The 72,089-nt window shown below is 36.8% G+C and overlaps 1 protein-coding gene and 1 long non-coding RNA gene across 2 annotated transcripts; one reads left to right on the forward strand and one right to left on the reverse strand.

The window, feature by feature from the left end:
• Positions 1-16,834: 16,834 nt before the first annotated feature.
• LOC309655451 lies at positions 16,835-21,541 on the reverse strand. Its single transcript, XR_014260846.1, has 2 exons — positions 19,268-21,541; positions 16,835-18,917 (listed from the first exon to the last, which is right to left on the reverse strand). It is a non-coding gene; the product is annotated as an uncharacterized lncRNA (long non-coding RNA).
• A 9,052-nt stretch (positions 21,542-30,593) lies between these two features.
• On the forward strand, positions 30,594-40,991 carry RPL10L (ribosomal protein L10 like). Its single transcript, XM_082452254.1, has one exon. It carries the CDS (start codon positions 37,737-37,739, stop codon positions 38,613-38,615), a length of 879 nt encoding a protein of 292 aa, XP_082308380.1. The 5' UTR covers positions 30,594-37,736; the 3' UTR covers positions 38,616-40,991.
• Positions 40,992-72,089: the final 31,098 nt, after the last annotated feature.

The following is a 72,089-nucleotide window of genomic DNA, read 5'->3' on the forward strand; positions in this document are numbered from 1 at the left end:
TATGGTTATAACATCTATTTTCTTTATCTAGAAAACATGTATTTTCTGTATCTGGACACAGTTGAATTTTGAATATCATTTCTCTATTTAAAAATTCTTAATAGTTCTGTCTATGCAAAATGAACTTTGGATATAATTATCCAAATATGTGAAATCTTCCTGACACTTTCTTTCAATTATGTTCATGTATCAGAGACTCATTCTTGGAGGCTTAACCTGGGAACTTCAATTCCACACTTCTCTGTGAGTAGATGTTCATTCATTCAGTAGGTAATAATTGATCTCCTGCTCTGTGCCAGGGGATGAAATAGGCACTATTATAGTGGGGGAAAAAATGCCCTCTGCTCAGAATTACCCCCCCGCCCCCGTCAAAAAGGTATACGTGTTAGCAGATAAGTCACAACAGAATGAAGTAAATTCTTTGAACAGTAAACAATAAAGTGCACAAGATCTGCCTGGAGGAATCATAGATTCCTTTATTCAAGAGGTAACATTTGATGTGATAGATGTAAAGGAATTTGCCAGGTGGAGAGAGAGTCAGAGCCTGCTAGACTGAAGAAATAGTATCTTGTAATGACAAAGTGTAGATCCTCTTTGGCAGGCTCCAGGCCTCTGTATTTTTGCACAAGATGTGCCTTTCTTCAGCTAACCTGCCTGTCATTTTTCTCCTACTATTTTAAAGCCTGCCTCTATGAAATCACTCTTGGGCTGCTACCTCACCCTCCACGACTTCAGCTGCATCATAAAACTTGTTTGACAGCCTTATTACAGCTCTTATCACACTATGCTGTAACTGGTGTTTGGGTATATCCCCACACTATAATACTTGTCTCTATTACTCAAGCACCTAAGTTAGAGCCTGAGTATAGCAGAAACTCAGTTTCTAGGTGTAAATGGATGAATGAATGAATGATATTAGACCCTAGAGAAAGGAGGGGAAATGGGGTCACCTAGGTAGACAGGATAAACTTGTAAGAGAAAGATAGATCTTTCTCTAAAGGAAGCTTGAAAAATTCAGTAACCATTCATTTTAAATAAGAAAGAAAATAGTACCAAAAGTCTCACACAAACGGCTGTTTTTTTGTTAATTAGAAGGCATATTCATTGCCTTAATGTAAAAGGGGCAGAAGCTGAGGCAATTGAATAATGAATGGCAAAGTGAGAATTGCTGAGCAGAAACTCATCTTTCACTCAAGTTGGAAACATCAATTAGCTGTAGTACTATGGTTGGATATTTTATTCCATTAATGCTTGATAATCAATTCACTCAAATATGTTAATGAAGCTTATCAAGTTAACAAAATATTTTATAGAGTATATTAGTTATATATTACATAAATATTAAACAAAATCTTGTTGCCTTAAAACAACAAACACTCAATCTTCCACGGTTTCTATGGGGTCGGGAAGTGGGACTGGCCTAGTTGAGTGATCCTGGCTCAGGCTCCCTCATGTTTGGACTGGACAAATCATTTCCAAGGTGGTTCACCTATGTGGCTTTGCCAAGAGGCCTCAGGTCCTCACCACCTGTGCCTCTCTCCACAGGCAGACTTTCTCATTACATGGCAACTCATTACCTCAAAGTGGGTTATGAGAGAGACAGGCAGAGACAGAGAGAGAGAGAAAGAGAGAGAGAAAGCAGGAAGCTTCAGTTCCTTTTATGATCGGACCTAATAAGTCACACACAATCATTTCCATTTAAAAAAAAAATTGTTAGAACCAAGTTATTAAATCCAGTTAACACTCAAAAGTAAGGGAATTAGCTCCACTTTTGGAAGCAATGTGACAATTTTGTGGGCATATTTTTAATCACTACATGGAATTATAATGGTGAGCAAGGCAGATAAAGCTTTGCCCTTATAGAGATCATATTCTACTTCAGTAAGGTGAAAAATCAACAAATAAAATCTATAAGCAAGATAATTTCAGATTGTTTTAAGTTTTGGGAAAGCAATGAATAGGTGTCTGTGTTACTGGGGACCTAGGAGCCAAGAGTATTAAACAGACTGAACCTAAGTCCCCATAAAGCCAAGTTCCTCTGCAGAGTTTATGATTAACCTCTCTAGCGAAAACGTTATTCCCTTTCTTGTCCAACACCTGTTCTCCTCTGCTTGGCCCTGCAATAAACCTTTCTCTGCTCTAAACTCCGATGTTTCGGTTTGTTTGGCCTCACCGTGGGTCAGGTACACGAACTTGCATTCGGTAACAAAACTAGTCAGGGGAGACTGCTCTGTGAAGGTTAAGTATGACGAAGAGCTGAGGAGAGAGAGAAGCCATATGAAGAGCCTGTGAAAGAACTTTCCAGGGAGAGGAACCTATCCAAGGAAATAGCAAGGGCCTGTGGCAGAAGTGAGCTAGGTAGTTTGAGGAACAGAACAAAAGCCATACTAAATGGGTAAGTGATTCCAGTTGGAACAGAAGAGGTAGGAAAAGACAAGATAATACAGATCTTTCTTTGCTGCCCTAAGAAGGGAATCTCGATTTGATTATGCAATGAGAAGACACTGAAGAATTTGTATAGGAGAATAAAATGATTGACTAATATTTTAAAATCCAAAGTAGGAGTAACACTCATATAAACATATAAAACTCCACTTAGAATAAAATGAAAATATTTCTATAGAATTACATGCAAAATACAGAGTATGCATCATCTCACTCTTCCTTCATCTCCATCACAAACAATGACAACATGTGTTTTAGCTTGAGAAAAAGAAGAGTGGTCAAGGAGGACATAACAATACTTGCAAATATACTGAATAATCAAAAAGCCTTGGGTGGTTATTTGTCATGCATGTACTTTTAATGTGAATCGTATTTAAATCAAATTTGTTCAATAAAACTCTCACATTTATCTTCTTGGATACTTAATCCTGTATCTAACTCTGTAACTTTCTAATTTGATATATTATGTTCACACCCAATAAGCATATCTAAAATTATACCAGCCATAACAATTGTCGTCTTCTTACATGTACAGAATTACATACTGAGTCTTAGGAACACTTAAAACTCACATACCCACATCCTGAAAAATCTCAGACAGCACTTTCCAAGGACAAATTTGACACCTTTAGAAATATCAAGTGTTATGTGTTAATTCTGGAATTCACAGCTGCATGCACATGATAAAAGCAAACACATGAAAAAACATTTAAAGTGTAAAAACACAACATACATAAGCAACTTAAAAAAATTATTTTGAAATAGCAATTGAGCCATGGCTCACTATCAACTTGGAAATGCTCTTTCCTTTTTTTTCCTTCTTTCTTTTCTTTCTCCCTCTTTCCCTCCCTACCTTCCTTCTTTCCCACCTTTTCATCATCTTCTTTTTTTTTGCTCATTTTCTCACCCTTTCATTCTTTCTTTTGTTGTTTCTTCTCCATCTTATTCCAAAATGCATTTAAGGTGGATTTAAAAAATTCACTTAAAATATTAAAATATTTCAAAAGAAGTAATTTCAATACTCAACAAATATTTATTTGGGGCCTATCTTATTCTAAGTATTTTGCTAGTTCATTGGTGCTAATATAATGAACAGAATCAAATGGATTCCTTATGAACATTTCAGGCTAGAGAGAGAACAAAAGTTAGTTAATCTATTTTACATTTGGTAGATTAACTTTTGTTCTCTCTCTAGCCTGCAGTGTTCACAGGGAGATCAGCTCAGTGCTTTGTGACCACCTAGAGGGGTGGGATAGGGAGGGTGGGAGGGAGATGCAAGAGGGAGGAGATATGGGGATATATGTATATGTATAGCTGATTCACTTTGTTATAAAGCAGAAACTAACACACCATTGTAAAGCAATTATACTCCAATAAAGATGTTTAAAAAAAAAGTTAATCATTCTAATTAATGTCTAATATCACATAGATATAATGGTTCTTAAGGCAAGGTACCTTGTGTGTGAGAGTATGTAAGAAAGGAATCTGACCAGACTCATAGGTTACTGACTTTATTTCAGAAGAAATACTTAAGCTGAAGATTTGTAAAAGAGTAGGATTTAAGTAGGTGAAGAGAGATGGGAACAGTATCCTGATCACTGATACAGGCCCTGTGCTGCTGGAGAAGATGAGTAGGGAGTTGAGGGAAGGATTGCAAGGGAGAAACAAAATGCATTTGAGGAATTAAAGAATACTGCAGGCAGATGAGAGAGAAAGATATACCATTTTATGGGACACTTCTGCAGTGGCTAACACCAAACACACCTTTTGGGATCCTTTTGAGGTTCCTGCCGATGTGCTCATCATACTCCTTTATTCAAAAATGCTAAAACAATTTAGAAACATGCACACAAGTATATTAAAGCTTCACTTTGTTGCTAAATGAGCAATTAGAGAATACAGCTTGACCCAGCTTTCTACTTGTTACAAGTTAAATTGTGCTATCTGAAAAGATCTGCTGAAGTCCTAACCCTGGTACCTCAGAATATGAATCTATTTGGAAATAGGATTATTGCAGATGTAGTTTGTTAAAATGAGGTCATACAGGAGTAGGGTGGGCCCTAATCCAATATGACTGGAATCCTTATTTTAAAAGAAACAGAGACACAGAGAAGAAAATGCCATATGAAGAAACAGAGACACAGAGATAATATCATGTGACTATAGAGACAAAGATTGGAGTGATGTAGCCGCAAACCACAGAACTCCAAGGATCAACGACCATTAAGAGAAGTTAGAAAGAAGCAAGGAAAAATTCTCCTCTACAGGAGCATCGCTTTGCCAACACCTCGATTCCAGACTTCTAGCCTCCAGAACTTTGAGGCGATACATTTCTGTTGTTTTAAGCTACACGTATTGTGGTTCTTTGTTACAGCAGCCTTAAGAAACTAATATACTACTCTTGCCTATCAAGTTTCCACCTTCGGATTTATCAGTGAAAAAAAAAAACGTTGCCTGCCATTTCAGTAAACTAAGGATGTTGTAGCCATCAAGCCTTCACATTACAGCCACCCCGAGGGAACTCAGTATGGAAGCAGAATGCCCACCATCTAGAAGTCAGCCACTGAAGCCACCTGCCCCCCGCCATGGTGCACCCTGAGGAGACTCAGGATGAGAAGGCACAGGATACTGTCCCCAGATAGCTGAGGTGTATATTAAAGGAATGATTTCAATAAGCTCTGATTTTTGCAACTTCCCATACATAGAAAAGTGCTAAATTCCTTAACTTGAGATATCTGGTTTTCTTTAATTGACAGTAATCTTTTGATGGTCTGACTCCCTGTTCTTTGTTGCAAAAACTCCTACATATCCTGGCTCCTCCCTTACCTCTTCAGAGCAGTCTCTCGGAGTTATCTGAGATGCTGTGTCCCAGGCTTACGTCCTCAGTTTTGTCTGCCGAATAAAACATAATTCTCAACTTTTAGGTTGTTCATTTTTTTCAGTCGACAGATTCCCCTTGAGGGGAGACTTACATTTATTTGTGGGACAAAGAAAGAGTGCAGAAGATGTGACATATGTATTCCCAGTCTCTTTTCCCATCTCCCCAACCAGATAAATATGTCCTTGGTGAAGAGCAGGGAAGGAGATTGAAGGAAGGGTAGAAACCACCTTCTCATCTTCTAAGAGGTTGGAAGTTTCTCTTTCAGGATCTTGGCTAGTAATGAAGAGAGGCTGGAAATAGTTTCCCTTTGGCCTTGTAATCCTGAAGGATTTGGGGGTTTTTTACAGGGCAATTAGAAAAATTTGAAGAATTTTGTGTGTGTCTCATTTTGCTTTGACAGAAGTTATGGTGCAGAAGCACACAATTAAATTTTTATTTTGAAAAGATTATTTGCCTGCAGTGAGCAGAATGGATTAGACAGGACCCAGAGGGAACATGGATAACTCTCATAGCTTTAAAAAGAGATGCTAGGAACCTGTCCTAAGAGGATTTACTGGAAATGAAGTAGTTTAAGAGAGATTTAAATGTAAAAACCTTCACAATTTGATGACAGATTGAATATGAGAGTAGGGTGGAGGTGTGAGACATGATAAATTAGTGAGGAAATGTCAGCAAAAGTAAGTGTGGTTAAAAACAAGAAAAAACAATAATAATGGGAAACAGAGTGAGATTAATTACACATACATTGCATGGTCCATGACTTTTGCTAGGTTTGGGCTATATTATTACCTCTGAGGTTTCTAGAAAACTACACAAAGAAGGAACCACATAATTTCTTATAGGTTAAAGTGAATCATTTGTTTAAAATAAGCATAAAAATTCCTGATACCAAGACCCAAGGGACATTATCACCATGGTTTTCTATAAAAAGAATGCTTTATATTTCAGTGAATAACATCCTCACCAAAACCTTAGCAATAACTACATCAGCAAGAAGTTTATGCCCAGTTCAAACAAAGGGTAAAATATTCAACTATTTCAAAGTGTAAATTTTTTGGTAATGTTTTGTCAGTCCTACGTAAGCATTTACTCTCTCAGTGAAGTGTTAAGTGACTGTGGGTTGGTGATAGTTCTCACAGGAGAATGGAATATAACTCTCCCGTGTGGTTAAGTGACTCAGCAGACAGCTGAGCTGGATGTAACACTGGCATTTGCTTATGAAAACTGCGATGTGTAACGAGAGCATGCACTGAGATGTATAATAAGAACAGTGTTTAGATAGAAGGATGTCCTATCACTGCTCAGAAAGTTTCTAAGATAACATCCTTGTCTAGGGGATAGATGCTTACTTAAATAAAATTTTTTTAAAAAAGGTGATTCTTCCAGACATAAACAGAAAATGATAATGATGGAGGCTCTTTGGTTCTGTGTATGATAAAACTTGTAGCCCAAAAATAAAGGCAACTTTTGTATAGAAGAAAATGAAAGTAATTGTCAGGGAAAGTAGCTGACAATGTAGTCACAACTTCCTTGAAAAAGTAAACACTTAGACAAATATGACCAATATTTTTGATAGCTTGAATTATTAACCAAATCTAGATCTATAATTATTTTCAAAGAAGAATCTGATTTTCTGGTAAGGGAAATGAGAAACTGAATAATTTGCTGTACATACAGATGACTCCTATTTCATATAGTAATGTCTCCATCAGTTGAATGGATGTGGTTTGTTTTATTCTAATGTTTACTATAAGTTTACAACATTGTAATAAGTAGACAAATATATTTTCAAAGCTACCTGTATAAGAAATTTGAATGTGTCACATAGGTTTCTTTCAGTCGTAACTGTAGACCCAAGTAAAAGCAGGTTAAATAGTAGCCCTTTGTTTTTACATAATTAAGTCCAGAGGAAAGGTCATTCCAGGGTAAGTTAATTCAGGGCTCAACGGTGTCCCAGCACTTTCTCATCTTTCTTTCTTGCCATACTCAGCCAGTGATGCCAGTGATGTCTCACTTTATTAATGGATGATGATTTCCACAATTCCAGGCATCACATGTGAAACAACATCATCTGATGTTGTACTGGGCTTTTTATTTACTTTTCTCATCTATGTCTTTTGTCTAGCAAGGAAAAACTTTCTAAGAAGTAAAATTTCTATCTCATCTCATTGCTTATGATTGTGACACATATCTGTACTTAAACCAATCAATAGCTGGAGTAATAACACTTTTATGATTGGCTTAGACCATTCATCATTCACGCCAGGGCCTCAAAGGGCTATAACCATATCTTCTGAGACCTTGACTGCATGTCAGAAGATTACCCAAACAAAATTAATGTCTTCCCAGTGAGGAAGAATAATGGCAGATGGTGTGCCTATTGGATGGGCAACCAGAGTGGCTGCCACAATGGATGAAAGCATTCATTATAAGAAATGAGACAATGACAATTGAGGGTTTCATATATGTTTTATTTTGTTTCTGTTGTAGGGAAAAACTTTATCCATGATTGCTGACTTGAAGAGATAGAGGAAGAGACTGAATGCAAAGGAGGGAATAAATGGATTAACTATTACTCTAGGAGAGTAGCCAGGCCTTTGAAAAAACTAAACAAGCTCTTTGGTGATTGCTATTGTTTTGCTGTTGTTTTGCAGTAAGGAGATAGGTTTCTTGCTGGTGGGAGTTCAAACCCTAACGTGAACGGGCAGAATGCACTCTCTGTGTTTCGAGGAGTTGTTAGAAGTTGCCAAAACCCTAAAATGAATCCTGGAAGTTCATGAAAAAGGACACGGTTGGCAGATTTCATTAAAGCTTTATTTCTGAGACAAGATCTTAAGTTCTTCTCCGGGATGTAAAAACCTTAAAGAGAAATGGTCCCAGTCTAACCTGTTTTACATTAAATTATTTATTTTCATAGTAATTCGCTCAAAATTAGAGTTACTGTATAATACAATTTGCCTAGCTATGTCCTGGCCTGGTGTAATTATCAATAGCTCATATTTTTTTCCTCTTAAAATTGTCCTTATTTGGATAATAAGTTATATATTCACCTAATCAAAACAAGGAAGATGTTCAGATGCCTGACAACTAAAACCGTGACAAATATCCACTATGCTGTCAGTTAAAATTTTAACTTAGGTCAAACAAACTCTGTACCTTAACAAAAGATCGAACAAGAGTTAAGAGTACCTTGCAGTCTGCCCCACTGGACAGAAGGGAAGTTGAATGTACACCATCATAATCTTTTTCCTTCGATAATGTCACTGCCTGTGGACTGACCATCAGTGCCTCTCATGGACCACGTCCTTCCTTTTATCTCTTAGAAGTAGAATGTCCTCCAGCATCTTTCATATTCCACTCTCTTGACAATCTCATCAAACTCTGATCTATAGCTCTAATCTATGGTAATCTGATTTATGCATTGAATAAAATTTCTCTGTTGAGCTTCAACCTGGATAACAACCAAAGGCTATGGAATCTAAATATCCAACTTACTACTGGATATCTCACCCTGGATATCTTTTACTAAATCATTTATTCTAATCGTTAGAAGAATTCAATTTCTTGCAATTGTACCACAGTGGTCCCCATTTTCTTGCTGCCACCATCTTTTAGAATATGGAAATAGTTGTATTTTTCTCCTTCTTTGAAAGAGCATTCTAGTGGCAATTTGGAATTTAGATCATTAGGTAGTTACAATATGATAGAACCTTTCTTCTTTGAAATATAAGAGTTACCTGCCAATGGGTGAATAAGGGTAAGAGTTGGTTAGAAGGCTTAAGGAAAGTGGCATGTGTTTGAAAGAACTGGTGACAAGAGTGGGAGAGTGAATTGATCAAAAGTGAGTAAAAGAATTTCAGAGGATAATTGGTGCTATCATTGATTTGTAGTGACAATAAACTACCTATTTTGCAGATACATTTTTGCTACAACACTATCCAGCCTGGAGAAGAAGCAATCCGGATAGATCCTGAGATAGATTTAAAGTGAGTTGTTTTCAAGTAAATATGATGAAATCAAGAAGAAGAGACTTGCTGAGAGTTAGTGGAGAGAGAATATTAAGTGGTTAATAGTATTGGGCTCTGGAGAAGGGGGCTTGCTCAAAAAGGGGACTAAATGTGAAAATGTGGAGGGATCAAGGGACTTAGATGCTCTAGAATAAGTTGATGGGGATGAGAAAATTGGACTGAGAGGAGATTGTTGTTGGTTATTGGAATATGGACATGAAAAAATAGAAAAGTAACAGATCTAAGAAAATCTCAGTTTGTCTAAAGAAAAGTAGGCATGTACCACTGAAGATAGTGGGGGTAAACTTTACCACTGCTTGCTGTGTTGACAGAACTAAGATTGTTCTTAAACTTTGGTTCTTACTTGGATAGACTTTAGGATGTACATTTTTCTGGGGGGAGTTCATAGCTATCATCAGGTTTTCAAAGGCTTTGGAAGCCCCAAAATGTTAAGGCCAAATTAGATTATTAGATAAATCTACATTTAATGAAAATGTTATTTCCATATTCTTTGTGGTTTTCTACATATATGGGCTGTAATTTCCTGCCAGTTACTTGTTACCTGCTCTAGCTTATTAGTCCTCTGTGATAAGTTTCAGAAAGTAATTTTGAGCAGGGTCCAGAACATGTTTGCCTTACTCTTTTATCTTCAATAGTCAATTTTATTTTTCTAGAAACATGTCACTAGACTTAGAGAAAAAAATCAAGTTTCTTTGAAACATTAAATTTAATGGGACACACAATAAGTTTACTTATGTGAGTATACTTAATCATAAACTACCAAAATATATCTTACTGAAAATGGATCTGAATTTTAAAATTACTATTATTCTTTAATTATTTAAATTAATTGCTCAAAAAGTTAATTCTGAAATGTTAGATGTTTACAATAAGACGATACAGGAAGAAATAGATTAATTAGAATTTTCGTAGAGATGTATCCTCTTAGTTTGATTCTAGTAACATTAAAGGCATTTCCTTTAAGTCTCAGAAGATGATTTTATTATTACTAATTCACTGGAATAATAGAGGAATATAGAGTTACTTGAAAATACTCGAGATATATCTTATTGTGTATCTTTGCAGATGAAGAAATTTAGGATGAATTTGGATTTTATAAGCTGTTTTATAATGAGAAGGAAATGATTCTCATGAAAGGGAAAGAAGTGATCATTTGTAAGCTGGAAATGAAACATTTAGAAAGCTTACCTTTTGTAATGAAAATGTAATACTAAAATTGACAGTTGATAGATTTTACAAATACCTCAGTGTATGAAAATCCATCAGGAAAATGACAAAATGATAAAAGAGAATGTTGCACAGGAATATTAGTAAAGATTGAAACTTGCGCTAAAAAAGCCATCCTACCACTGGGAACATCATTAGAGCTATTAACCAACCAGTATGCAATGCCAAACCCACATACTTGTAGTGATTGATTAGAAAGTAACTGAATTTATACTTTGTGCACTGGGTCAAAAGAACAGAAACAATATAAACTTGCTGCAAGTTACCAAGTTTTTTTTTTTTTCTTGTATCAAGGAAGCTTGCATATCTAATGCAATAAAAAGTGAAATATCTTTCCACAAAAAGATCACCAAGATTTATAAGGAAGAGGAAATAAAGTAAAAAATAAATAGGACTAGGGACCCATGGTATAGAGGAAGGACATGAGCACCTTACATATTTTATTACCTATCACTACCTTCATTATAATACCTAAAATTACTAGTTACCATTTGAAACAGTGTATATACATTAATCATCACCACAACTGCAGAAGTATTGTTGGATGGCTTATTTTACAAATAAGGAGGGACTTCCCTGGTGACACAGTGGTTAAGAATGCACCTGCCAATGCAGGGGACGTGGGTTCGAGCCCTGGTCCGGGAAGATCCCACATGCCACAGAGCAACTAAGCCTGTGCGCCACAACTACTGAGCCTGCTCTCTAGAGCCCGTGAGCCACAACTACTGAGCCCGTGTGCCTACAGCCCATTCTCTGCAATGAGACGCCACCACAATGAGAAGCCCTCGCACCGCAATGAAGAGTAGCCCCCGCTCTCTGCACCTAGAGAATGCCCGCGCGCAGCAACGAAGACACAATGCAGCTAAAAATAAATAATTTATAAAAAAATAAGGAATCAGAGGCAAAGAGCAGATAATTAACTCTCCCAATGGCAGATGGTCAGTAAATGAACAAGGATGTGACACCAATCTAATTGCAGGACAGATGTTCTTTACCACTCTACAATGATGGGCCTGATCACTGCCCATACAAAATAGAACCTTACTCTAAAATTACTCTCTCCTAATCTAAGAAATAGAGGAAAGGCGCATGAGTACAAGATGTACATTACTGACAGTTTTTGGGTGGTGTTTTAGTATGACAGCCTGTCAAAGGATATAGAAAAAAGTGTAGAAATACCAAATTTTTTATAAAATATTAAATTCTTGTAAAGAGTTTTGAATATAAGAATAAAGTAGTATGATCTTTACAAAGAAGCAAGAGGAGAATTTCATGGTTATACTAAGTAATCCAAGCCTAGGTTCTGAATTAAACCTACTGCAATCCCAACTTGGCCACTGAAAAGCTGTGTGACCTTAGATGAGCACTTAGCTTCAATAATCTTATCTATTAAATTGGAACAATAAATTAGTCTATTTAACATGGTTGATTATTGCATGAATTAATGCATGTTAAGTGCTTAGCAAAATACCCAACAAATAATAATAAAGCAACCACCACAATTAATAACAAATAATAAAATAGATGGTTATTTTATTTGTTCCATTTTAGTCAAACATGGAAATGCAAGTAATTAGAGGTTCATTTATGAGGCAAAAATGTGTTTTAAAATAATATACTACTTTCATTGAATTTTTAATCATTTATCTCTTTTAACATTAAAATTCAGTCATATAAGTATAATGAAATGTCAAAAGGGAAAGGGCTCTAGACTGTTAAAATATTACTGATATCCATAAAACACACAAAAAATCAGTTTATTATCTTAGTCTTGAGAATATTTTTGTACTAAAGAAGATTTTTTTTGTACCAGATAGGAAATTTTAACTTTTAATTGAATGCATAGCTCCATTCACAACATCGGAAAGCAGACCTTACCACATTATTCTACAAATTGTTCTACAATGAATACTTTAATAAAAAGACTTGATTGGCAGTTAATATTTCCCCAAGCTGAGCTTTACCTTTATGCTCTATATGCTTATTTTAAGAATATTTCAACTTGTACCTATTGACAAAAATGACATCGAGTAGGTCAATTCAATAGCGTATTTTTTACTTTGAACATTTGTTTTTGAGTTCCACTAAAATAAAATATTTAAAATTTTATCAAGTATTAGCTTGAAAAAACTTTGTATAAAAATGCCCTATAGGGGCTTCCCTGGTGGCGCAGTGGTTGAGAATCTGCCTGCCAATGCAGGGAACACGGGTTCGAGCCATGGTCTGGGACGATCCCACATGCCGCGGAGCAGCTGGGTCCGTGAGCCACAACTACTGAGCCTGTGCGTCTGGAGCCTGTGCTCCGCAACAAGAGAGGCCGCGATGGTGAGAGGCCCGCGCACCGCGATGAAGAGTGGCCCCCGCTTGCCGCAACTAGAGAAAGCCCTCGCACAGAAACGAAGACCCAACACAGCCAAAGATATAAATAAATTAATTAATTAAAAAAAATTGCCCTATATAGGAAATGTCTTGTAGCGTATGTTTTAAAATATTTGCTTCAGACTTTTTGCCTTTTAGTTCCATTAGTGAAACACCAGATCAAATTTCACATATAAACCAGTACATAAAATCCCACGTTTACACTATAATAATTTATTCTTAATAATAAACCCTGCTTAATCTCTATTGTGCACAAGGAGATTCATTGATTCTATTTTATATTTTCACTTTCTTGATACACAAAGTGGAAGTGCTCCAAAATCAGTTTGTGCTTAGTGCTAAAGTTTAGAGTAAATCTTTGTGATAACGATTTGGACTTTCAGCAAATAATATGAATCTACACATGACAGAGAATTCCTAAGCATTATCTTATGACTTATGTTTCTTAAACACAATTTTGCCCCATACAATTATTCAGTAGTGCTATAGATACAACTTTAAATTTCACTTGACCAAATAGAATATAGTGCAAGTATCACAGTGGCGAAGGTGATAAATTTTATTCAGCAGTTAATCATTTTTTTCTGTTCCATAATCAAAATACCAAAATGTATAGTTATATTTTTATACAAAAATGTTCAAAAACTGTCTAGTTGATCTAGTATGTTTATAGTATAGATTTAATGCATTTGAAAGTGTGGCTTACAACTAACCTGTGTTTTCCTGCTATTTCCTAGTTTTAGAGTAGAATAAAATAAATAGCAGAACTATATACAATTTTAGTAAATAAAAAATCCGGCTAAATTTTTGTTCAACTTAGAATTAAATGGAGTGAACAGCATATTAATGCTTAATAAGGTAAAATCACCAATCCATGACATTAATGAATAACACAGTTGAAATGTATGTTTTTTAATTTATCTTTTAGTTCATTAACTTAATGAGTGAAATCAAATTTTGAGCAAGATGTCTAATTTTTATAACAAAAACTACTCCTAATTATTAGGGAGTAAGTAGAGAATTTTACAAGCAAATAATATGTTAATAAATCACTGTCTTTCAAAATAAAAAAAATTAATGGGGACTGCCTAAGTAATCTGTAGTTCTATTCTTTAACATTTGTGTTCTTTGCAAAATATATATTCAATGTTGACATTCCTTGCGTGAACTTATGCTGCTCTAATGAATATGCCTTCACCATGGTATGAAGACATTGATACACATATTCTTTTACATTATTTTAATAGACCTCAGTTATTTTAAATGGGTTAGTTCTTTTTAAAAGCAATTACGAAAAACAGCAATCAAGATGACAGAAAGGGTCTTCTAGCAAGAAAAGAAATGAGTAAATCATTCTCACTGTGGGCTAAACTGACATGCTACAGGAAAGCCAGGAGGCTTGGGTTTCTCTTCCTTTTATGACAGATCCCCATCATTTCCTTTATTTTTTGCCTGCTCCAGTTGCTCACTGCAGGTCCACTGAGGAATTCACCTTCAGCCCATATCCTGCCAAGTTCCAGAATAGAAAGGGCAATCCTTCTGGAAGAAGGCAGTATATGAACTGCAAACATCCTCTCTTCCCCATCTGAAGTGTATCTTTCCTCAGCCTAGGACTCAGTGTACCCAGGAGGCCCAGTGCACTGCCTTTTGGGTCCACAAATCTTCCTTCTACAAATAACACGTCCTCAAAAATAAATCATATAACACTGACAAGTATAAATATCACTTCTAACCATACCGCGCAGAGAAGCACTGTTAACATTTTGGTGTCCATTTCTATTGCCTTATACACATACACACAAGCCATACAACACACACAAAAGTACTGCTTTAGGTTGGGGTCTCCTATAAGCAGACTCTGAATAAAATTGGAGAGGAAACTGTTTTATTTGGGAGGTAAACCCAGGAGTACCCATAGAGAAGGGATATGCAGTCAGGAAGAAAGCCCACTGAGGGGAATTAATGGATAAGTTATCCTTGTGGGAGACAGAGGCTCAATCCTGCTGGGAACCTCAGGAAAACAGTAGTGAATGTGATATGGAGTTGCCCCACCCAGTGAGTGAGAAACAGTATTTATTCACAAAATCCCAGGCATTATTGGCTGTGGGCTGCCCACAAGGGTATGAACTTCCTGGCACTTCAGGCTTGCTGTGCATATTCCTGAGGCCAGAGAAATCCCTCAGGTACTTGGAGAAATCAGCTGGACAGTGTCCAGGGATTCTATGCCTACACAATTATCCAAATTTTCTTACCTTGCTTGTTTATTTTATAGTCTAATTCAATTGCTTTAGTGTCAGTGCAATCTTACCCTTTTAAACATAACTTCAACCCTTCTCACTATAACAGCTTTATAACAGTATATTAACTATACTATTTATTTCCTATTTCTTACTGTAGGACATTTAAATTTTCTATAAATTTTCTATTTTAGTTAACAATACACCAACTTGTTTATTATTTCTTTAGAATAAAACCTTAAAGGTAGAATAGTGGAGTAAGAGTTTGCACATGATAAATATTGACTAATATTTCCTGATTATCTATCCTAAAAGGTGTGCCATTTTAAACTCCCATCAACAGAACAATTAAAATGCCTGCTTACACACATCTTTCCATTGCTATGTTTTATCAACTTTTCTAAGGTTTGCTTGCTTTTCCCTTATAAATCTGTACTATTCATTATGTTGAAGAGCCAATCAACCATTTATTCTTTTACCACATTATCTATGAGGATGTGAGGTCTGCCTTCTGTACAAACCCTGAAGAAACTCTGGTGTCTTCTTTGATGAGTTCCATAAAATTCAAAGAACATAAGTCCGTAGTTCTGGCACAGTGTTTTCCTCTATAATTTGAAAAGGTACTGCCATTCTTTCTCTAAATGGACTTAGCCAAGGAAAACATTAGTGTTTGGTTTTGCCAGCTGGTCTCTCTTGCTGAACCCTGAAGTGCCTTCGAAAGTTTTAATTCAAAGTACACAGGCTTTCCCATGTTGCTGAAGCACAGATGTCATGTCATCCTCAGGTAGATGATCCCCAAAATACATTTGTTGTTTTCAGTAATATGCTTTTTAAACAAGAACACCTTTAAAATTTTTATAAATTTAAAACTCAATGCAGAATGTTTGTGTTTTCCTAGTCATTGATCAAAATTTTTCTTTCAGATTTTATTCATGGGTATGATGCAGAAACATTTCTAATTTCTAAGTGTAATAATAAGCCATTGGTCACTGAAATATCTGTGAATAGCATCCAAACAATTGTTATCCACTTAAAAAAGTTTAAACTCTAACACACTCCTAAGCTTTAAGAGTATTCAGCTATTTTAAAGAGAATCTGTTTTCTTGACGTGTGCAGGTAGAAAGCCTCTGAATTAAGAAGAAGCATTGTAACACCATATTTAGCTGGAAATATGTTTAGTGACTATGCTGTACACCCTAGGAACTATTTTATTAATCTGGGTTGCAGAATCCAAAATATCCTGTGACAATGAGGAAGTTTTCTATCAAAATACTTGATTACTATTCATTTAAAAAGTCATACATTCTATTAAACTGGTGTGACCTTTAATATCACTAAAATTAAGTAACCCTAACCCTTACCCTAACCCCTAACCCTAACCCTAACCCTTTCACTAAAATTAAGTAGACCTGGTTAAGTGCCCTTAGAGATAGATTAGTTCCTACTTGTGGCTCTTCTCTGGCTTTTGTAGCTGGGTTAGGTACTATAGTCAGGCAGTTATCTTAAAGCATCAACTGAGTTAATTAACACATAGTTTAAAAGTTCTACAATCCAACAAGGTAATATACCACTTCATATATATATATATATATATATATATATATATATACATATATATATATATATATATATATATGTATATATATATATATATATATATCCATTTCAGTCAGCTAACACAGTCTCTGTGCAAAATAAGCCCTAAATTAAAAAGTCAGGGTTCCATTACATAACTTAGCTCAAATAGGTGCCTCTCCTATCTTTTCTTTTTTTTTTTTTCATTTTAGTTCTCTAAGTTCAGTATCTGAAGCTTCTGCATGTAAGTTAAATTTTTTAATTGACTTCTCTTTCTCCTGAATAAGAACTCTTTGAAGCCACTCTCACTCTACAACAGCTGAATGACAGAATAAACACTGCCCACTCCAGGGTGGAAGTACTTGACTTTATCAGAAATAGATAACTAACACCACTAAGAAAAAGTCTCACTCTGTCTAGTAGTGAGGTCTAAATAACCTGCAGAGTCCTTTCCTGACCCTGCTCTTGGCTCTAACTAAAAAGGAAACTTTGTCAAATATGCCACTCCACCTGTCATTCTACCTTCCTTTAATAGGGATGACCTATCACCCCTCTGCTGTTAGCCAGATACCACATTCCTCCTCCTTCTCCAGCATGTCCACTGGAGAAAAATGTTTTTCTTAAAATTCTGTGTATGATTACCTAAACTGGGTTGAACTAAAAGACATATATTTGACACAAGTGTCAACCTGTGTGTGGGAGATCTTTCCTCTATTAACTATATTGCTGTTTTTATTCCCTTTGTAAAACAGCTTAGATAATTGTGTTCTAAATAGATATTATGGATAAGAAACAATCAATATTAGTTAACACAATCTGGCTAGGATAATATTCTGATTGTGTTCTGCCTTCTTTTAGCTATCATAACCTTGTCCCTCTACATCACACACATACACACACAGGCTGAGAAGTCCCAAGATCTGAAGTTGGCAAGCTGGAGACCCAGGATGGCTAATGGTGTAGTTCCAGTCTGAGCCCAAAGGCCCGAGAACCAGAAGAGCTGATGATGTAATTCCAGTCTGAAAGCTGGCAGTCTTGAGACACCAGAAGAGCCAGTGTTCCAGGTCTATTGTGAAGGCAGGGAAAGACTGGTGTTCTAGCTCACACAACCAGGGAGGAGGAGCTCCTTTTTTTCTATTCTTAGGAGGTTCGGCCTTTTTTTTTTTTTCTATTCAGGCCATCAGCTGATTGGGTAAGGGTCACCCACATTAGGGAGGGCAATCCTGCTTTTACTCAGTCTGTTGATTCAAATGTTAATCTTATCCAAAAACACCCTCACAGACACACCCAGAATAATGTTTGACCAAATATCTTGGCACTCTGTGTTCCAGTCAAGTTGACACATAAAATGAATTATCACACCATATCTCATCTGACCTGAATGAAAAATCCAACAGAAAATACTTTACTCTCAATGTAATAGCATGTGGAAGCCAGGGTCTATGACAACTTCACTGTAATGTAAAGGACAAGAGCTGGCGGTGGGCGGGGTGGGGGGGGCAGAGGGAGGAGGACAAAGGGAGGAGGGAGCACTAACAAAACTCAGATCCGGGTTACAGAACGTAGCTGCTGAGACCCAACTTGACCTCTCAGGGTGTCCATGATGAAAAACAACAGCCATAATGATAACAGCCTGGAAGCAAAATACAGTCACTTTCTGGTCCATTTGGGGTTACAAATATACGCTGCTAGCCAGATCTACTTTGAGAAAAATGACCTAGTATTTAAGGATATCCTACCTGAGTACTATGAGTGGAGAAGCATCAAAGTCATTACTGTATTTCTCATTTGTCTACCTCACCCTCAACACAGAATGATGATGCTTTCTCCGTATTAGTGTATAATGCTGAACAGGTGCATGAAGCACAGCTGTGGGCTCGGGAGAACCGAGAGGCAGAAACCATCCTGCTGCACTGGCTCATCTCCCAGGCTTGAGGGCACCCTGCAAAACCATTCACTTCAGGCAGATGCAGTACAGAGGTGACTTTCCTTTTAAACCGACTGATTTCTTAATTTAAAAAAAAAACCTTTTTATTGAAATATAATATTCACATAAAAGTACACATCCAGTAAATATAAAAATGAATTTACACCAACTAAGCACAGCCCTATAAGTACACACAGATCAAGAAAACAGAACGTGGGCTTCCCTGGTGGCGCAGCGGTTGAGAATATGCCTGCCAATGCAGGGGACACGGGTTCGCGCCCTGCTCTGGGAAGATCCCACATGCCGCGGAGCAACTGGGCCCGTGAGCCACAACTACTGAGCCTGCGCGTCTGGAGCATGTGCTCCACAGCAAAAGAGGCCGCGATGGTGAGAGGCCCGCGCACCGCAATGAAGAGAGGCCCCCGCTTGCCACAACTAGAGAAAGACCTTGCACAGAAACGAAGACCCAACACAGCAAAAATAAATAAATTAATTAAAACTTAACCAAAGCACCTATCCATCATTTAAAAAAAAAAAAAAAAAAAAAAAAAAGAAAACAGAACGTTACCAGCCTCCAGAAGTACCCCTTATGCCTGTCAATCACTAACTTTCCCTGTCAAGGGTAACTGCTATCCTGACTTCTAAGCTGATGGGTCAGTCTTGCCTACTTTTGTACCTAATTTAAATGGAAAATATACTAATTAATTAAAAACACTTTTTAAGAGCAGTATTAATAAATGAAATATATTTTGAACTCACACTATATCCCAGATTTTAAACAAGTTCCTCAGCCCAGAGTATTACACTTGCTTTTACATAGCACCCTCCTTTGTCTGGATTAAGGTCTCTTTTACTCTATATTGTGTCTTATTTTGACTACTTCCTTATCACTTACCTGAGAACCCAGCATCTTAACTCTGATATGTTTCTTTCTTTTGTCACTTGCCTGTTGCAAGCCTTGTGCTCCTCTCCTATTTGCCAAATGCCCAATTGAATTGCCCCAATCAGTAAAACTTATCCTACTAACAAGGTTAAAAATGAATTTTCTCCTGATTTGATTTTAAGTCTTACTGATAAATTTCTTAGTTGCCCAGCACTAAGTTGAGGCAACCTTGTTCCCTTACCCCTTTCACCTAATCTGAGTGACATGAGCCTAAAGGACACAGAGAACCTTGTTAGCCTCAAATAAAACATGAATCATTCCTTATATGCTTGATTAGGGTATACAGGATATATTTAGCAGATATTAATAATGATCACTAAAATCACTATGAGTTGTTAATAACACACTGATGTGACAAAATAACAAATAATAATAATTTAGTGTGATATTTATCCAATCTATTCCCCCTCAGAAAGACCTGAGCTGAGCATAATGCCAAACTTCTTGAAGGCGTAAGTTATGTTGGGCAGGACCAAGGGTAACAAGTAGAAGTTTACAATCCTCCATCAAGAGGTGATGTGCTGAAATGAAAAAAATATTAGCATGGGCTGCAGACCTTCATGCCTGTCAAGCAAAGAAAGTAATATTTATCTAGCTAAGGTAGTTCCAGAAACTATAGAAAATATATGTCATAAAAGACATATATTTGCTCTCTGAGAGCAAATAAACTACAAGAAAAGCTGACTTCCACTTTTCTTCCTATCAGAGCTGGGCCTTGTTGAATGTCCCCAACCTGAGGTTCCAAAAACTAAATAGATAAAAATGAGTATATGTGTGCACCTGAACAATTGTTCAGTATTCAGTATGCTGCAAATCTAATTTTTGTGCCTCACTGGTGATTATATCAAGACTTTTGTCTAAAGCACTTCTAGCATAAAAGAGGGTCTCATTCATTCCAGCAGATTGTAGGGTACTGCCAATGGTAGGGAAAGAAAAAAGGAAGGGAGACTCTGGAAATACAGAAGATTTAAAAATAAGTTACCTGTCAGATACTACTCAGAAGTGTCATCTTTGAATAAACAGAGGACTCATTTGGATTTGTGACGGGAAACTCTTCTCTAAGAGACTTTTCATCGTCTAATCTTAAGAAACTATTACTTCCATCCAATTTTTTATAGCTCTAATTGTGCATACTACATGGTACCAACTATATTGTAATCATCGTGGTGTGATTTGAGTTTTTAGTTATCTGTCATGTGCACACTTCTTATCTTCCAAATTAGATTTCCCACATCTATTCTTATCATGTTCTCCCACACATCTGGCACAGAGTAGAGAAGAACTGAACACTTGGCACTCAACAGATCTTTACTGATTAACCAACTGGATCATTTTAATCCTATATAAAAAACTTTTACTGATTTTAATTTGATCCAGACAAAGTCAACTGAAATTTAAAAAATGTATTTGCAAACAGATGTTATGAAAATACTTTTGTTGTGAGAACACATCTGCAGTATTAGTTTTGTAACACTGGTCTTCTGCTCTTTCAGAAAATTTCAGAACTATTCTGCCTGTTGGGTAACTAAATTAGGTAAAAAGCATGCAATTCACAATCTAGGTTTTACCTTAGTTTAAATCTTAATTAAAATTGGAGACTTTAAGAAATAGAGAAAGAAATGCCATTCCAAGCACTGAGATTTAACAAGTTTGGGGCTGCCAGATACATGCAGCTGTACTCAAGAGAAAGAATTTGATTCACTGTGCCACCGACTGAGTGAGGTACTGCCACTGTTATAATTAGGAGAGAATGTGTGAATCTTGATGTGCCAGACAGTGAAATTCTTTCTATTTTTTAAGAGGGTGAAACTATCCATCACACAGTAAAGATAAGTTGGGACTGCAACATAGGATCAATGATGAGAATGAAAAGTTACCCTACAATATTTACGCCCATATAGATTTAAACTAAATATTTATGCTGTTCATCTGAAGAAACCAATTAACTGTTTTATAATAATTAAATATGTTGGTTGATTACATCGGTGACGGAATTTGTACAAAATCTAAATGCTGCAACATCTAGAATATCAAGAATTGTATCTTCTAATAATGATGTTTTGTGGAAAACAAAACAAAACAGGTCCTGGGACTTCCCTGGCAGTCCAGTGGTTAGGACTTCGCCTTCCAATGTAGGGGGTGCGGGTTCAATCCCTGGTTGGGGAGCTAAGATCCCACATGCCTCACAGCTGAAAAACCAAAACATAAAACAGAAGCAATATTGTAACAAATTCAATAAAGAATTAAAAAATGGTCCACATCAAAAAAAAAAAAAAACTAAAAAAAAAAAAACCAAAAACTAAAAAATAAGACCAAAATAAAAACAACAAAAACAACCCAAAACAAGTCCTGAAATGCCTGGTTGGAGCTTTTTCAAAGTTAGTAAGAGCTGCATTAGCAAATTAGTAAGAGTTGCTTAAGAGTATTACTGCACACTAACCTAAATAGGTCATTAATAGTGTATTTCCTTAATATTTTATACTTTTCTAAAACATTATTCTTAGATTTAATTCTATCCACATTTTACTATTAGCGTTTATTTCTAGGAAGAATTGAGCCTGAACACAATATGCATCATACAGAGTTCTTCAAAATACTGTTTTTTCTTTATTTAAATATATGTATTTTATTTGTATTAAATATATCAAAGCAGAAAGGAGAGGCAAAGTATCCAGGCTAGCTCATATTGCAATATGTTATTAATGAGGACACTCTGTACATCTCATAAATTATTTCAACCTGCATAAAAGCAATTGTTAGAATTGTTCCAATGTACATTTTGACACATTCCAATTATTTTATAATTTGGCTTAAGTCATTAAAAAATTTTTTTGAGGGCACACTACAGTTAAATCTTACATAAAATTAGCCAGCATATGCTAATCAGTGTGAATAGATATATGTTAAAAAATATTTTCTCCCATTCTACAGGTTGTCTTTTCACTTTCGTAAAGATATCCTGAAGCATAAACTTTTAAAAATGGATGAAGTCTAATGTATCCAGTTTTTCCTTATCACTTATCCTTTTGTTACCACATTAAAAAACCCTGATGTTTTACTCCTTTGCTAAGTGTCATATTTTTTGGTCTCACATTTAGGTCTATAATCCATTTTGAGTTAATTTTTTTATGTGGTTTGAAGGGGTCCAACTTTATTCTTTTGCATGTTGTCCTAGAACCATTTGTTGAAAAGACTGTTTATTCCCTCATTAAATTTTCTTGACACTTTTGTCATAATTCAGTAGCCCATAAATATAAGGGTTTTGGGGGGGTTCTCAATTATATTCTATTTATCTATATGTTTATCCTTATGTTTATACTATATTATTTTGATTACTATAGCTTTACAGTAAGTTACGAAATTGGGAAATGTGAGTCCTACAACTTTTATCTTTTTCTAGACTGTAATGGCTAGTTTGAATCCCTTGCATTTCTGTATGAATTTTAGGATCAGCTCAACAATTTCTGCAAAAAAATCAGCCAGGATTTTGATAGCAATAGCATTGGTTTTTTAGATCAACTTGGGGAGTACTGCCATCTTAACAATATTAAGTCTTCTAATCCATGTACATGGGTGTCTTTCTGTTTATTTATATCTTTAATTTTTTCAACAACGTTTTGTAATTTTCAGTGTACAAGCCTTCAACTTTTTTTGTTAAATTTATTCCTAACTATTTTTTTCCTTTTAATGCTATGGAATGTTTAATGCTAATGTAATATTTTTCTTAATTTGGGGGTTTTCATTGCTAGTGTAAAGAAACACAATTGATTTTTATATATTGATCTTGTATCTTGCAACCTTACTAAATACATGTATTAGTTCTACTATTTTCTCTTCTTTTGAATTCCTTATGATTTTCTATAAAGAAGATAACTGCAAATAAGGATAGTTTTCCTTCTTCTTTTCCAATGTGTGACTTTATTTTATTTTTGCCTATTGCTCTGGATAGAATCTCCACCACAATGTTGAGTAGAAGTGTGAGAGAAAAACATCCTTGTCTTGTTCCTGATCTTTGGGGGAATGATTTATTCTTTCTCTGTTAGGTATGATGTTACCTACAGACTTTCATAGACACCCTTTTTCAGGTTGAGGAAGTCCCCCTTTGTCTCCTAGTTTGTTTAATGTTTTTGTTATGAAAGGGCATTGGATTTCATCAAATGTTTTTTTCTATGTCTACTGGGATCATCAAGTGGTTTTTATCTTTTATTTTATTAATATATGTTGTATTGAATTAAACCAATTTTGCATTCTTGGGACAAATCTCATTTGGTTATAGTATATAATAATATATTTGGTTATAGCATATAATAATTGTTATATTTTCCTGGATTTAGCTTGTTAAGGTTTTGTTGAGGATTTTACATCTACATTTATAATGAATATTGATCTGTAGGTTTCATTTCTTGTGATTTCTATGTCTGATTTTGGTATCAAGGTTAATACTGGCCTCAAAATGAGCTGGTGAGTATTTCTACCCCTTCTACTTTTTGGAATAGTGTGTAAGAAACTGGCATTAAGTCTTCTTTGGGGAAATGCACTATTTTTTTTTTTGGCCACATGGCATGTGGTATCTTAGTTCCCTGATCAGGTATCAAACCTGTGCCCCCTACAATGGAAGCGCAGAGTCTTGACCACTGGACCACCAGGGAAGTCCACAATAAGTCTTCTTTGAATGTTTGGTAGAATTCGTTATCTATGCCTAGGTTTCACAGACACTAAAAAATATTTAAAGGAATTATATCACTAGAAACACCACCACATTGGATTCAAGGAGACAGAGATGGTACAAAATGAAAATGCCTTTAGACACCTGAATTCAACGGGCATGAAGCAGATTTAGAATTCTATTCAGCCTATGATTTTATTTCTCTTGTGTTAATATGTAGGAGTGCAATGCCTCGTTACAGGGCAGGTGAATATTTAAAATTTTAACAAACTGCCAAATTGTGTTCTAAAGTGGCTCTACCATATGTTTCACCCAGCACTGAATAAAAGTTCCACGTGAATAAGAGTTAAGAGTTCTTCCATGTGTTCACAAGCAACTGCTATAAGTGTCTTTAATGTTTGCCATTCTAATAGGCGTGTAGTAGTAGAATCCCATTGTGGTTTTTACCTTGAACTTCTCTAATGACTCATAATTTCGAGCATTTTTTACGTGTTTATTTGCCATCCATATACCTTCTTTGGTGAAATGTCCATTCATATCTTTTGCCTGCTGTTAAAATGAATATTGGTTAATATTTCTATTCTCATTAACAGGAATACATTGAAACAACCAAAGAAAAAAAAAATGCAGTCTCTTCTGCACTCCCGCTTCCCTTCCTTCACACTTTCCCTGAGGCCAAACAGCATTGGAATGGCTTTTGCAATCTGGGGGGTCTGGCTAAAAGGAAGTTACTAGAGGATGCATTTAGTATGGGCTTAGTAGGTACATTTATGTGGTTGGCAGTCACATCAACATACGGATAAGTTGTTGTTAGTGGTTCTGGTGTTGAAATTGCTTCTAAGAGTATTCTGATTACTCTGTAGGCTGACTCATCTAGCATTGTGATATGAAGACATACAAAGAGGCATTTATTTAAACAACTGACACAGCTGAAAATACACCATTTTTGCTGCAATTTGGAGACATTTTGGGACATCTCGCTTGGTACAAGTGAAAACCATAGACTCTTCATTTTGCATTACTTTCAAGTTTACTTATTAAATAACTGACAAAAATTGGTAAAAATTGATGGACTATAAAACAGATGTAATAAAGATAAATAATATCAATAGAAAAATTTCTGTAATCAAAAATTAAATTGTTGCCAAAACAAATTTCACATCCGATCAATAGCTTTAATTAATTAAAAAAAATTGTAATTGAAGTTACAAATAGGCCCTTGGATTGTTTCCTAATGCAATCAATGGAGACTAATAAATTGTCTGAACTTACGAGAAAAGGATTTAAATTTCCAACTGACCTGACATGAAGTGCTAATCCCAGTGAAGGAAACATATAACTTGGGAGAAGGTATTAACAATGGTGTGCTGGTACTTGTTTAATAACTAGCTCTCTGGAAAAAAAAAATAAACAAAAGGGCTGATGTGTAGTTTTTGCCAACGGTGTAAATACTCCCACCACAGCCAATTAAACCTACCAATATGATATCACTGAGCCCAAAGTTGGAAGGAGATGCACACAATCAGCTCTTAGGAGGAGAGATGGGATTAGTGGTTTCCAGCCTTCCCAACACTGTATTGCAAGGAATATATCAACTGTAAATTGGTTCACAGGTTTGTCCATTAAAATTTGAGAGTGGTCATGGCCCAAAGAAAACTGAAGTTCTTTGAAATATTACAGTTCATATGTGAAAGAGAAAGGTTTCTCTCAACTTGACAACAATTCTAAAGCTGTACATAGCATTAGTGATATTAGTTATGAGGCTGAAAGAAATTTTTATATGTTATCAATACAAATGTCAACAATCCTACTGGAGGAGAATGAATTGAGTTTTTATTATTCATAAAAATGTTAGAAAACAATGGTCAAATGGAGAAAAGACCAAAGAGTACGTAGCCAGAAAATATAAGGAAGAAAGGTTTTAAAGGTGGATCAGGCAATTAATGAAAATATACTATTTTTAAAATGTTGTGCTTTAAGTTTTGTTTAATAGCTATATATAATTTGCAATTTAATTTTCTCATTCTAAATCTTTGCTTTGTCTTTAATTTTATATTAGTAATCTACATTCTTTTTCTTAAAGAGGACCCTCAGAATTTTATCAGTTTCAGACCCCACAGACCCTGGATGTGCCCCACAATTGATTTATAATTCATCCTAGAGCCAGCTTAACTGTCAGATGCTAAGTGATAGTCTGCTACAGTTTTGCTGACCTCCAATGGCAAATTTTAAAGAAGAAAAAATTTTACAAAAAGTGCTCACAAATGAGTTGAGTTTTCTTCTAGATCTACCCACTTAACAAATTTTATTTTTTGGTGAGTACTTAATGTTTCTGAGTATCATGTCTTCATTTTGAAAATCAGGTTAACTTGTTTTTCTATGCCTTCTAAAATAATTATTTTAGGGAAGTGATGTACGGGAAAATATTTTTATAGAGTAAAGAAATAAATGTCATCCCTGAGTCTAGCTTTACTTTTATATACATGAATTATGTTATGGTATTTTGGTGAATTTCAACAAAATGATCCTCAAGACTTACTAACTTTCCAGAAACAACTTGGTAATATAATTTAATTATGTTAAAATGACCTATTCAAATGAATTTGTTAAAACACAAGTTTTTTATTATTAAAATGCACGTGGAGACCTTCACCATGGTGGACGAGTAAGACGCGGCGATCACCTTCCTCCCCACAAACATATCAGAAATACATCTACATGTGCAACAACTCCTACAGAACACATACTGAAAGCTGGCAGAAGACCTCAGACCTCCCAAAAGGCAAGAAACTCCCCACATACATGGGTAGGGCAAAAGAAAACAGAAAAGACAGAGACAAAACAATAGGGATGGGACCTGCACCTCGGGAAGGAAGCTGTGATGGAGGAAAAGTTTCCACACACTAGGAAGCCCCTTCACTGGCGGAGATGGTGGGGGGGAAGCTTCGGAGCCATGGAGGACAGCACAGCAACAGGGGTGCAGAGGGCAAAGCGGAGAGATTCCCCCACAGAGGATCGGTGCCGACCAGCACTCACCAGCCTGAGAGGCTTGTCTGCTCACCCGCCGGGGCGGGCAGGGGCTGGGAGCTGAGGCTCCGGCTTTGGAGGTCAGATCCCAGGGAAAGGACTGGGGTTGGCTGCGTGAACACAGCCTGAAGGGGGCTAGTGCGCCGCACCTAGCCAGGAGAGAGTCCAGGAAAAAGTCTGGAAATGACTAAGAAGCAAGAGACCATTGTTTCCTGGTGCGCGAGGAGAGGGGATTCAGAGCACTGCCTAAACCAGCTCCAAAGACAAGCATGAGCCACGGCTATCAGCACGGACACCAGAGACAGGCATGAAACGCTAAGGCTGCTTGACAAACTATTAGCCAGACTCATCAAGAAAAAAAGGGAGAACACTCAAATAAATAGAATTAGAAATGAAAATGGAGAAGTAACAACTGACACTGCAGAAATACAAAGGATCATGAGAGATTAGTACAAGCAACTCTATGCCAATAAAATGGACAACCTGGAAGAAATGGACAAATTCTTAGACAAGCACAACCTTCTGAGACTGAATCAGGAAGAAATAGAATATATAACCAGACCAATCAAAAGCACTGAAATTGAAACTGTGGTTAAAAATCTTCCAACAAACACAAGCCCAGGACCAGATGGTTTCACAGGCGAATTCTATCAAACATTTAGAGAAGAGCTGACACCAATCCTTCTCAAACTCTTCCAAAATATAGCAGTGGGAGGAACACTCCCAAATTCATTCTATGAGGCCATCATCACCCTGATACCAAAACCAGACAAAGATGTCACAAAGAAAGAAAACTACAGGCCAATATCACTGATGAACACAGAGGCAAAAATCCTCAACAAAATACTAGCAAACAGAATCCAACAGCACATTAAAAGGTTCGTACACTATGATCAAGTGGAGTTTCTCCCAGGAATGCAAGGATTCTTCAATATACGCAAATCAATCAATGTGATACACCATAGTAACAAATTGAAGGAGAAAAACCATATGATCATCTCAATAGATGCAGATAAATCTTTTGACAAAATTCAACACCAATTTATGATAAAAACCCTCCAGAAAGTAGGCATAGAGGGAACATTCCTCAACATAATAAGGTCATATATGACAAACCCACAGCCAACATCGTTCTCAATGGTGAAAAACTGAAATCATTTCCTCTAAGATCAGGAACAAGACAAGGTTGTCCCCTCTCACTGTTATTATTCAACACAGTTTTGAAAGTTTTACCCACAGCAATCAGAGAAGAAAAAGAAATAAAAGGAATCCAAATCAGAAAAGAAGAAGTAAAGCTGTCACTGTTTGCAGATGACATGATACTCTACATAGAGAATCCTAAAGATGCTACCAGAAAACTACTAGAGCTAGTCAATGAATTTGGTAAGGTAGCAGGATACAACAATTCATGCACAGAAATCTCTTGCATTCCTATACACTAATGATGAAAAACTTGAAAGAGAAATTAAGGAAACACTCTTATTTACCATTTCAACAAAAAGAATAAAATACCTAGTAATAAACCTACCTAAGGAGACAAAAGACCTGTATGCAGAAAACTATAAGACACTGATGAAAGAAATTAAAGATGATACAAACAGATGGAAAGATATACCATGTTCTTGGATTGGAAGAATCAACATTGTGAAAATGACTATACTACCCAAAGCAATCTACAGATTCAATGCAATCCCTATCTAACTACCAATGGCATTTTTCACAGAATTAAAACAAAAAATTTCACAATTTGTATGGAAACACAAAAGACCCCAAATAGCCAAAGCAATCTTGAGAAAGAAAAACAGAGCTTGAGGAATCAGGCTGCCGGACTTCAGACTACACTACAAAGCTACAGTAATCAACACAGCATGGTACTGGTACAAAAAGAGAAATATAAATCAATGGAACAGGATAGAAAACCCAGAGATAAACCCACGCACATATGGTCACCTTATTTTTGATAAAGGAGGCAAGCATATACAATGGAGAAAAGACAGCCTCTTCAATAAGTGGTGCTGGGAAAACTGGACAGCTACATGTAAAAGAATGAAATTAGAACACTCCCTAACACCATACACAAAAATAAACTCAAAATGGATTAAAGACCTAAATGTAATGCCAGACACTATAAAACTCTTAGAGGCAAACAGCAAGATCCTTTTTGACCCACCTCCTAGAGAAATGGAAATAAAAACAAAAATAAACAAATGGGACCTAATGAAAGGTAAAAGCTTTTGCCCAGCAAAGGAAACCATAAACAAGACAAAAAGACAACCCTCAGAATGGGAGAAAATATTTGCAAATGAAGCAACTGACAAAGGAATAATCTCCAAATTTACAAGCAGCTCATGCAGCTCCATATCATAAAAACAAACAACCCAGTCCAAAAATGGGCAGAAGACCTAAATAGACATTTCTCCAAAGAATATATACAGACTGCCAATAAACACATGAAAGGATGTTCAACATCATTAATCAGCAGAGAAATGCAAGTCAAAACTACAATGAGGTATCACCTCACACTGTCAGAATGGCCATCATCAAAAAATCTACAAACAATAAATGCTGGAGAGGGTGTGGAGAAAAGGGAACCCACTTGCACTGTTGGTGGGAATGGAAATTGATACAGCCACTATGGAGAACAGTATGGAGGTTCCTTAGAAAACTAAAAATAGAACTACCATACAACCCAGCAATCCCACTACTGGACATATACCCTGAGAAAACCATAATTCAAATAGAGTCATGTACCACATTGTTCATTGCAGCTCCATTTACAATAGCCAGGACATGGAAGCAACCTAAGTGTCCATCAACAGATGAATGGATAAAGAAGACGTGGCACATATAGACAATGGAATATTACTCAGCATAAAAAGAAACGAAACTGAGTTATTTGTAGTGAGGTGGATGGACCTAGAGACTGTCATACAGAGTGAAGTAAGTCAGAAAGAGAAAAATAAACACCTTATGCTAACATATATATATGGAATCTTAAAAAGTGGTACTGAAGAACCTAGGGGCAGGACAGGAATAAAGACGCAGACATAGAGAACGGACTTGAGGACACAGGGAGGGGGAAGGGTAAGCTGGGACGAAGTGAGAGAGTGGCATGGACTTATATATACTAACAAATGTAAAACAGATAGCTAGTGGGAAGCAGCGGCATAGCACAGGGAGATAAGCTCGGTGCTTTGTGACCACCTAGAGTGGTGGGATAGGGCGGGTGGGAGGGAGAAGCTAGAGCGAGGAGATATAGGGATATATGTATATGTATAGCTGATTCACTTTGTTATAAAGCAGAAACTAACACACCATTGTAAAGCAATTATACTCCAAGAAAGATGTTAAAAAAAAATGCATGCAAATATAATCTACCTCATTCCATAAAGGATATAAGGTGGCTTTCAAATAAGATGGTGAGAAAATAAAGTTTTACGATATGCTCTGCTCCTGAATGCCTTTAAATCGTCTTTAGAACAATTTTAAAATAATATTTTATGCAATCTGAAAGACATAAGAAACAACTATCTTCCAGATTTAGTCAGAATTTTACAAACCCTCTTACTGTCCAGTAAAGTATTAAGAATTCTTATTTCTTTGAAATCAAGACTTTTACCAAAAACTGGCAGGCAGTCATGGACTTATTTTGCTCATTTTCATTTATATTGTTGCCCGCATCATATTTTTTTTTATGCTGGTCACTAGCATTATTTGTGGCTAATCTATGCTTTGTTGTTTGTGAGCAGTGACTCATGAGATGCCTCATTCTAAAGATTATTTTGTCAGAAGTAGCAAGCTTTTATCTATGCCTAATTAGCTCCTGGATGTTGACCTCAAGTTATATCAGTAAATAAGCTGAAGCTACCTTTTATATAGTTCTATGGTACTAGCTCTTGAATATATGAATAGAACAATGAAATGGACAACCAGGAAGTAAATCTATCTATATATGGATCTATAACTAAGCATATGATAAAATGTATTTTGCCATTATTAAAAGAATGTGAAGAACATTAAATCTTACAGAAAAGGCTTAAGAAAAGAAAAATCAGGATATAAAAATGGCACATATAAACTTATTGCAAGAAAACATGCCTAAATCTTGCCTACATCTTTACATTTTTGTCATGCATATATACTAATTCTTCAATAAATATGTATTATATTTTTAAGCAGGAAAAACTGTGACTTTTTAAGCTTATCATATTTTAACTCTACTAGACACTATAAACTAGATTTCCAGTCTCCTCTATGTTTCAGTGCCCCACCATTTATACATGGATTATTAGATGTGTGGGGGTGAGGAACAGAAATAACAGAGCTCCTGAGCCAACTACAAAGTTAGAACTCACAGTCCCCAAGACTGTCCTCACTTCTGACACAAACTGCAAGTTTGGGAAATTTCCCAAATCATCTTCTGATTTGATAGTTCACTATAAGAATTCACAGAACTCACTGAAGGCAATTATGCTCATGGTTACGGTTTGCTGCTGGGAAGGAGACAGACTAAAATCAGCCGAGGGAAGAAGCACGTAGGGTAGAGTCCCATAGAAGTACCCAACGAGGAGTTTCCATTTTCCTCTCCTCATTGAATCAGGATACATTACTCTTCTAGCACTGATTTGTGACAGTAAGTATGGAGTTTTGCCAACTGGGAAAACTTGCCCAAGCCCCAGAGTTTTTATTGAGACTCCATTACGCAGCCATGATTGATTGACTGATTGCAAATATGGTTGAGTCTCTAGGTCAACTGATACCTACATCACATTATTGGTCTTTCTGGTACGGTCAGCCCTCACTCTAAATCACATTGTTAGGCTAGTGAATATGACCAAAGTCCTTAGGCAAAGAAAAGACACTAGAGATTACCTCCCCGAAGCTTTGGGCAAGGCCAAATTCTTTACTCAGGGATTAAGCAGGTCAATAATGTATTGGTTTACCATGTGTATCAAACAGCATGGTAACTTATCTCTCATCTAGTCCTCAATGTTTGCTGCCATAGGGAAAACCCAAAATGTGAATGGATTAAAATATTTGACAGGTGAGGCAAAGCTTTTTAAAAAGCCTTCCAAAGTCAGTACTTTGGAATACTTATTTCATAATTAAAGAATGCTTACATCTAATTACTAAGGATGCTTGTTCACTGTCATAAAGAAAAAGTTCTGTTCAGTGGATGAAGAGGTCATCCATCACACATACAAGATTCATTTAACCTGAAATACTATTGGGCTCATGTTATGATATAAATGATTATGAAACCTTAATATTTAACTAAACATTTGCTTCATGCATGTCTGTAAACCTAGTAAACCACATAAAACTTCATACTATTGGCAAGCAACTTGGGCAGCAGGGGAAAAATAACACTGTTCTCAACATTTTGCCTTTTAAATAAATGAACAGGGACTTGGATCTAAAGGACATGCACTCAATATGTGGGAGGACAAGCTTCATACACAACACCCTGACCCCAGATCAGTGTTTCTGAAATTTTCAGACTGAACTAAGGCCTTTTAATGTAACAGAGCAGGACCCTGTGGGGCCTTCCCAGGACAGAACCCTCCCCCCATATCCTCTGCTTTAGCTCCTCTCTGAAGTACATAGATAGTAGTGTCTGATGCACATTTCCTGAGTTGTTTTACAGATGCTAAAACCCCCACCAAGTGAAAGACATTAACTACTTGATGACCATGAGCACATGGCCCCTAGGCCTACTGAAATCTAAGGATTGATAATGTTGACCCTTGTGACACCACCCTGTTACCTCACCAACAACCAATCAGAGAATTGTGTAAGAGCTGATCACAGTACCCTGGGACTCCCCTCCCTCACCTTGCCCTAAAAATGCTTTGCTAAAACCCATCAGGGAGTTTCGGATGTTTGAGCATTAGCAGTCCCAGACTCCTTGTATGGTGCCTTACATCATTAAACACTGAACTTTCCTTCACCACAACCTGGTGTCAGTAGATGGGCTTTACTGTGCGCGGGCAAGCAGACCCAAGTTTTGCTTTGGTAGCATTAAAAGAGAAGGACTTTATATAAGTAGATTCTTTGTGTTGATTCAAGTCATCTTTAGTATAGCATTTTTATTATTATGCTTTACTGTAACATCTTTATTATTTATTATAATTATAAATTATATCTGTTATAGCATTACTTATTTACAATTATAAAACTACACATTAATTACTTATCACATAAAACTGATTAATGACTTATAAATTTTGTACAAGTATGAAACATGAACAAGTAAAAATTAACAAACTAAAATCAATCAAATTCTAATGAGCATATTTATGCACTACTTCTTCCTGATTTAATCCTCACCTATTTTTTTTTCCAATTTTCTGGAACAATGTAAAAAAAAAAATCACTCATTGGAGGAGAACTCATCCTATACCACCAAAGCACAAAGGTTAAGTATATATACTCAGTTCCTAGATCCAAAATAAAAAACAGATTCTGAAAAGGAGAAAAATCAAAATGTATAAAATATGAGTCAAAATATAAAATGCATTAGGCTCCTGGGACTAAACTGTTAAAATCATCTGACTATATTTCTATTCAGAAAATGTGCATTTGTCAAATAGTTAAGAGGACCATTGTGAATCAGCTGCTTGAGAGACAGGCAGCGGGACCACCCCTTAGCCATGACAATAGACAAAATTGGCTAACTTTAAAGAAAAGGCCAGCCATAACCATCACTCTTTTACATTCACTACTCACCTCTAGGAAAATATAGTCAAGTTGCTCATCTAGACTCTCAAAAATATTTAGATTACAGCTCCCAGGGTGAAGTTACTAAAAAACACAGATGAAAATGACTGTTCATCATCAGTGGAGGCTTCACACTTCATTGAGAGCCCAAGTGGGAACATGATCTCTGAATCACAGTATACTGTCAAACATCAAGTGATGGAATGCTACTTAATGACTCTGTGATCAACAGTGCAGGTGGTCCCAGCAGCAGGAGAGAGCATCCAGGGTGCACGTCAGTCAATATATTAGACTCAGTGCATATTTTTCTTTGAGAACAAAATCAGGTTTAGCTCTTCGTGAAATGTTTGAAATGCGATATCAAAGAAGGAAAGAAAGTGCTGCATTGAATTGATACACAGAACTGTTCTTTTCCAGGCTTTGCATGAAGGCAGAGGATACTGGGAATGTGATTGTATTCCTTATACCATGCTAATTCTAAGTACTTAAAGGCTGCCTTGATGAATACATAATCAATCAGTACAGAATAGTGCAGACTTCTTACACAAGGGTTGTGGAACAGGAGTGTGAAACTACAGAGGAAAGTGCTTCACAGTCAAAGCTGAATCATCAACTCTAAACATGTTTACCTGACTGCTTTTTAAGGGCTCCAAAAAAATGATCTCTCCCTACCCATGCCAAAATATATTATTCTAGGTTATGATTATTAGCTTTAGTCAAATTTGTTTTTTTTTTTTATTTTTCTTGGGTATACACAGCAAAATGGTAAAGTGCTACAGCCTGCTAACACTGGCTCGCAAGAGCTGATTGTGTACATCTCTCCCCATCTTCATGTTCATTAATATCACACTAGTGGCTGAAATTGATAATGGAGTATCTACACCAGAGAAGTCAAAAAACACTACAAATGGGGGGTCCCCCCACCCCACTCCCCAAGGAGCAGGTTGTTAAACATTTACCAACACACTATTGTCCCTCAGTAGTGTTGTGTACTCATTCAAATATTGTGCTATGGGTCACACAATTGGTCAAAAACAGGGAACAAAACCAATGACCTGAAGAGACATAGTTCTTGTTCTCCTAGATCTTACCAGTCTTATGTAGTTGCCATGCCCCTTTCTTACCTTATTCCTTACCTTCACTTTCATATGTCCTACTCATTCCTTAAGCCATCTCTATTTTATATGACACTAGTGTCTCCCTTTGCTAAACTTTTATTGCAGTTATCAAAGTAATACATTTTGTAAATAAGATCTAAATTTTTTCCCATGTATGATCTTCTTGACTATATTTCATGTTACTTCAAAGCAGACAAGTTTTAAACTTTGTTGCAAGGTTTGCTTAGCATGAAGCACATTGTGGGTGGCAGGAGCTGGGAGATAGGGGAACACTCAAAATTTTGGAATTGATTGAGGGGAATGCTTTTCTTTTAACATTTAAATAGAATGGTGTGGCTCACACATTTTCCACAGGCTCCCCTCTAATATTTGTAGGACTAGGGAAAGGAGTATAAACACAGAATCCCAGCCTGGCTCTCCCTTCTCTTCCCACCCTCTGACTCTAGCCTACAACTGTGAGGGGCCCAATGCTTAAGTGTGGTAGGGTGATCAACCCCCTCATTTTGCCTGGGACTGAGGGGTTTTGGGGGATGCAGGACTTCAATGCTAAAACTGGTACAGTCACAGGCAAACTGTGATAGGTCATCTTTTGGATTAAGGAAAGAGGATTATGCAAGCAGGTCCAGATAGCAACAAAACATCTGCCGGTCAGAGATTTCTAGGGTTTTGGAAACACAAAGCATGGCCTGGACAGGTGGCGGTGAGTGCGTGATAGCACACGAACTGTGGTTGGGTATCTTCCTTTTACCTCACACACTCATCTCTCCCAGAACTATGATATATTCTGGGCATGTAGTAGTAGAAAAAGATACAAACATGTTTTTAAAGTAAAACATATTAAAAGCATGTTCAAGTTACACTCATTTCTTTTCTTCAGTGTTGCAAAGCCTTCCTTTCTGACCTCCCTGCATCCATTTTTTGGCCCCTTCTAGTCTACTGACCATATTGTATACATCGAGTGATAAAACCTATGTAAATCTCTTTAGTGTGTTCAAATAAAAGAGCAGGACCACTAACTTGATAAAATGGCCCACTGTGATACGAAAGGCCCCCCCCAATCCCACTGGACTCACATTATGCCACTCACCCCCTGTGCCACTCATAGGCACACTGGCCTTACTCTGGTTCCTTCCTTCAACGGTCCATCTTCTTGCCTGCTTCAGGGCCTTTGCATATGCCAGGCCCCATGTGCCACTGTCACTATGTGAAAGCTCTTTCCTGATAAAGTTTTCCCTGTCCAATCCTCAGTCTAGATCAGGGTTTCATCCCAGGCTTTCAGACCTCATCTTGCTTTTCCTTTTTGCCACATTTTGTACTTTGTAATATGATGACATGTTATTTGAATAACATATAACTTCTCCTCTAGACTTGTAAACTCAGCAAGGGCAGCATAATGTTACTTGTTGTTTTATCTCCATATACAGATTATATAGTAAACAGGCACTATTTGAGGAAAACAGAAAGGCAGAAATGAAGGAAGGAAGGGGAATTAAGCAAGCTTCTACATAATGTGGTAAAGTTCACTACACAAGGAGTTTTAATATTTCTACTCTAATATGGGTATTTTATAAAACCTCACTCATTTTAAAAGCAGGAGTTATTTTGTCACAACTTATGTTTCCCTGTTAAAGAGAAAGCATTAGCAACAGAATATATTCACATTGGAAGGATTTTGTTCCATTATGTCATGGATTTGTGAAACAGCACCAAGGAATCAAAAAAGCTAGAAAAATCCAAGGAGGGATTATATACTATTTGTAAATTCTCTTTCTCTCTTTCATTTCCCTCCTTCCTCACACTCTAATCCTGATCATAATATTTTCACAAAATCTAATATCAGAAGAAAAAAACTATTAAGCTCATTCTCAGTAATGTGCAAAAGATTAATAAAGTATAAATTGTTACTTTTTTTTTTTTTCCCCACCTCGCGGCTAGTGGGATCTTAGCTCCCAGACCAGGGATAGAGGGCAGGCCCCGCAGTGAAAGAGCCAAGTCCTAACCACTAGACTGCCAGGGAATTCCCAATAGTTACTCTTTTATACAGTTCCCAGAAGCTGTAACATTTGAAAATGCAAATAGCCTAAAGTTAAAAAATTCAGTTGGTATTCCAATTATGTGGATGCCATTTTGACAGTAAAATCATTCCATATGGCCGAATAAATAAAACAACCAAAGTTTCATGTTTCTAAAGCAACTATCAAGCAACATGTACAACAGATATCTTCTATCCCCGTCTACCCTCTACTCTCATTTCTTCCTGAGCCTTACCAGCGAGCTCATGCCAAGAAACCACTTTACCCATGGAAGGTGACCACATACCCTTTGAGAAATAGCAACTGATCCACAAATGCTGACAGGAGATATGAGCTCCGGCAAATGGATTATTTAGACAAACCAGACACAAAGTACGAGTAGCTGGAGAGACATTACTCATTCAAATTCTAGGAAAATACATCTTTTATAGTTAAGACAAACCTTAGAGCAGAAGTTCTATGCCCGAGAGGGAAAGCCGGACGGAAACGACATCCTGCGCTGCTGCAGCAAGCTCCAATTCTCTACTTGGATGCCCGTAGGCCAATATACCCACCCGCCTTTCCATCCTGCGCATGTTCCAAATCCCCCAAACGCATGCGTAGAGTGTCACTGCATCTATGGTGGGGACATTGTGAAAGAGTGTCCTCAAGTCCTCTATGGTTCCCGCGCGGGAAGATGGGCAATGTATATAAGGCGCGTGCGCAGGCGTGGAAGCAACCGCTTTTTTTCTCTTCGACGTGCGTTAGAGATACCTGGTGTCGCCATGGGACGCCGCCCCGCTCGTTGTTACCGGTATTGCAAGAATAAGCCGTATCCAAAGTCTCGCTTTTGCCGAGGTGTCCCTGATGCCAAGATCCGTATCTTTGATCTGGGTCGGAAGAAGGCAAAAGTGGATGAGTTCCCACTCTGTGGACACATGGTGTCTGATGAGTATGAGCAGCTCTCTTCTGAAGCCCTGGAGGCCGCCCGAATTTGTGCCAACAAGTACATGGTGAAAAGTTGTGGCAAAGATGGCTTTCACATCCGAGTGCGACTCCATCCATTACATGTTATCCGCATCAACAAGATGTTGTCCTGTGCTGGGGCTGACAGACTCCAGACAGGTATGCGAGGTGCCTTTGGAAAACCCCAGGGTACAGTGGCCAGAGTCCGCATTGGTCAAGTCATCATGTCCATCCGCACCAAGCTTCAGAACAAGGAACATGTGATTGAAGCCTTACGCAGGGCCAAGTTCAAGTTCCCTGGGCGCCAGAAGATTCATATCTCCAAGAAATGGGGCTTTACCAAGTTTAATGCTGATGAATTTGAAGACAAAGTGGCTAAGAAGTGCCTCATCCCGGATGGTTGTGGAGTCAAATACATCCCCAGCCGTGGTCCTCTGGATAAGTGGCGAGCTCTGCACTCGTGAGGTCTTTGACGGCACTGGCAATTTTGACCATGCTGGTCTGACTTTTGTGAACCAATAAATTTTATTTATGGCAAAAAAAAAAATTATTTCTTAATTTTTTTATACTTTAAAAATATCCAATTTTTAGAATATAGACTAATAGAGAAATAATTTTTGTGTTAAAATTACCAGAGTTTTAATGACAAATGATAATTTCATTTCAAGTGAGAGTGAAACAATTTGTATGCCATTTATAGAGAAAGCTGTTGCAATTCTAACCCACACTTCTAACTTAGAGAGTCTAGGGAAATATGTCAAAAGTTTTGTTTGTAGAGAAGTCATAAGTTATACAGCTGTCATTACCTTGAATAAAAAATAGCTAGAGAAAAATCTGAGATTTACAGAAAAATTCTTATTTTTTATAGAAAATAAACAATTGGGATGAAAATAATGGTAGGCATTAGTCATATTTCAATTACAATCTCTTTGAAACTAAAAAGTCTATTCTTAAACTTGTTGCTTATGTTTTCCTTATACATTTCTGCACATTGTTTTTAGAATTACCTGTCACCTCCAATTATCAGCCTTAGGACAATTCGGGATCACTGCAAAAGGTTTCCCCAGACAAGCCTTACATTATCTTACAATCAAGGAACGACAATCCAATCTTTCCTTCATCACAGAAAGGTCATAGGTTGACAACCAAGTTCATATTTCTTGATCTGAGTCCAAGTAGAACCAACAGAAAAGAGAAAATGAAACTAAACCTGCTGTCTGTCCTCTAAAAGGATCCTAGAGAGAGTTTGCAGTCATACGTGTTTGCCCTACATTAGAGTTATGCTGATCATACAGGTGTTTTTCTGCTTTGTTTTATTTTAGAAATTACATAAGCTAAAGTTTCTGGTCTCTTCTACATTCTAAAATTCTGGTTATTTAGTTGTTTAGTTATTTGTTATTTAGTCTTCTAAATCTCAATCCTGCAAACAGTGCCCTCAGTTTTCTTTAGCTACTCATTTTCAGAGTCAACATATTAAATAACAAAAGGAATACTAAATAAACAGTATTGAAACATATGCTTTTAAAATTATTTTCATTTACTTAAAAAAATTTCTATGTCAATCTTAAAATTTTGCATCTGACTTGATACTTCTTTCAGGCTCTTACTATGTCTCCTACTTGTGTATTTTAAGCTAAATTGCTGTTTTAAGCAATAATATTTATTATATCTAAACAAGAAGGATAACAGGTACTAAATAATATATGAATGTATAGAAAGGGCTTTTCAATTTCAGTAGCACTTTCTTTGACATGTTTTACTTGATGCTCTAAAACTCTTGAAGTTTTCTAGGAAATTAAGTCCTATGCAGTTTGCAAATGAGGGTGTACTTGAGCCAGATCTTCTGACTCCTGTCCAATCCTGTTTACTTTTTACTGCACCATTTTTCAAAAAAAAAAAAAAAAACCCTCAACTTCAAAAAAATCAAAATGGCAAACAAAACCGTTCCTTGGCCATGTGTTAATACAACTGTGATGCAGCTTTGAAAATATTTTCCATCTTCATTATTCATCCTTATCTTTGGTCTCAAACTTTTCAAACATCTTAACCTTCAAACTTGGAACTCTGTACTCACTCACTAAATACAGGGAGGCAGCCAAGCATAAGCCCATGAATGTCCTTGCCCTAAGAGATTGGTAACTATGATTGTTTATGCGTATAGATAGGTGGGTGAAAAGGAAAAGAAAGATTAAAAATTATTACATTAAACAACTAGTAGGAAGCTGTCATCAAGGTTTATTATTTGAGTTTTCCCTACAGTTTTCTATTATAAGCTATTATATGTAAATTTTATTTCTTTAATGTTAATAGAAGAACACTCTCACTTGTTTTTCTTAACAAAAGTCCTGCTAACATGTTCTTGAAGCCATGATTTTGTTTTTTCAGCATTTTCCTTTTTTCTGGTCATTCTAGTTGTTAAAAAATTGATAAGACAGTTGAACTGAAATATAATTAAATTATATATTGCAGAGCTCTTCATTATTTCTAAATTTCTATTCAAAATGGAAAACTTAATTTGGGAACATATGTATTCAGAATTTCATGCACTACTGCAATGAAACAGAACTATCTGCTCATTCAAAATAAAAATACAAGTACAGTTAACTAAATTCAAGCAAATACTGCCAGATAAATCTCTTCGATTTAGTTGATGGAGTTCTTCAGGTTTTATGGAACATACTGACTGAATCAGTTAGAAAATGGACCATGTACCATATATCAGCTTAGTTTTGAAAAGCACATTCCACCAATCATCATTGCATAATCCACCATTTCTTCCCCCTCCCTCAAAATATGGAATTATTCTAAGCGTATTTAGCCTGGAATCCTTAATTTTTATAAAAATATACACCAGGGAGGGAGCGCGGCGGCGGCGGCGGCGGCGGCGGCGGCGGCGGCGGCGGCGGCGGCGGCCCGGCTGCGAGCGCCCGCGTCCCCGGACCGCCGCGGGTTAAGCGCCGCCCGCCGCCGGGAGGGCTGAACCCGGAGCTACCGCTCAGAGCTCGCATTCGGATCCGCTAGAGCAGGAAGATGGCGACGGACGGCGCGAGCTGCGAGCCCGACTTCTCCCGCGCCGCAGAGGAGGCGGTGAGGGCCCCGGCGGAGGCGGCGAAGAAAGACTTTGATGTGGACAACCTCAGTAAATCAGAGCTTCGGATGCTCCTCAGCGTGATGGAAGGGGAGCTGGAGGCCAGAGACCTCGTCATCGAGGCCCTGCGGGTTAACTCTACTCAGGAGAAGACTGGCTCTGGTTTCTCTGAAAACTACGACATTGGCTGAATTGGAGGATTAGGGTGTCTTCTACAAGAGTTACATTTATTAACCTTCCCAGCTGTGTTCTTAAAGATCACCCTCTTCAGTTTTAATACAAAGAGAAACATAAGGGGGAAAACACCCCATGAAATGATAAAAATTTAGCAGCATTACACACCTATTAGAATGGCCAAAATCCAAACACTGGCGATACCAAATGCTGGTGAGGATGTGGAACAACAGGAATTCTCATTTATTGGTAATAAGACTACAAAATGGTACAGTCGCTTTTGGTACTCCAGTTTGGAGGTTTCTTACAAAAATAAACATACGTGGACCATAAAAATATATATATATATATATATATATATATATACACCAGCTCTGACGTGAATTGGTTGTCAGTAACACTGGGAGGCATTTTATTTCCACATTAGCAGCTTTGTACTGCCTGCCCTGACATAATTCAAGTAAGGCTTTCTGGTTCTTAGAGTGTCACTATTGACCTAAGGATTGAGCTGAGAGATCATTTAGCCCCAGTCATCTCCTACCTTTATATTAATGACATAGGCTTTTTTTTTTTTTTTAGTGTAATGACTTCATTGTTTTCCTAAGAATATCTACATAGTCTTTTTTTTCAAGGTAAGTAACGTAAAAAGTAATGAGTAAAGTCAAAATATATTAAATTACACCATCAATAATAATTCAAAGTGAGATCATTATCATGCTCAACAGTGGATAATATGGGAAGATCTGATATCAGGATGGCTGGATTTGAATCTGTTTCTTCACTTACACAGGTAAATTACTTAGTATAGCCATTCCTTAATTTTCGACTATAAGATGGCATTAGGACACTATGATGATAAGGTTCTTTTTTGTATTAAATGAGATAATTGATTGAGAAAATGAATAGGATTGTGCTTTGCACATAGTAAGTACACAAAATTAATGTTAACTTATAACAGTTAATTTGATGTTACTGTTGCTACATTTGCTCCTGCCTCCCTGCTTCTAATTATTGTTGCTTGTAGTATTAATTTTTTCATGAGTTATAACCTTAATATTCTGTTTTTCAACCATAATTCCCTCCAGTTGTATAATTCGAGTTCTAGTTTTAATTGGATTCAATATTCTGATTCGAGGTTTTTTTTTTTTATGTTTAGTTTTATAAATTTCTATTTTCACATTTTTCTATTTTGTCATCTATTTTTGGAGCTCCTTTTGAAAAATGTAATTACGCTTTACCAATTATCCTCTACGTATGACTCACTCTGGAGATTTGTTTTATTTCCTATTTTTTCTACCAAACTGGATATTTTATCTACCTTACCTACCTTTTTCATTCAATATTTGCTTCTTTTCTTCCCTTCTCCTCCTTTTTCTCGAAAGAATGATTATATAGCTGTCATGCCATTATTCTCATACTATGTATGTGTGATTTGTACTGTTCTACCCAGACCTTCTATTTAATCTGAAAGATTGTTGGTGAAACTTCTCTAGTCACCCTTTCACAAAGTTTTTGGGTTTTTTTGTTCATTTAGTCTTCTCTTTGGGTGGCATTGTTTGAGGACTGGGTGTTGCTATCTATCTACTTGTCCATAGCCTCAGGATGAGAGGATAGGGATAGGAGAGAACCTGAAGGATTAAGTATAGCCTTTGATTGATGATTCCTCTTCTGAAATCCCATTAAATATCCTACATCATAGCCCATGCCTCTCTTTCGGGTGTGCAGTTTACTCCTCTATCTGTGATGTATTTCTTATCCCTCCCTTGCTTCTATTCAGTGCAGAACCCTAGAAAATGGCAGACCCAAATGCTGAGGATTTTTGGTGTTGTTTGGAGCTACACCTGTCAATGGATTTTCCTACAGTTTTCCCTTATGTAACTACTTATATGCTCAGTACATTTCTCTCCATATTAGGGCATTAGTGAGACAATTAAAAATTTCATGTTTCTTCAGGAATGCTTCTAAGAGTTTGGAGAGTTTTGGAGAGGTACATTTCATAAATCATCATTATATAATCCATTATTTCTCCCCACCCCTCAAAATATGGAATTACACTAATTATATTAACATTATTTAGTCAGAAATTTTTAATTAAAAAAAAAAACAGCTGTAGGAGAATACTGTTTTCATTTTATGTCTTCTCTCCTAAATTTATGACATGCACATGACATGACCCTTTCCTTGGTGGCTTTTAGGTGTATTTCTTTTATTATATCATTCACTTCATTAGATACTGGGGAAGGAGATTCTTTGATCCTGTTTTACTTCAGTTTATTCACCCAGAAGTTCTCTTAATATCATACTAAAAAATTATCTACTTCTGGAAATTTTCACTCTAAAACAATTCAAGTAAAAATATGCTTCCACATGTTTGTAGCAACTTTAGTTATCTTTTATTGGTGTGGATCTCAAATAATTGTAGCTAAAATTACTATGACTATCAAAATGAAGAAATTTTTATATAAGTTCTAGAAATACAAATTTTGTGTATGTGTCCATACAGAATCTTAACAACTTTTATTATGTTGTAAATAATTACCTAATCAATTAATTCTGCAATTTAATTGTATAAGTTAAATAGGCATCTAAGTGTTATTTATATTTTTGTGTTCCAAATATTTAAAGAATAGGACTATATTTGCAGTAGATGCTATTGTATTTTCAGAATCATATTATTAAGCTCTTCAAGGGTCCTATTTATTAAACTCCTTGTTGTCCCAAATTGACTGGTCACTGATGAAGAGAAATATTAGAGGTTGTGGGGGAGGATAGCATCTTCTGGACAAATGCAGAGTTCTTAAAGGAACAACGATTCCTACCCCTCTCTGGATGAGTGGAGAGGGGGAAAGGACATTGAATTGTTAGGAAATGGTGATTTTCTTTTCTCTTTTTTTTTGGCTGCACCGTGAGGCTTGCAGAATCTTAGTTCCCCAACCAGGGATTGAAGCTGTGTCCTTGGCAGTGAAAGCATGGAGTCCTAACCACTGGACCACCAGAGAATTCCCAATGGTGATCTTCTTTTGTCTGAATATTGTGAGTCATTGAGCACCACCACCACCACCACCACCAACAACAACAAAAAGATGATGCTGGTGGTTGGGACAGAAAAGAGATGGCAGAACTGAGAGAGAGAGAGTGTCAGGGGACAGTCCTCAACATCAGTCTCTGGCATAGTAAGGATAAGACTTAAATATCCCATGCTGTGGGGCCATCCTGGTTCTTTATGTAACATTGCTGATTCTATGCCCACTTTCCCAAGAGCATGCTTACTGGGAGGGAACCATAGCAGCAAGAGGCTGTCTGGGGGACTTCCTTTGTGGTGGCAGCTAAAGGCAGGGAATGAACCATGCTTTAGCCAGATTTCCCTTGAGGGGATTGAATAGGGAGAGGAACTCCAGTCTCATCTAAAGAACCTACAAAAAGACCCCATAAGAGTGAGCATTTGGACACCAATCCATGGAGAACCAGGAGGCAGTCAGCACTCTAAAATCACCAGCAATACTGAAAAGGAACTTGTTTCCTGTGACTTGGAGTCTTCATTTAACACAGTGAATATTGTCTATGCTCACATTCTGTTGTCAGTAATCTACATCAAGGAATGATGGAGGGTGTTAGGGGGATAAGAACAGGCAATTTCCTCTTTCCTGCTCTAAGAAGCTGAAACTACTAGTCTAGGTTACACTGAAGTAACAGATGGCAGTTCTGAATAGGAATTGAAAGTGATTGAAAAGTTAAGGATGAGGCTTAGATGTTATTAAGGAAACGTGCTAATGTAAAAGCGATAGGGCTTCACTGGAGCACAATTGGTAGTTTTTCCAGGAAAATAAAAATTTCAAGGTCACTTCAGTGTTTCTCCTGTAAAGCCAGTTATATAACCATTTTGATTAAAAACATTCCACAAACCATGCCAGTAAATGTCTGAATTACTAAAACTTAGAAGACATTGAAATTTCACCAAACTAAAGCATCATTCAACATAAAGAAACTTCCATACCACTTCCAAACAACTTCTCTACCATTTAACTGTGATCTACTTCTCTACCATATATGAGCACCTTAAGTATGAGCATGCTTCAAATTCCCATCACTGAAGCCTATATTCACGTGGCTCTAGTCAAATTACCAATACCAAATTACCAAATAAACAATGTCTGTTAATTTTATCTTCTGTCTAGTCAGTAAGGATTTGATTTATATACAATGGACTGCTTCAATTTATGGACTGCTTGCTCTGCGACTGCAAGCCATGTTATAGAGACAAAACTGGATTGTTGATAAAAATGCCATTTTCACAGTTTTACACATTTTTCAAAATATTATAAAATAATTGAAAATCATCAAAATATAACAGTATATAAGGTCCAAACCTAGTTTATCTAAAAAGCAAAGTTGAGGTTTTGGAAATTTGATTCTTAATGACACAGCTAATGACATATTTGTGGCAAATACCACCAGTACATATTGACTGAATTAATGAATTTGAGGTCTATAGACCCTCTAACTTCAGAAAATAATTTGAAATTACATAATAAATTTGAAGAGGCTTTTGCCCTAAGACCAAGAAATACCACTTTTAGATATCTATCCTAGAGAAACCTGATCATGAATCAGGAGACATATGCAAGAGCTTTTATAACACTGTTCATAATAGCAAAAAAGTGAAGAAAACCAAAAACTAATTCCTCAATCCTAATTCCTAAAATAAATTCATGAATATATCTATTGGGGTATATTCACAATGGGAGACACTATAAAGAGTGAAAATAAATGAACTACAGATACAGCCAATAACATAGATAAATCTCAGAAATAAAATGTTGAGTGAAAAGAAGAAAATAAGACTCTAAATAGTGTAATGCCTTTTTTAAAGGCTAAAAACAAGGAAAGCTAGAGGAAATATTATGTATAAAGTAAAATATGATAAATCTAGTTTTTTAAAGGGATGCTAAAGCACAAAGATTTAGGCTAATGCTAAGTTGGGTGGGACATAGCATGGCAGGGGAGGAATAGAGATGGTCTATGGAGGGTTTATATTTTGGAGTATGAGTTCCAGGATATTTATTTCATTATTCCATTTCAGAATGTACAAACTTGTGGCAGACAGATTTTAAGATGACTCTCTTGATTCCTACCTCCAGATATTTCATGCTGATGTATAATCTCCTCCCCTTGAGTGCGGGTAGGACCTGTGACTTGTTTCCAACTAATAAACTATAACAAAAGTGATGAAATGTCACTCCCAGGACTATGATATGACATATAAAACTCCATTTTCCTACCAAATTTGCTCTAGAGTCTTGTTCTCCTTGCTGGTTTTGAAGAAGCAAGCTGCCATGAGCCCTAGAGCTACAAACAAATAAATTGTGCCAACGAACTGAGTGAATCTCTAAGCTGACCCTTCCCCAGTCCAGCCTCTGGGTGAAAACTCAGCCAACACTTTGATTACAACCTTGCAGAGGACTCAGATAAGCTCTGCCCAGACTCCTGACTCACAGAAACTGGTAATATAAATGTGTGTGATTTTAAGACACAAAATCTGTGATGATCTGTTATGTAGTAACAGGTAACTAATATAGCTTGCATTACATATATTAATTGTAATGCAGTAGAATTTATCAATCTTTTCTTTAGTTGCTAGTATTTTTTTTGTGTTAAGAAATTATCTCTATCCTGAGATTGAAACATAGTACCCTGATTTATTTACAAAGATTAAATTTTACTACTCAAATTTAATTTTTAACTTGTGGAAATTTGTTGTTTTGTATAGTATACCAAGACATTGTTACTTCTCTCCTATATGTTTAGCTAATTATGATAGCCTTATAATAAATATTTTCCCTTTTAAAGCAAGTTCTTGCAGCTCATTATCTTCATTATGTCAGGGCTATTCTTGGAACTTTCCCCTTCCAGATAAATTTAATAAACAGCTTGTCAAGTTACCACACTTAACTGTCCTAAAATTCTTTATATGATGTTTATTGAATTTATATTCTCTCTTGAGTAATCTGAGAATTGACATCTCTATGAAAATGAGTCTTCCTCTCTCCACAGTGTACCTCTACATTTATTAGGTCGCCTTTAATGTTTTTATAATTTTCTCTATTATTGTTTTACACATCTTTTGTTAAGTTTGCTCTTATAGGTGTCTTATGTTTATTGTTGGTATTGAAAAGGTCATCTTATTCATTACATTTTAAGTATGCTCTTTTACTAACTCTAATAATCTTTCTGTTGATTCTCTTGCATATTTCACATAGACATCATATCATCTGCTAATATTAATCATTTTGCCACTGGCTTTCAAATATTTATATTTTAATACATTTCTTATTCTTACCGTTACTAAAATCTTCAATATGATTTGAATAGAAATAGTAGGAATGAAAAATATTCTTAACATTAATCCTGAATTTTTAAAAATTGCCTCTAACTTCTCACCTTTAAGGATGATATTCCCTGTGTCTTTGTGACAGATACTCTTTATGGAATAACAAAAGTTTCACCAATTTTCTATTTTGGCAAAAGTTACTTTCTTTGTTTTTTTTTTTTTGTTACTTATTTATTTATTTATGGCTGTGCTGGGTCTTCGTTTCTGTGCGAGGGCTTTCTCTAGTTGTGGCAAGCGGGGGCCACTCTTCATCGCGGCGCGCGGGCCTCTCACTATCATGGCCTCTCTTGTTGCAGAGCACAGGCTCCAGACGCGCAGGCTCAGTAATTGTGGCTCAAGGGCCCAGCTGCTCCGCGGCACGTGGGATCTTCCCAGACCAGGGCTTGAACCCGTGTCCCCTGCATTGGCAGGCAGATTCTCAACCACTGCGCCACCAGGGAAACCCAAATGTTACTTTCTTTTATTTGTTTTCTTCTTTCTTTCAAATCTGAGAGTTGAATATATTAAATGTTTTTGTGCATCTGTTGGGATGACATTAAGTTTTTCTATAGTAATATCTAAATGATATAGATTACTTTAATATATTTTTGACATGATAAACAACCCTTGCATTCCTGGAATAAATCTTATTTGGCTGTGTAATTTTTAAATATTCTGCTTAAATACGTTTGATATTTTACTATTATTATATATTGGTTTCAAAGATACTCTTGCCTCATATACTGAGTTAGAATGTATCATTCCCTCTTTTCTATTTTAGAAGAAACTTATAATACTGGAATAATTTTCCCTGGAAGCTTTGTTAGAACTCCCTTTTAAGCATTTGATCCTGGTGCTTTTTGTTTGTGTGTGAGTGTGTGTGTTTGTGTATGTGTGTTGGGGGAAGATGACTATTAATTTAACTTCTTTAGTGATTAGAAAATATTCTGACTTTTCATATTTTTATGGTGATATATGTATGCATATGTATATTGTATAAGAATATATATATGTGTATATATATATATATATATATATATATATATATTTTTTTTTTTTTTTTTTAGAAAAAAACATTTGGTTACCCTATTTTAGAGCACTGAAGAAACCACGTGGCAACATGACCCAGACAACAGGGGCACTGAGCCTCTAGTCATGCTGCAAAGTAATTAGGCAGAAAGGAATTGCAGAAGCAAATGATTGGAAGGAAAAAAAATATCTAAGGAAATATGACTGAAATTTTTCCATTTACAATAACCAGAGGGTAAGAGGTCCCCAACATGATTTAAAAATCCCAAATAAAAGCTTTCTGCTGAAGCAGGTTTCTGAGCTTGAATTCATACCACAGGAGGGTCAGAACTGTATCACAGTCTGCCCAGTCTGACCCTGGGCTACTCTCACTAACTCCAGCATGGGAAGTGTTCTGAACCTCCTGGAACAAAGATAAAATTGAGGGCCTGCCGTTAGCCCCTGCAACATTTTTTTTTTTTTTAATAAATTTATTTATTTATTTATTTATTTTTTGGCTGTGTTGGGTCTTTGTTGCTGCAGGTTGGCTTTTCTCTAGTTGTGGCGAGTGGGGGCTACTCTTCGTTGCAGTGCGTGGGCTTCTCATTGCAGTGGCTTCTTTTGTTGCGGAGCATGGGCTCTAGGCACGCGGGCTTCAGTAGTTGTGGCTCGTGGGCTCAGTAGTTATGGCTCATGGGCTCTAGAGCACAGGCTCAGTAGTTGTGGTGCATGGGTTTAGTTGCTCCGTGGCATGCGGGATCTTCCCGGACCAGGGCTTGAACCCATATCCCGAGCGTTGGCAGGCGGATTCTCAATCACTGTGCCAGCAGAGAAGCCCCCTGCAGCATTTAGATGCCACAAATCTACCATGAAAGACATCCGTGGGCCATCCTCCACTGACGCTTCGTGGAATGCAACGTGCAGGAAAGAATCATGGAAGAGGAGGCAGTGTCCTTCTGCCCAACACCAGGGCTCTCCTCCTACCACTAGCTCAGAGTCCCTGGAGTTTTCAGGCCTAAATGGTATTGGATGCAGATGTTGGTGAATCCCTAGTGGTCCCTAGTAGTGGGTTATCACAGTCCCAGGGCCCTAGCTATCCTATCTCTGTCTGTCTATCTATGTATCTATGTATCTATCTGTCTATCATCTACCTTTTTTTTTAAAAACTTTCTCTTTGTTATATAATACTGGTTGCTGTAACCTATTCTTTTTTTACACCTATGATTGTGGAGATTCTGCTCTTTTTCCAGATCTGAAAATCTCTCATCTATTATTTCTGAAGATATTACTGTTCTAATTTCACTATTCTTTTTCTGAAATTCAGATTAAACATATGTTAGAACTCATTGTATCTCCCATGTCTCTTGACATTTCTTTCATGTTTCCATCTCTTTGTTTCCTTGCACATAATTTGAATAACTTCTGCATATCCTATTTTCCTGTTCATTGTTTCTTTTTTTTTTTTTTAAACATCTTTATTGAAGTATAATTGCTTTACAATGGTGTGTTAGCTTCTGCTTTATAACAAAGTGAATCAGTTATACATATACAATATGTTCCCATATCTCTTCCCTCTTGCATCTCCCTCCCTCCCACCCTCCCCATCCCACCCCTCTAGGTGGTCACAAAGCACCGAGCTGATCTCCCTGTGCTATGCGGCTGCTTCCCACTAGCTATCTATTTTACATTTGGTAGTGTATATATGTCCATGACACTCTCTCACCCTGTCACATCTCACCCCACCCCCTCCCCATATCCTCAAGTCCATTCTCTAGTAGGTCTGTGTCTTTATTCCCGTCTTGCCACTAGGTTCTTTATGGCTGTTTTTTTTTTTTTCCTTAGATTCCGTATATATGTGTTAGCATACTGTATTTGTTTTTCTTTTTCTGACTTACTTCACTCTGTAACTTCACTCTGTATGACAGACTCTAACTCCATCCACCTCATTACAAATGCCTCCATTTCATTTCTTTTTATGGCTGAGTAATATTCCATTGTATATATGTGCCACATCTTCTTTATCCATTCATCTGTCGATGGACATTTAGGTTGCTTCCATGTCCTGGCTATTGTAAATAGAGCTGCAATGAACATTTTGGTACATGACTCTTTTTGAACTATGGCTTTCTCAGGGTATATGCCCAGTAGTGGGATTGCTGGGTCGTATGGTAGTTCTATTTGTAGTTTTTTAAGGAACCTCCATACTGTTCTCCATAGTGGCTGTATCAATTTACATTCCCACCAACAGTGCAAGAGTGTTCCCTTTCCTCCACACCCTCTCCAGCATTTATTGTTTCTAGATATTTTGATGATGGCCATTCTGACCGGTGTGAGATGATATCTCATTGTAGTTTTGACTTGCATTTCTCTAATGATTAATGATGTTGAGCATCCTTTCATGTGTCTGTTGGCAATCTGTATATCTTCTTTGGAGAAATGTCCATTTAAGTCTTCTGCCCATTTTTGGATTGGGTTGTTCGTTTTTTTGTTATTGAGCTGCATGAGCTGCTTGTAAATCTTGGAGATTAATCCTTTGTCAGTTGCTTCATTTGCAAATATTTTCTCCCATTCTGATGGTTGTCTTTTGGTCTTGTTTATGGTTTCCTTTGCTGTGCAAAAGCTTTTAAGTTTCATTAGGTCCCATTTGTTTATTTGTGTTCTTATTTCCATTTCTCTGGGAGCTGGGTCAAAAAGAATCTTGCTGTGATGTATGTCATAGAGTGTTCTGCCTATGTTTTCCTCTAAGAGTTTGATAGTGTCTGGCCTTACACTTAGGTCTTTAATCCATTTTGAGTTTATTTTTGTGCATGGTGTCAGGGAGTGTTCTAATTTCATACTTTTACATGTATCTGTCCAATTTTCCCAGCACCACTTATTGAAGAGGCTGTCTTTTCTCCACTGTATATGCTTGCCTCCTTTATCAAAGATAAGGTGACCATATGTGAGTGGGTTTATCTCTGGGCTTTCTATCCTGTTCCATTGATCTATATTTCTGTTTTTGTGCCAGTACCAAACTGTCTTGATTACTGTAGCTTTATAATATAGTCTGAAGTCAGGGAGCCTGATTCCTCCAGCTCCATTTTTCGTTCTCAGGATTGCTTTGGCTATTCGGGGTCTTTTGTGTTTCCATACAAATTGTGAAATTTTTTGTTCTAGTTCTGTGAAAAATGCCAGTGGTAGTTTGATAGGGATTGCATTGAATCTGTAGATTGCTTTGGGTAGTAGAGTCATTTTCACAATGTTAATTCTTCCAATCCAGGAACATGGTATATCTCTCCATCTATTTGTATCATCTTTAATTTCTTTCATCAGTGTCTTATAATTTTCTGCATACAGGTCTTTTGTCTCCTTAGGTAGGTTTATTCCTAGATATTTTATTCTTTTTGTTGCAATGGTAAACGGGAGTGTTTTCTTAATTTCACTTTCAGATTTTTCGTCATCAGTGTATAGAAATGCAAGAGATTTCTGTGCATTAATTTTGTATCCTGCTACTTTACCAAATTCATTGATTAGCTCCAGGAGTTTTCTGGTAGCATCTTTAGGATTCTCTATGTATAGTATCATGTCATCTGCAAATAGTGACAGCTTTACTTCTTCTTTTCCGATTTGGATTCCTTTTATTTCTTTTTGTTCTCTGATTGCTGTGGCTAACACTTCCAAAACTATGTTGAATAATAGTGGTGAGAGTGGGCAACCTTGTCTTGTTCTGATCTTAGTGGAAATGGTTTCAGTTTTTCACCATTGAGGACAATGTTGGCTGTGGTTTGTCATATATGGCCTTTATTATGTTGAGGAAAGTTCCCTCTATGCCTACTTTCTGCAGGGCTTTTATCATAAATAGGTGTTGAATTTTATCGAAAGCTTTCTCTGCATCTATTGAGATGATCATATGGTTTTTCTCCTTCAATTTGTTAATATGGTGTATCACATTGATTGATTTGCATATATTGAAGAATCCTTGCATTCCTGGGATAAACCCCACTTGATCATGGTGTATGATCCTTTTAATGTGCTCTTGGATTCTGTTTGCTAGTATTTTGTTGAGGATTTTTGCATCTATGTTCATCAGTGATATTGGCCTGTCATTTTCTTTCTTTGTGACATCTTTGTCTGGTTTTGGTATCAGGGTGATGGTGGCCTCGTAGAATGAGTTTGGGAGTGTTCCTCCCTCTGCAATATTTTGGAAGAGTTTGAGAAGGATAGGTGTTAACTCTTCTCTAAATGTTTGATAGAATTCACCTGTGAAGCCATCTGGTCCTGGGCTTTTGTTTGTTGGAAGGTTTTTAATCACAGTTTCAATTTCAGTGCTTGTGATTGGTCTGTTCATATTTTCTATTTCTTCCTGGTTCAGTCTCGGCAGTTTGTGCATTTCTAAGAATCTGTCCATTTCTTCCAGGTTGTCCATTTTATTGGCATAGAGTTGCTTGTAGTAATCTCTCATGATCGTTTTTATTTCTGCAGTGTCAGTGGTTACTTCTCCTTTTTCATTTCTAATTCTATTGATTTGAGTCTTCTTTTTCTCTTGATGAGTCTGACTAATGGTTTATCAATTTTGTTTATCTTCTCAAGGAACCAGCTTTTAGTTTCATTGATTTTTGCTATTGTTTCCTTCATTTCTTTTTCATTTATTTCTGACCTGATCTTTATGATTTCTTTCCTTCTGCTAGCTTTGGGGTTTTTTTGTTCTTCTTTCTCTAATTGCTTTAGGTGCAAGGTTAGGTTTTTTATTCGAGATGTTTCCTGTTTCTTGAGGTAGGCTTGTATTGCTATAAACTTCGCTCTTAGCACTGCTTTTGCTGCATCCCATAGGTTTTGGATCGTCGTATCTCCATTGTCATTTGTTTCTAGGTATTTTTTGATTTCCCCTTTGATTTCCTCAGTGATCACTTCGTTATTAAGTAGTGTATTGTGTAGCCTCCATGTGTTTGTATTTTTTACAGATCTTTTCCTGTAATTGATATCTAGTCTCATAGCGTTATGGTCGGAAAAGATACTTGATACGATTTCAATTTTCTTAAATTTACCAAGGCTTGATTTGTGACCCAAGATATGATCTATCCTGGAGAATGTTCCATGAGCACTTGAGAAAAATGTGTATTCTGTTGTTTTTGGATGGAATATCCTATAAATATCAATTAAGTCCATCTTGTTTAATGTATCAGTTAAAGCTTCTGTTTCCTTATTTATTTTCATTTTGGATGATCTGTCCATTGGTGAAAGTGGGGTGTTAAAGTGCCCTACTATGATTGTGTTGCTGTCGATTTCCCCTTTTATGGCTGTTAGTATTTGCCTTATGTATTGAGGTGCTCCTATGTTGGGTGCATAAATATTTACAATTGTTATACCTTCCTCTTGGATCGATCCCTTGATCATTATATAGTGTCCTTCTTTGTCTCTTGTAATAGTCTTTATTTTAAAGTCTGTTTTGTCTGATATGAGAATTGCTACTCCAGCTTTCTTTTGATTTCCATTTGCATGGAATATCTTTTTCCATCCCCTCACTTTCAGTCTGTATGTGTCTCTAGGTCTGAAGTGGGTCTCTTGTAGACAGCATATATATGGGTCTTGTTTTTCTATCCATTCAGCCAGCCTGTGTCTTTTGGTGGGAGCATTTAATCTATTTACATTCAAGGTAATTATCGATATGTATGTTCCTATTCCCATTTTCTTTAATGTTTTGGCTTTGTTATTGTAGGTGTTTTCCTTCTCTTGTGTTTCTTGCCTAGAGAAGTTCCTTTAGCATTTGTTGTAAAGCTGGTTTGGTGGTGCTGAACTCTCTCAGCTTTTGCTTGTCTGTAAAGGTTTTAATTTCTCCATCACATCTGAATGAGATCCTTGCTGGGTAGAGTAATCTTGGTTGTAGGTTTTTCTCCTTCATCACTTTAAGTATATCCTGCCACTCCCTTCTGGCTTGCAGAGTTTCTGCTGAAAGATCAGCTGTTAACCTTATGGGGATTCCCTTGTGTGTTATTTGTTGTTTTTCCCTTGCTGCTTTTAATATGTTTTCTTTATATTTAATTTTTGACAGTTTGATTAATATGTGTCTTGGCGTGTTTCTCCTTCGGTTTATCCTGTATGGGACTCTCTGTGCTTCCAGGACTTGATTAACTATTGCCTTTCTCATATTAGGGAAGTTTTCAACTATAATCTCTTCAAATATTTTCTCAGTCCCTTTCTTTTTCTCTTCTTCTTCTGGGACCCCTATAATTCGAATGTTGGTGCATTTAATGTTGTCCCAGAGGTCTCTGAGACTGTCCTCAGTTCTTTTCATTCTTTTTTCTTTAACCTGCTCTGCAGTAGTTATTTCCACCATTTTATCTTCCAGGTCACTTATCCTTTCTTCTGCCTCAGTTATTCTGCTATTGATCCCATCTAGAGTATTTTTAATTTCATTTATTGTGTTTTTCATCGTTGCTTGGTTCCTCTTTAGTTCTTCTACATCCTTGTTAAATGTTTCTTGCATTTTGTCTATTGTATTTCCAGGATTTTGGATCATCCTTACTATCATTATTCTGAATTCTTTTTCAGGCAGACTACCTATTTCTTCTTCATTTGTTAGGTCTGGTGTGTTTTGACCCTGCTCCTTCATCTGCTGTGTGTTTTTCTGTTGTCTCATTTTGCTTATCTTACTGTGTTTGTGGTCTCCTTTTCACAGGCTGCAGGTTCGTAGTTCCCGTTGTTTTTGGTATCTGTCCCCAGTGGCTAAGGTTGGTTCAGTGGGTTGTGTAGGCTTCCTGGTGGAGGGAACTAGTGCCTGAGTTCTGGTGGATGAGGCTGGATCTTGTCTTTCTGGTGAGCACATCCATGTCTGGTGGTGTATTTTGGGGTGTCTGTGGCCTTATTATGATTTTAGGCAGCCTCTCTGCTAATGGATGGGGCTGTGTTCCTGTCTTGCTAGTTGTTTGGCATAGGGTGTTCAGCACTGTAGCTTGCTGGTCATTGAGTGATGCTGGGTCTTGATGTTGAGATGGAGATCTCTGAGAGATTTTTGCCGTTTGGTATTACGTGGAGCTGGGAGGTCTCTTGTGGACCAGTGTCCTGAAGTTGGCTCTCCCACCTCAGAGGTACGGCCCTGATGCCTGGCTGGAGCACCAAGAGCCTTTCGTCCACACGGCTCAGAGTAAAAGGGAGAAAAAATAGAAAGAAAGAAAGAAAGAGGCTATAATATAGTGAAGTAAAATAAAGCTATTATAAAGCAAAGCTATACAGACAAAATCTCACCCAGAAGCATATACATATACACTCACAAAAAAAGGAAAAGGGGAAAAATTCATATATCCTGCTCCCAAAGTCTACCTCCTGAATTTGGGATGATACGTTGTCTATTCAGGTATTCAACAGATGCAGGCACATCAAGTTGTTTGTGGAGTTTTAATCCGCTGCTTCTGAGGCTGCTGGGAGAGATTTCCCCTTCTCTTCTCTGTTCGCACAGCTCCTGGGGTTCAGCTTTGGATTTGGACCCGCCTCTGCGTGTAGGTCGCCTGAGGGCGTCTATTCCCCGCCCAGACAGGACGGGGTTAAAGGAGCAGCTGCTTCGGGGGCTCTGGCTCACCCAGGCCGCGGGGAGGGAGGGGTACAGAGGAGGCGGGGCGAGCCTGCGGCGTCAGAGGCCGGCGTGACGTTGCAGCAGCCTGAGGTGCACCGTGTGTTCTCCCGGGGAACTTGTCCCCGCATCACGGGAGCCTGGTGGTGGCGGGCTGCACAGGCTCCCGGGAGGGGCGGTGTGGAGACTGACCTGTGCTCACACACAGGCTTTTTGGAGGCGGCAGCCGCAGCCCCAGCGTCTCATGCCCGTCTCTGGGGCCCGCGCTGATCGCTGCGGCTCGCGCCAGTCTGTGTAGCTTGTTTAGGCGGCGCTCTGAATCCCCTCTCCCTGCGCGCCTTGAAACAAAGAGGCAAGAAAAAGTCTCTTGCCTCTTTGGCAGCTGCAGACTTTTTCCTGGACTCCCTACCAGCCAGCTGTGGTGCGCTAACCCCTTCAGGCTGTGTTCACGCCGCCAGCCCCAGTCCTCTCCCTGCGATCCGAGGGAAGCTGAGCCTCAGCTCCCAGCCCCGCCTGCCCCGGCGGGTGAGCAGACAAGCCTCTCGGGCTGCTGAGTGCTGCTCGGCGCCGAGCCTCTGTGCGGGAGTCTCTCCGCTTTGCCCTCCGCACCCCTGTGGTTGTGCTCTCCTCCTTGGCTCCGAAGCTTCCCCCCTCTGCCACCCGCAGTCTCTGCCCACGAAGGGGCTTCCTAGTGCGTGGAAATCTTTCCTCCTTCACGGCTCCCTCCCGCTGGTGCAGGTCCCGTCCCTATTTTTTGTCTCTGTTATTTCTTTTTTCTTTTGCCCTACCCAAGTACGTGGGGAGTTTCTTGCCTTTTGGGAGGTCTGACGTTTTCTGCCAGTGTTCATTGGGTGTTCTGTAGGAGCAGTTCCACGTGTAGATGTATTTCTACTCTATCTGTGGGAAGGAAGGTGATCTCCGCGTCTTACTCTTCCACCATCTTCTCTCCTCCCCCTGTTCATTGTTTCTTAAGCTGACTTTGTTGTTTAATCCATGCATGGAGATTTTAATTTCTGGAATTGCATTTTTTATTTCAGAAGCTGTACTTAGCTTTTTCTTAAGATAGCAACTTTTTCACTACTCTTTTTCTTTTTCCATGTTTATTTCATATTTATTTCTTCATGCTTTTTTATACATTATTGCTTTATGTTTTATAATTAATAATTTCAGTATCCGAGATCATAGAGGATTCAAATTTATTATTTGTTGCTTTTGCTTTCATTCCTACTTCATAGTGGTTTGTTTTCTTTTTTCTTTTAACCTTATTTTTTATTGTTGAATATATTTTGCTTAGGTTATTCTCTGGCATACGAAGGCCTATTATGGGTACTTTTTCCACCAGAAAGGATTTGTAGTGGATTTTGCCTGTTCCCTGGGATGCTACCATCCTGGAACCAATTTCTTTTGTCATGAGGGATCAAGAATGTGGAGTTCTCAGGCTGAGCTTTCTGACTTTGCTACACACTTAGGTTCTCTAAGGATTATATATTGTTGTGTATCTCTAGAAAATATACCCCCCCCCACTTTGAATGTGCTAACCATTCACAACTTTCTGCTTCAATTTCAACTTACTGTTGTTTGTTTACTTCTATTTTTAGGTCTTTTGAGATTTCTTTATTTTCTAGGGAAACTAGAAATGTAATTAAAGGTAAGATTACAGGCAGAATCTAGTTATATGTTAGTGGGAAGGTCACTTAAGGTACATAGTCTTCCTTACTAAGTGGAAATCTTGTGATATTTTGAAATCTGGTGTATGTACCTTGAAAAATGCCATAGTAACTTTACCCTACTTTATATGTTCAGATTTCATAAATATTATAGAGTTTTTAGTTGTATTGCCTACTTCCAAAATTTAGATCTAAAATACTGTGTGCAATGCGATGGCTTTTTACTGTTATCTTACATAAGCTGGAAATATGTTTCCCACAATTCTCTCCTTCTTAGCATGCTTGATCACAACAGAAATTTGCATGAGATTTGGAAGTCAAAAGGGAAGCAACAATTGTACTCATAAAGTTGGTGCAGAGCCTCAGGCACCACTGTAGTTCATGAATGTTGTGGCTGATATGCTGGCTCACCTCATTGAGGGGTGGCAACAACGTAACTTCAGTTCCTATAGCCCCTGCTAGAATTCTCCCTTTATTTTCTTTGAGACTCAGGCCAAACATGTGTGCAGCTGTGCTGAAGGGCACAGACTTGTGTTTAGTCACCCTGTTGGAGTTTGATGCACTGACACACTTGGATTCCAGATTGTCCTTGTGGGGTTCAGTTTGTACTCATGGATTTCATTTGCCTGTGGGATCAAGGTTACCCATATTTCTCTTCACTTTGCATTTAGATATTTTTTTCCCCAATTGCCTGTCTTTCTGATTTGTAAGGATTTCAGGCCCATTGCAAGAAGAGAGTCAATAGCGTCCAGTAGACTTCTTTACAGTCCCTGGTTGGTGACTTTTATCTAATCACCCACTATCCTCTTCAGAATTATTTTCCTGGCTGTTCTCATTATTCTGCAAAGTTTAATTCCCAAAAGACATTTCTTATTCCATATTACTCTTAGTATACCCTAAGCAAACTCTAGCTGATATAGAAATGATCATTAAAATCAGGAAAATTTTGAAAATTAGTTTGGTGAAGCTATTGAAAAAGTAAAATGTTTTGGAATACATAGCCTTTTGTTTGGATTCTAGCTCTGCCCTCTACTTTCCCTTTCACCTTGAGCAATTTATTGAAATTTTCAGAGGCTTAGTTAGTTGTCTAAAATTAAAATGAAGATTTTTGTGACAGTTATGAGGATATGCATTTAACACAGTTTCTGGTACATAGTATACCCTGAATGAATGTTGCTTATTATCATTGTTTATTATTAAATGATTAGAAGTTTAAAGGAGTTCACTGTGTATTAGCTATGCTTATTAATATAATTACTCTGGCCATGAAGTGAAATCTAAAATATATCTACTTCTAATTGCAGAATCTCAAAGTCTTTTGATGTTATTTTTTAAATTCATATTTAAAGTATACATTGTACCTATTTTTTCTGTGTAAGCTCAACAGTGATGAAGTATTTGAATACAAGTGTGAAAATGCTTAATAGCCATCATACTCAGTATTCCCTGGTAGATTAATTCTGCTTTTCTACTGAAGACATATAAAATTTCTGTGAAATAATTATTGCAGCGTGTGCAATTTGGCCATATTTTAACCTTTTACTTCTGGTTAATATATTTTTCAAAGCATTTAGATATAATTTGAATTATGTAAATAATTATTTGTATGGAATATTAAAAAGTAATTATTTTAAAGCAGTGTAAAAGATTAAAAAATTTACTATTTCCAACTTATAAGTTACAGGAGCATATTGGTGTACATTATTATAGATTTAATGAACCATGAAAAGTTATGATTAAGTTAGAGAAAGCCTTTTTATTTATCATCATGCATTTTAAGAGCTATATTAAAATGTAGTAATGGACTGCACAAATTAAAGCCAAAAAAAGTATAGATTCCAATCATAAGATCATAAAGAATGCTAGCCTAGGCATTGTCTTTCATTTTGGACTTAACCTCACCAATGCAACCAACTCATACATAATTACAATAAGTTTTCATGCTAGATTCTGATTTGGAAACCTCTCTCTCTCTGTCTCTGTGTGTGAGGATATATATGCATACACACACATGTATATTTGAGATTGTCAGTAAGTCAGTACTCTAGCAAATTCAATAGTTGCATATTCTATCCAATTTAATCACATGCCAATCAACTAAAAGAGGAAAAAAGAAAGAATCACTTCTTCTGGAACAAAAACTTTTACATATGAATCATTTGCCTACAAATTTGTAATGTTTAGCAAATCAAGCATTATGTTTTGACACTTGAGAAGAGAATAAGAATTGCAATACGATAAATGTTACCATATAATAAGAAAGAATTAAAATTTATTTATAGAAGACCTGGTTAAGTTTACTCCTAACTGATTGCAATAATGTCCCCGAGGAGTCTTATAACAAAATATAGTATGAATAATATAATGAGGCTCATTATTACCAACAAAAACTAATGCATTGTTCATGAAAATATGAAGTATCTATGTGAAAGGTAAATAGTAGTCTGTTAAGATGGAAGTGCTATTAGATCAAATATGTTCCATTTATTAGGTAAGGTAAACCTACATATTTTGAACACCTACAGTGGGATATGGCAGACCAAGACAGAGTGAAACCTGGAAATATAATCACTGGAATGGGGTTCCAGTTCCATCTGAGACTAGAATACTTTTAGAGGATAGAGTATATGGAGACAGGTAAGACTTGGTAAGCAGTCAATGGAATTGACACAATTTCAAGAAAGTTCTAGGCATCTTTATAGGCTAGTGGAGAAAGGCTATGGGAATTCCAAAACCAATGAGGTTTAGTAATCTCAGTGAAAGGTTTGTCAACAGGTATTAGGACATAAGTTCTGATAATTGGAGTAAGCCACAGGATTTCAGCTCCTGATAGAAGTATTATCAAGACTAAGAAAAGACCCTCAGGTCTGAAAAAAAGGGTATTAGACTGGTTATCAATATAGAGATTGATCAACTCAGAACTGGTATAAATGATCAGAATGGGGTTCATGATTTGGGGGTGTATTCCTGCCTTTAAACTTGGGTAAAAAGAGGTTCTTTCCCTAGTCCATGTGCTTTACATGATACCAAAGCTGAAACCAGCCTCTGTACCCTGACACCAAATTGAATCTTGGAGACAGAGTTTTGGGTGAAGTAGAAAAGAATAGCTTTATTGCTTTGCCAGGCAAAGGAGGCTGCAGCAGGCTAATGCCCTCAGAACTGTGTGTCCCAATCCAGGGGGTTTTGTGAGGAGTTTTATAGTCAAGGGGCGGGGCTGCTGATAAGGATCAGGGTGCTTACGGGGCCCACACACCCTTCATCTGGCATCAGGTGATGATGGGCAAGCTGTGACCTTCTCTGTAATGAAAAGTGCTTCATCAAGTAGTTAACATCTTCCGTTTGGTGGGGGTTTCAGTTCTGCAGAAGAGCTCAAAGGTATTGCTATGTGTATCCCTTGAGGCAGAACCAGGACCCTGCCCCAAGGCTGCACTGTTGTTTCTTGGCTGCTCCTCCCTTGTTTCTGCATCCCCTTCCTTCCCTGATTAGCAACTGTTTGAACCTGCCCTTTGGAACTTAGGGAAGGGGACACAGAAAGGCTTTTGTGCCCAGGAGCCCCACAGGGTCCTGCTCGGTTTCAATACCACATATTGCACAGATTTCCTGGTGTACAAGTGCAAGAATACTTCTAGAGGAAATATCCAGGAATAGAATTGTAGGGAATAGGTTGGTTCAACTTTACCAGATAATGCTAAATAATTTTCCAAAAAGACTTCGATGCATACTTCCACTAAAAATGTACGAGAGTTCCCATGTTGAAATGTTCATCATCATTTCTTGACTTTTTAAACTTTTAGACCATCTCTTAACTTTGAAATAAAATTTAATTGTAAGTTTAATTTGCATTTCTCTGTGGAACTTTTATGTCTTTTCAAATGCTTTTTGGCCATCCATTTTTCTTCTGTGAAATGGCATATATCTCCTTTGTCAGGATTCTGCAAGGCTGTTTGTGTTTCACCTTTGGATTTAGACTTTTTCTGAATACAAGACCCTTATCTATTTTATGTGTTGCTTTTATTTCATGATTATCTGTAACTTATCTTTCCAATCTCTTTATGGTATTTTTGATGAATTAAAATAAAGTGTAGTGCATTTGGATTTATCAATCATTTCCTCTATTGTCCTTACTTTTCATATATTCTTCAAGAAGTATTTTTCTATTTCTTGCTTATAAACATATTCTATTTTTTCTTCTAATGTTTTCATAAGTTTTCTTTCATTTTTAAAGTATGCAATCTGGAATCAACTTTTGTGTGTGATATGAGAAGAATCTAATTTTGTTTTTCAAATTATGAATTACCAATTGTCCTATACCATTTACTGAATAGTGCATAATTTTCCATAAATTTTTGGATCCAATTCTGGTTTTCTTTCTTCTGGTCCATCAAACTATCTTTCTTACCATGACTTTCTAATAAATCTTGGCATTGTAGGGCTATTCCCTTTGTAAGCAGATAGGGTAAGGAGTCCCAGAAGAAAGAGAACCAGGCTTGGCTTTCTTACAGAAGAGAAGCCATTTTGGCCTAACCCATTTTATGATCTAAGCCTGACCACAATGCTTACCCTTGAACAGGTCTCAGTAATTAATGATCTTAAGGGAACAAAAAAATGCAGAAACAATCAACTGTTATCAGGCAAGAGAAGTAACAATAGCAAAGATAACAAATCAGTCGTAAAGACTCCCAGTTCTATTTCAGTGGTGGAGACTAGACTGGAGCACTGTCTTTAGCGGTTTTGCAGAATTTAAATCCCCCCTCAGGTGTTCAGACACCAGATCAACTGGAATCTGGGATGATGATGTTGACCTTTCCTGACCCTCATGACTCAAGTAAAGCTTGGATTATGTCAACCACCCAAGCCCCAGTGAATATGCATGTACCCTTAGCTTAAAACTCCCCCAATTTTTCTTTTCAGGGAGACTCTGGTTTGGGAAAAATCTCCGTTGTTCTCCTTACTTGCTGCAAGTAGTAAATCATTCCTTCTCCCGATCTTTGGTTTGGTTGTGTCTTATGGTTCAACAACCACCAAGATGAACCCAGTTTTTCAGGTAAAACTTCATATTTTTATGTTTTTTCAATACCCTTGTACTTCCATGTTAAATTGAGTATCCGCTAGTCAATTTTGAAGGGAACATGTGGGATTTTGATCCGAATTGCATTGAATCCATAGACCAAGATGAACAAGTATGCATGATGTTGTACTTCCTTTTTCATAAATATGTTATATCTATTTATTTTGATTTTCTTAAAGTCATCAATAAAATTTTATAATTTTTCTATTAAGAAAATGTATCAGATTTATTCCAAGAAAAAATGTTTTCATTGCTATTATAAGCTGTATAGTTCACATTTTCTAACCTTTCATTACTGGTATGGAGAAACAACTGAATTTTATATATTAATCTTTTAACTGATAACATTGTTAAACTCTTCTGTTTATCCGAATGATTTACCCTTTTGATTCTTTTATATTTTGTATTTTGTACACAGGCAGTCATAACTTCTGCAAATTATGATAACTTTTTAAACAATCCAATCTTTATATACTTTTCTATTCTTAGTGTGCTTACTAAGGCCTCCAATATTATGTTAAGTAGAAGTGGAGAGAGGAGAAATTTTAGCTCAGGTCCTTCAGATAGTAGAGTATGAGACGATACTGATGCTGAAAACTTGGCCTGTGTGCACCAGTGCTGAATCGAATCTCAGAAATAGAGTTTTAGGTGAAGTAGAAAAGAATAGCTTTATTGTTCTGCTAGGCAAAGTGGACACAGTGGTGCCCCTCATATACTATGTGTCTCAACCCAGGAGGGTTTGGTGAGGAGTTTTATAAACGGTTCAAGGGTGGGGTTGCTGATGAGATTAGGGAGTGTGCAGGGCCCACACTCCTTTAATCTGGCCTCAGGTAGTCTCTGGATAACCTTCTCCAGTTCTTGAGGCTATCAAACAGTGACCTTCTCTCTGGAAGGAGGATTGCTTCATCTTCCATTTATTGGGGGTTTTAGTTCTATAATGAGCTCAAAAGATATTGTTATGGTATCCCTTGAGGTGGAACCAGGACCCTGCCCCAAGGCTGTGCTATTATTTCTTGGCTGCTTCTACCTTGTCTCTGCATTCCTGATTAGCAAATGTTTGAACCTGCCCCTTGGAACCCAGGGAAGGTCATGGAGGCTGAACAGAAAGGTTCCCATGCCCAGGAGCCCCAGAAGGTCCTGCTCAGTTTCAGTACTACTTTTGTGAGGTACAAGCAAGCCCACGGTGGTAACAATGGCAAGTAAAAGGAAGCTAAGCAAGGAAAGATGCAAAACAACAAAATACAATAAATACAGTGTGTTACAATGAGCCACAAAGAGACCTAGCAGATTGGTGTGTTAGCTTGGCATGTGGGACTTTTCCAGAGAAGGAGAACTACATGCCAGAATCTTCTCCAGAAGAGAGAGAGAGGGAGAATTTATCTAGCCCTCTCCTGTTCCTCACTTTTCATTGGCAAGGTCTATTCATGACAGAACTTCTGATTTATGTTATCTGGTGGCTGGTCTGGAAGTCAGATCCCATGTCCTATGCTGTGCAGTATTTTGTTTAAGTCTGCAAATGGAGGGGTGCTAACCAAGAGGGAAGAAGAGGGTCAAGGGAATTTGAGAAGCCCCACAAGGCTTCTAACCCAATAGAGCAAGCACCTTTGTTCTACTCTTAATTTTATGGATTGATTTTAACATTTACCTTTGGCTTTTTACTTGCTGTATGATTCAATAGATACATCATATCAGATTAAGGAAGTTCCTTTTATTCCAAGGTAGAGATTTTATCAAGAATAAATGTTACAGAAGATATACAGATAAGTATAAATAAGTAAGTATATGAAATAAATAAGTATATGAAAAGATATTCCACATCATTTGTCATCAGGGAAATGCAAATTAAAGCAACAATGAGATACCACTACACACCCATTAAAATGGGCAAAATCTAGGACACCGACACCAAATGCTGGTGAGGAAGCAGAGCAACAGGAACTCTCATTCATTGCTGGTGGGAATGCAAATGATACAGATACTTTGGAAGACAGTTTGGTGGTTTCTTACAAAACGAAAATACTCTTATCATAAGATCAAGCAATCGTGCTCCTTGGTATTTACCAAAAAGAGTTAAAAACTTACATCCAGGGCTTCCCTGGTGGCTCAGTGGTGGAGAGTCTGCCTGCCAATGCAGGGGACACGGGTTCGGGCCTTGGTCTGGGAAGATCCCACATGCCGCGGAGCGGCTGGGCCCGTGAGCCACAACTACTGAGCCTGCGCGTCTGGAGCCTGTGCTCTGCAGCAACAGAGGCCGCGATAGTGGGAGGCCTGCACATGGCGATGAAGAGTGGCTCCCGCTCGCCGCAACTGGAGAGGGCCCTCGCACAGAAACGAAGACCCAACACAGCAAAAATAAATAAATTAATTAATTAAAAAAAAAATTACATCCACACAAAAACCTGCATGTGGATGTTTACAACTTTATTTATAATTGCCAAAACTTGGAAACAACCAAGACGTCCTTCAGTAGGTGAATGGATAAATAAACTCTAGTACATCCAGACATTGCAATATTATTTAGTCCTGAGAAGAAATGAGCTATGGGACCATGAAAAGACATGGAGGAAACGTAAATGCATATTACTAAGTGAAAAAAGCCAAGCCAATATGAAATGTCTACGCAGGTGTCTGATTCCGACTATATGATATTCTGGAAAGGCAAAACTATGGAAATAGTAAAAAAGATCATGGTTTTTTTGGGGTTGGGGTCAGTGGGGGAGGTGGAAGGATGAATAGGTGGAGCACAGAGAATTTTTAGGCGAGTGAAAATACTCTGTATGATTTTATAATGATGGATACATGTCATTATACATTTGTCCAAACCCACAGAATGTATAATACCAAGAGTGAACGGTATTGGAAACTATGGACTTTGGGTTATTATGATGTGTCAGTGTAGGTTCATCAGTTGTAACAAATATACTCCTCTGGTAGGGGGATGTTGATGATGGACAACGCTATACGTATCGAGGCAGGAAGTTTACGGGAAATCTCTATACACTCTGTTCAATTTTGCTGTGAGCCTAAAACTTCTCTAAAAAACACTATCTTAAAAAAAATGAAGTTTGGAGTTCATCAGATTTAAATTACATTAATGTACATATTATTTGGGGGCACTTATTTTTCTTCTTCTGTGAAGTGATTGTTTATGTCTTTTGTCATTTTTCTAAGGAGCTAATTGTCATATGTCTATTGATTTGGGGAAGTTCTACATGTATACCAGATATTAATTTACTATCACATTTTCAAATTGAATTTAGCATTTACTTTCAGTTATATAAATATTTGATATAGTACAAAAGTAGCATTACAGATCACTGAGTAAATGATGGACTCTTCAATATATGGTGCTTGAACAACTGACAACCTATAGTTTCAAAATAAAATTTATTGTTAATTGTGACATTCATAGAGGGTTATAAAAACATATACAGAATTTAAAGATTAATTACAAAGAGAAAACATCACTCAGATTAAGAAATAAACATTGCCAGTGTCTTAGAAACAGCCTGTTTATCATTCACAGATCTCGTTTCCTCCCTCCGCCTTAAAGGGACCCTATTCTGATTTTTATAATAATAATTCCTTTGATTTTCTTTTAAGTTTGCTGTCAATGTTTGTACGTATAATCATTATACTGCATAGTCTTGCCTACTACTTCGTGTAAACAAAATCTCAATGACTCCACTGTCTACTTATCTCTATAAAATCCCAGGTCCCCTGCCTTTTTGTTTTTGTTTTTGAGTTGTCTCTCATTAAAGAATGTTTTCCCTATTGCAATAGTCTGAATAGAATCATCTTGTTAATTCATTTTGTCTTCCACTAAACACACACACACACACACACAAACACATATACACACTCACACACAGCTTAAAAGGTGAGAGGAGGGAGGAAATGTTTTGAGCAAGAAAAAAGTAGATTTACATATACCAGTGACGGCTTTGTATGGTTAATTGTGATATTAATGTTGAGATAAATTTCACCTTTTCAAAAAAGGTAAAATTATGATTCCTATACAGATATCAATTCAAATGCGTGATATATTAGTTAATTGTTAATGAGGACAAATGAGGGATTCAAGAACAGACATGAGATCCATTTTTGTGTGATTGCTGTGTGAATTTGGAACTCTGGGTATTTTGATGTGGCATTTTTTTAATGGTGACATACTCTCCCGTTGCATTGCAGGGCTTGTTTCAAGACTTCTCTTGTTTATCATTATTTGAAAGCCCTTTTTATAATGAAGGCATTTTAATTTAATTTCAGGGAAAGGCTTTTGTTTAAGCAATTACAGGCCACTTTTGAATTTTATTATAAGTCATCATTAACTAAGAATGCCCTTTTTACTAATTTGTTTTCAAATTTACGGTAAGACCCAAGAAAAAGGCTGCGTAGTGTGTAGGAGAGGGTTTTACCTCCTACTCATCATACATCTACGACTCTTCCGCTTGAGTTCATTTCCTCATATTTTAGCTGTTTTGGTTTATTTCTTTGTTTGTTGTCTAAACAACTCAAAATCCCTTTTTTCCTTTGTGGCAATTGAGCTCATATACACAGAGCTCATGAGTTTCTCTGGGCAGCTGGATAATGTGTTTTGCTGCCCCCATCACTACCATTTAGTAGTTGTGTAAGTTCCTGAAGTGTGAGTTTCTTCTTGTGTAAATTGGAGACAAAGTTAAAATGAGATGATCTTTGCAAAGTGCTTCATACAGTGATCATAAAATTATAAACAATAAATAATTGTTAACTGTTATATCACAATCCCCTGTTTGCCCCTTACCCTTGCTCTTGGGGCCTTCTATATCTTTGAAAACAAAATTAGGGAGATAGTACTACTGGAGAAAGATGATAATAATATAATAATAGCTGATATTTATTGAGAATTCACTATGTACCATTCAACATATTATTTTTTTATATGTCTCCAAACAGAAAATATTTTCCTCGAGGAAAAATCAAATTTAATTTGTAATTTAATCTTTCTTTTAATGACAACTTGAGATATAATTCACACATCATACCATTCACACATTCAAAGTACAGTTCAGTGGTTTTTAGTATACTCAGAGTTGTGCCACTATTACCACAAACAACTATGCATTTTCATCACCCTCAAAAAGAAACCTCACGCTCATTAGCAATTACTCACATTTCTCCCCAATCCCCAGTTCTAGGCAACCATTACTCTATTTGCTCTTTCTCTCTCGCTCTCTGTATATAAATTGCCTATTTTAGATACTTTATATGAATGAAATCATACAATATGTGGCTTTTAGTGTCTGGTTTCTTTCACTTAGTATTATGTTTTCAAGGTTATGCATGTTGTAGCATGTATCAGTACTTCATTTATTTATTTTTTAAATTTCTGAATACCATCCCATGGTAAGGATATATCACATTTTGTTTATTCATTTATGAGTTTCAATTTCTGGCTGTTTTAAATATGCTGCAATGAATATTTGTATAAAAGTTTATGTGTGGACATATATTTTTATTTCTCTTAGATATATAACTAGGAGTAGAATTGCTGGGTCATATGATAAGTCTATGTATAACCTTTTAAATTTTATTAAAAATTTTTGACATACAAAAAACTGTGTATAACTAATATATACAACTTGATGAATGTGGAGATAAGTATACTCTCATGAAACTATCTTCACAATGTAGACCATATAACTATTCATCACTTCCAAATGTTTCCATCCACTCTTTTATTTATTGTTATTATCTTTTTGTAATAAGAACACAACATAAGATCTACATCTTAGGAAGTTTTTAAATATACAACACATATTTTATGTTAAATGGGAAGGGGAAGATAAAATAAGGTTGCAGATAGAATAATACTGCTAATATTTGAATTTAAGGTTAGGACTCTTCCTGGATTATCCAGGATGCTTATATGGTCCATAGATGAGAAAGAAGGAGGTAGGAAAGTCAGAACCAGAGAGATGACTCTTCCATGAGAAAGATTCAACTGGCCATTGCTAACTTTGAAGAAATAAGGGGACCTCTAGAAAATGGGAAGATCAAGAAAGGGATTATCTCCAGAGATTCCAGAAAGGAATGAGGTTGCCAACACCCTGATTTTAGCCTGGTGAGACCCAGTTTGGACTTCAGACCTCCAGAACTAGGATAAAAAGTTTGGTTGTTTTAAGCCACTAAATGTGCACTAGCTTATTATAGTAGCAGTAGGAAATGAATACAGAGATGGCTTGGAGTAGAATAGGGGAAGGGGCATAAAGAGGAATGAAGAGTGCGGGGAGATATTTTGGAGCTAGTTTCTATAAAACATGATGGTGGGTTAGATAGCATGGGTGTGAGAGAAAAAGATATAAAACAAAATTTTCTTGAGGAAACTTGGTGCTATTAGCTGAGATGCAAAATACTGGAACAGGAGGAATTATCAAGATTTCTGTTTTGGGCCTATTATATTTGGGCTCATTGACATCCTTGGAGACAAGAAGAATCTTCCAATAATAAACCTTTAGGAAAACTCTGAACTTACCATAAAATTACTGTGCTTAAAAAAATCCAAATATTTAGTATGACATAGACCAGAGGTTGGCAAACTTTTCTATAAAGGGCCTGATAGTAAATATTCTAAGTTTTGTGGGCCAAATGGTCTTTGCTACAACCACTCAACTCTATCATGCAGTAGGAAAGCAGCCAGAGACAATATGAAAACAAATGGGCATCTCTGTGTCAAATAAAACTTGATTTACACAATCAGGCTGCAAGCCAGATTTGGCCCATGGTGTGTAGTTTCCCAACTTCTGATGTAGACTATCAGAGCATTTATTTGAAAAATGTATATCACTTCATAGAGGTGGCACTAATATCACAAAAGGAGGGAAAAAATCTTCTTTATGAAAGACATTGCAAGCTAAACAAATGGATTGTAGATATGATTTATTATTATTATTGTTAGTAATAGTAATAGTGCTAGTTAACATTCGTTGCACACTTACTCTACTAAGAATTTTTCAGGTACTATGTTACTTAAGCTTCTTTAAAAATCCAGTAAGTTACATATTACCAATATCCCTAAATTTACAAATGAGGTAACTGAGGGTTAGGGGATTAGTAAATAACCAACGTTTATAAAGTGTATCTATTCTTTGTTAAACAATCCTTTATCAATTATTAAATCATCATTTTTATAGCCAATGAGTGGCAGAGCTGTGAGTTCAATCCAAATCTGCCAAATCTAAGCATATCACTTCACCATTGCACTGCAGTGTGTGTCAATATTATGAGGTCATGTGGTCAGTTATCTCTAAGAATTATATGAGTGTTTATAAGAATGTAGAATATATAAATTTTGGAATACTCATAGAAGGTCCTGTTAAAAATTTAATAAGATCAGTTTTTAAAATCACTAATGCTGGACTTACGAAAACCTCTCATCTGAATCAGGTATATTTTTAAATAGACCTGATTAGAATATATTAATATATGTAGTTACTTCCATTCTGTATAAAGAATGAAAACACATTTACTTCCATTCTGTGTAAAAGACTTGCAGGTCTAGGAAGTATATTAAAATCCTAGACAGTGATTAACTGTCAGGAAAAAAAAAGGAACATACCTCAGCCTGTGTTACCATTTAGTACCCTCAGAAATTACTTCTTCATCTATTTTAAGAGCTATTTCTGCTTTAAAACATTTCCCTGCTTACCTCTTTTATTTAAAAAGAAAGACATTCATGTATTTTTTAACTAAGTGTTTCAAGTGCCTCTCTGAGAAATCAATAGTGTGACCCAAACACACTACTATCATGCTTCTTTTTAAAAAGTGAAACTTATAATTAAAAAGGCTGATTTTAGATTAAAGGACAATATTAACCGAACTCTGTCCAAATATATTTACTTGTAGGCAAAATGTATCAGTGGAGTTGATTCTTCTCTACTCATTTCTTGGAATACAATTGAAAGGATAATGCAATATAGGCATACAAAGTTTTTAGATGAGCAGGATTGTGATTTCTAATATTAAATAAAGTAGCAACAAGAGAGATTGCTGCCTGGTGAGTGGCTATAGACATTTATAGAGATCTTCTGGTTTACAGATTTTACCTACACTATTCAACACAAAATACACTTTATATTGGGAAAAAGTCTGTGAAAGAGGAAGTCTAAAGTTCAGTATTTGTGGTTAGTGATGTCAAAGCAATTACATAGTTGCATCTAATGGAGTTTTTCTATTTGCAAACTCTTAAACCCAAAGGCTTTATTATCTTAGTTATTTTATCGAACATAGAAAATCCTGCATCTGTCTCTTTTGACAGAACAAATTCCATTATGTTTGATAAATATAAATAAGTACCAGAAATACCATGCACAGAGTTTTTTTCCCCCCTCTGTTAATACCAAAGCTGTTATCTCTGCAAGTGTTTGAGATCGCTAGCATAGTAAAGAGCTTTTGATAGAACAAAATAAAACTTTTTTCCCTTAAGATCCCCTTACTATTTTTAAGATGCCACTTGCTTTGAAGGCAACTGCGACTTCTGTCTATAATGTATTTTACCTAAAAACTTTATATCATATTTTCCCTCCACAGTATAAGGTCGATTGTGCAAGTATTACATAAAAACAAGGGAATGAACGTAGAAAAAGTCAAAAGTGAAAATAGGTGAGAAGCCTTCATTTTGCAGTTAATCTGAGGGTTAAAACCAAAAACAGAAAACCAGCCTATATTCCTGCAACTGGAGGGCCTGGAAGGATGAAGTATGATGAAAAATGGTAGACAGTGAAAAGTGGGTTTGAGGGGTAAGTGAGATTTTAGTTCTCAAAAAATCTAGATCAGGGTTATTGTGAAAGTAACTAAGTGAGAAATATCAATCAGACAGAGTATTTGCCTAGAGATAGTTAATATGGAAAGAGCAAAACCACGAGATAAGCAGAGGAGGAAAAAACATTGTCTTGCTCACAGTAATGGCTCAGCAGCTTTGTAGCACACTAAAACTAGCTGTAATCACACATTTTCGTTTGCTACTCTCTATCACCCTGATGGCC

This window comes from Balaenoptera physalus, assembly GCF_965194825.1.
Source record: "Balaenoptera physalus genome assembly, chromosome: 2".
Classification (NCBI taxonomy): domain Eukaryota; kingdom Metazoa; phylum Chordata; class Mammalia; order Artiodactyla; family Balaenopteridae; genus Balaenoptera; species Balaenoptera physalus.

Bases quoted from the DNA above. Each gene is read 5' to 3' on its own strand.
- RPL10L (XM_082452254.1), top strand. From the start codon at position 37,737: ATGCCCGTAGGCCAATATACCCACCCGCCTTTCCATCCTGCGCATGTT.